Source organism: Girardinichthys multiradiatus, chromosome 4, assembly GCF_021462225.1.
Source record: "Girardinichthys multiradiatus isolate DD_20200921_A chromosome 4, DD_fGirMul_XY1, whole genome shotgun sequence".
Lineage (NCBI taxonomy): Eukaryota > Metazoa > Chordata > Actinopteri > Cyprinodontiformes > Goodeidae > Girardinichthys > Girardinichthys multiradiatus.
In genome coordinates, this window is record NC_061797.1 from 3,066,292 (window position 1) to 3,129,605 (window position 63,314).

The 63,314-nt window shown below is 41.7% G+C and overlaps 2 protein-coding genes across 2 annotated transcripts in view; one reads left to right on the plus strand and one right to left on the minus strand.

Moving 5' to 3' along the window:
• Positions 1 to 560: 560 nt before the first annotated feature.
• Positions 561 to 27,560, minus strand: plekho2 (pleckstrin homology domain containing, family O member 2). The gene is made up of 7 exons (XM_047364197.1): positions 27,218 to 27,560; positions 16,720 to 16,869; positions 16,451 to 16,573; positions 4,110 to 4,214; positions 3,373 to 3,471; positions 2,662 to 2,922; positions 561 to 2,568 (listed from the first exon to the last, which is right to left on the minus strand). The coding sequence occupies exons 1-7, from the start codon at positions 27,224 to 27,226 to the stop codon at positions 1,384 to 1,386; spliced, it is 1,932 nt and encodes a 643-aa protein (XP_047220153.1). The 5' UTR covers positions 27,227 to 27,560; the 3' UTR covers positions 561 to 1,383.
• Positions 27,561 to 52,051: 24,491 nt separating this feature from the next.
• lto1 (LTO1 maturation factor of ABCE1) overlaps positions 52,052 to 63,314 on the plus strand; it is an 11,810-nt gene continuing 547 nt past the window's right edge. The window contains exons 1-4 of the mRNA XM_047362251.1: positions 52,052 to 52,201; positions 54,538 to 54,643; positions 55,975 to 56,045; positions 63,142 to 63,259. Coding sequence (XP_047218207.1) covers positions 52,140 to 52,201; positions 54,538 to 54,643; positions 55,975 to 56,045; positions 63,142 to 63,259 — 357 coding nt within the window. The 5' untranslated portion in view covers positions 52,052 to 52,139. The remainder of the gene's footprint in view (positions 52,202 to 54,537; positions 54,644 to 55,974; positions 56,046 to 63,141; positions 63,260 to 63,314) is intronic.

Here is a 63,314-nt window from a genome sequence, read left to right on the forward strand (position 1 = left end):
TATTGGTAGGGTCCATCATGGTAAATTTGCCTCAGGGAAGTAGTCAAACTAAGATAAATAATCTTGATAAATAGCAGACCACAACAATGACCAAATGTTGAGTGGCTTACTGTATGTAGGAACAAGACTGGCACAACTGTTTTTCTTGCTTTATTTCAGCGTTATCAAAAGTCTTTTTAATCAATGTACAAAACTGCATCGATTATTATAAAATATACTTACATACACATGCTAAGACATGTTTAAGACTATTTTCTAGTAAAAAAAAAGTACTGAACAAAGACATTTATCTATTTAGATCATGATTTAAGAAAGGTGCACTTATTTAACATTAAAAAAGCATTTAAGTATAACTAAACTGTAAAACTGGTAAGAGTAAGATTTGCTCTGTGCAAAGTACAATATCTATCTATCTATCTATCTATCTATCTATCTATCTATCTATCTATCTATCTATCTATCTATCTATCTATCTATCTATCTATCTATCTATCTATCTATCTATCTATCTATCTATCTATCTATCTATCTATCTATCTATCTATCTATCTATCTATCTATCTATCTATCTATCTATCTATCTATCTATCTATCTATCTATCTATCTATCTATCTATCTATCTATCTATCTATCTATCTATCTATCTATCTATCTATCTATCTATTATAAACTGATTCCTTTATGTGAAATACAAATATCTTTATTTGCATTAAGCATGTAGTTAGCCTGAAAACTCCTGAGCTATATAGGTGCCTTTTAATTTACCTATTAATAATAATACATATGCTGCAGCAAAATTATCAAGTAAATACATTTTACATTCCCTCAAATAAATGGTGTGTATATATCTGAAAGAAAAGCTAAGGTTTACAGATGAGAGCATTTAAACTTGTGTTTAATTTTGGTGTTAAAACAAAAATTTCTATTCTATCATATCATTTAACAAAAAGAAATTTAAGCAGTAAAAGTGCAAAGAATTATACTCTGTTGGATATAAGAGGTTGCAGGGGATGCTATATCTGTTAAAAGTGAAATATTTCTGCCCATAAAACTCTAAAACCTAAACCCTGACCCATTATCTACACTGGTTTTCCAAACTGTGTTTTATAAAACACTACCACATACATCAAAAACCCTCTTGAACTTGTTTTTTCGATAAGGAGTTTTTTACTTCACATAAAAGTAGACCAAGTGAGTTTCTCCTGCTTCGGTAGACTGTGTCAGCCAACCTTTAACTGCCATTACTTAACAGCAAAATATAATGTTCTAAAATCAATTTATCCTGTCTAAAATGTGAGTCTATTTTGGGTCTGTTTGGGCTCATATTCTTAAACTAAAGAAAACTGTCAGTTAATTCCTAGTTGATTGGGTATTACTGGTATTTACCAGCTCATCCTTTTTAAAGTCTTTGCAAGTTTCAGTTTCTTGACCTCTCTGAGTACGCTATCAGCCTTCTGGAGCTTCTCCAAGGCTTTAGCAAGCAGATCTTCCGGCATGACCTCAGCATAACTTCTCTCCTGAGCCTGATTCAGGAGCTCATTCGTCTTTTTCATCTCCAGGGCCACTTCAGTCTCAAGCTTTGTGACATCATTTTTAGAAGTTGGTACACACCCATCTTCAGTTTTGCTGGAAATTTTCTTTTGATTACAGCCAGGGGAGTCAGACAGTAAATCTCCAATTGATGCAGACCTGGGCTTGCTTGAAGGTTTGAGAGGTTTCTCAAAAGGCTCTGAGCGCCGACAGAGGATGACATTTGGTCTAACCTGAAGCTCGGCTAATGGCCTTAAATTAACACAGGTTTGACTTTCATCTTCAGTTGCATCCAACACTTCTAGGCCGGCGTGGCTTCCCCGGAATGCAGCTGTGGAAGCTGCCAGTGTGTCTTCATTCACAGAGCCTTCACTCTCAATATCTGAGTGCTGACCACTGTCTACAGATTTCTCCTCAGCCTTTTTTTTCTTCTCTCCTGGCACGTGACAGAAAAGCGGACTCAGGTTAAGGGTTTCACGGAATGGGTTACTCTGAGGCGAAGAAGGGTCTTCTTCGAGCTGTATGTCAGGTTGAACAGGATTCTTTGGGCTTTTATTGGAGGATAAAAGACTCAGTTTCTCTCTCTCTGGCCCTTGGGGTTCCTGTTGGTCATTAATGTCACAGCTTCCATCCTGCATAAAAACATCTTCGTCAGTGGTGCTCTTGGGTTCACCATTTTGGCCAGTTTCCTCAAACTGGTCTACCTCATCATTGCCCACAACTGTTCTTGCTGTTTCATCCTCATCCTCTCCTTCCATCTCCTTCTTTTCAACAGCTGCATCTTGTGTCTGTTGGTTGGGCTCCACAACTATTTGAGAGGGCTTCTTGTCCTTGGGTGGAGGTGTTGGGGGATGAGAGTTTGACAAGTTTGGTAAGACTTCAGTAAGGTTGCTCAATGAGCCGTTGGAGCTGGGTTTATTGGGAGGTGTTGGGCCTGTATTTTTCTTAACATAAGTATTTTCATCTTCTAAAACTTCCATCCCAAGTGTAACACAGGGTTTGGATTCTTTTGATGGAGGCATTGGTGGTTTCAGGACCTTGCAAAACATTAAATCAGTTTTTAAAGACCATTTTATTCCAACAAAGACACATTGATTGATAGTATTCCTGCATGGTGTAGACATACATACCTCTATTTCATCTTGTTTATTAGGTTCATTTTCAGGTACAAAACTGGATTTAGCCTCCTTGGTAGGAGGCATGGGAGGTTTCATGACCTTCTTCTCCACAGCTGTACTCACTGATTGTTTCTCTGCAGCAACAGCTGGAAATACAGCTGTTTCCGAGGTTTCAGAACCATCTGTTTTGGCAATATTTGTCCCATTAGGCATCATTGCATTCTCAAGATCAAGATCCAAACGCAGTACACCATCAGAGGACACAACAGCCACCTAGAGAGGAAAACAGTACAGGCAAATAATGCATTAAGATACACTGCAGATTCTGAAATATATGGTATGAATCTCATTTTTTTCAAAGTGTGAAATATCAGGGAAGAAATATCCCATTTAGCTGGCAGAATACCTCTATGATTTTAGGATTACAAGTTTCTGGTAAATTTTGCATTCTTATAAATTAAAGAATATGACATATTGGAAAAGAGGATTTATGTATTTGATGTATTCTTAGCATGTTAAACAGCAGTTTGTACATACTGGGCCAAACTTTTTGGCAGAGACATGAATGGGTTTTGTGGCCTTAACCTTTTTTGTTTATATTCTACGTTTCTATGGTATATTGTAGAACAAATCAAAATTTCATATGTTTCTATGAATCCTATGTGCACTTTAACCAAAAGAAACAAAGAGTCTGTCTGGACAGTATGGGTGCAAGATCCATACCTCTTTCATGTGGATCCGGGTTGGTGGGCGCCGGTTACGGTTTCCTTGAGGTCTTGTTCGGGTAATATGCTCTAAATTACTGCTTTCATCAACTTTCACCTATAGTAAACATGTCAAACTCTAAGCTTTTAAAGACAAATGGAAGTTAGGTGAGAAAATAAAAAAGACATTGTATTTGTGTGAATAATAAACCAGTGAAATAGTGAAGCTGCAAGTAGAGCTACAGGATTGATGGCAATTAGTCAGAATTAATTTGTGAGAGAAGAATAGATGTGAGAGTAACATTTAACAAGAGAGTTGTGAGAGCAGCTTGATTTATCGTTTGAAGATTTTGGCACTAATCAAAAGAAATAAGCCAGATGTGGGATTGGTAGGGCTAAGAGGTTCAGTGTTTGGTGTCAAAATGGACAGAACAGAATCCACAAAAGAAGTGATCAAAATGGATAGGATAAAAAATGATTAGTTCAGATAGACAGCTTAGTTTGAGAAGTATGAGAAGCCAGACTGAGAGGATCTGGGCAACATATGAAGGAGAAGGTGTTTATGGAGGTAGTTAAGGAGGATATGCAGAGGGTGGGTGTGAAAGAGCAGAAATCTTGGGATAGGTGGAGATGGGGACAGACTATCTTCTGTAGCAACCCTAAGGGAAGAAGCTAAAAGAGGAAGATAAAAGGTAAATAAGCATGCCTCATAAGAGATTTAGAGATGTTATAATTGTAGATCAAACAGATGTTTACCTCATCAAAGACTTTGTTTTTTGCCCGATTGATGCAATCACTGAGGGCTTTGATCCAAGCCTCCTTCTCCTCCACAGTCTGAGTCTGGAACTTCACATCATGGATCTGCCAGTGACATAAAGTAGGTACCTCTTTACTGTACATTTAATTAAAAGTGCTTCCACTGTTTCTTAGTATTGGCATTTCAACAGTAGCACAGTACTTCGGTTTAAGGAACACACTTGTTGCTGCTGTGCTACTTCCAGAAGTTTTTTTTTGTACTACCATTCAGCTCCATAGCCCTACAACTGAGAAAGGTTACCCTGGAGAAAGTAACAGGCAGCCAAGTAGCTCCTGACATCCTGATCATTTACATAGAAGAACAGCCTTGGCTTTTGTATAGCATTTGGTTTCACCCATTTTTAGTATTTAAACAAGAAACCTAAATAAGCCATACAACTGCAACTAATTAGATTTTTGCCACTTAGCAGATCAGAAATGCCAGTGGTCATTAGAAACTACATAATGATATCATTAACATGTGCTAAATACATTTTCAGCAGCCTCCATCCACAACTAGTGTTTTTCACTTATCACAAGCAAATGCTGACAGATACAAAACAGGGTATCTGCAGGTTTCAGAAAGTGAAATTGTAGACTTTTTAAGACCTTTTTAATGCCACCTTGAATGAAATTTAAGACCTGAAAAAAAACTGTGAATATAGGTGGTGTTTGGGGAATCCTGCTGTAGTACAATCAAGCATAGCATGCGTGTCACACAATGAGACACATTCAAGCTTAGTTTTCCTCTGCTTAATGAACATCAAGTGATAAAAGTGCTCTCTGGTGCAATTGTTGTATGAACAAGTGCAAAAAATGTGCTTGCGGTTTGTAAGTAATCTATCCCTTCACTGGAGTTTTAAAACTTTTGCTTGACTGCTCTACAAAATCTTCGACTTTAGAGTTTGTGTCGTACCAAATGCTGCTCTTAGATCAGTGCTAGTAGTAGCAGCAGCGACCGGTTTCTGAGGAGTTAAGCCATGTCAGGGAAGCAAAACATTGACATTTCTGGGGTCGGTTTTGCCACATTTCCACTGGCATGATTTGGCCCAGGCCAGCTGAGAGACATAGTCCCTCCAGCGTGTCCAGGGCAGTCCCCTGGGCCTCCTCCCAGTGGGACAAGCCTGGAACACCTCCCGAGGAAGGCGTCCAAGAGGCATCCGGTATAGATGCCCGAGCCACCTCAGCTGGCTCCTCTCGATGTGGAGGAGCAGCGGCTCTACTTCGAGCCCCTCCCGGATGGCCAAGGTCCTCACCCTATCTTTAAGGGAATGCCCGGCCACCCAACGGAGGAAGTTCATTTCAGCCGCTTGTATTCGGGATCTCGTTCTTTCAGTCATGACCCAAAGTTCATGGCCATAGGTGAGGGTAGGAACGTAGACCGACCGGTAAATCGAGAGCTTCGCTTTGTGGCTCAGCTCTCTCTTCACCACAACGGACTGGCACAACGCCCCCATTACTGCGGCAGCCGCACCGATCCGTCTGTCGATCTCCCGCTCCATTCTTCCCTCACTCGGGAACAAGACCCCAAAATACTTAAACTCCTCCACTTGAGGCAGGAACTCCCCTCCAACCTGAAGAGGGCAAGCCACCCTTTTCCGGTCGAGAACCATGGCCTCGGACTTGGAGGAGCTGATCCTCATCCCAGCCGCTTCACACTCGGCTGCGAACCGCTTCACACTTGACTGCGAACCGCCCCAGCGCATGCTGTAGGTCTTGGCTAGAGGAGGCCAGCAGGACCACGTCATCTGCAAAAAGAAGAGACGAAATACTCTGGTCCCCAAACCAGACCCCCTCCGGCCCTTGGCTGCGCCTAGAAATCCTGTCCATAAAAGTTATGAACAGGACCGGTGACAAAGGGCAGGCCTGCCAGAGTCCAACATGCACCAGGAACAGGTCCGACTTAGTGCTGGCAATGCGAACCAAACTCCTGCTCCGCTTGTACAGAGACCGGATGGCCCCTAAGAAAGGGCCCCCGACTCCATACTCCTGGAGCACCCCCCACAGGGCATCACGAGGGACACAGTCAATTGCTGTCTCCATGTCCACAAGAAAACATGTCGACCGGTTGGGAAAACACCCATGAGCCCTCGAGTACCCTGTAGAGGGTACAGAGCTGATCCAGTGTTCCACAGCCGGGACGAAAACCACACTGCTTCTCCTGAAGCCGAGGTTCGACTATCGGCCGGACTCTCCTCTCCAATACCCTGGCGTAGGCCTTACCAGGGAGGCTGAGGAGTGTGATCCCCCTGTAGTTGGAACACACCCTCCGGTCACCCTTCTTATGAAGGGGGACCACCACCCCAGTCTGCCAGTCCAGAGGCACTGTCCCCGACTGCCACGCAGTGTTGAAGAGGTGTGTCAACCATGACAGCCCCACAACATCCAGAGACTTGAGGTACTCAGGGCGGATCTCATCCACCTTCGAAGCCCTGCCACCGTGGAGCTTTTTAACCACCTCGGTTACTTCAGCCTGGGTGATTAAAGAGTCCAACCCCAGGTCCCCAGCCTCTGTTTCCACCAGGGAATGCATGATGGCAGGATTGAGGAGATCCTCGAAGTACTCCTTCCACCGCCCGATAATGTCCCCAGTTGAGGTCAGCAGCCTCCCACCCCCACTGTTAACAGTGTTGACGAAGCACTGCTTCCCCCTCCTGAGGCGGCGGACGGTTTGCCAGAATCGCTTCGAGGCCAACCCATAGTCTTTCTCCATGGCCTCACCAAACTCCTCCCAGGGCCGAGTTTTTGCCTCTGCCACCGCCCGGGCTGCCGCACACTTGGCCTCACAGTACCCGTCAGCCGCCTCAGGAGTCCCACAAGCTAATCACAGCCAATAGGACTCCTTCTTCAGCTTGACAGCATCCCTTACTGCCGGTGTCCACCACCGGGTTCGGGGATTGCTGCCACGACAGGCACCGCAGACCTTACGGCCACAGCTACGGGAAACAGCATCGACAATAGATGCGGAGAACATGGTCCACTCAGACTCTATGTCTCCAACATCCCCCGGAATCTGGTCAAAGCTCTCCCGGAGGTGGGAGTTGAATACATCCCTGGCCAAGGGCTCCGCCAGACGTTCCCAGAAGACCTTCACTATGCGCTTGGGCCTGTTAAGTCTGTTCGGCTTTCTCCTCGTCCAGCGGACCCAACTCACCACCAGGTGGTGATCAGGTGAAGAGAGGGGCTGAGCTGTCCACTGATCAAGTGATCATCAAGGTCTGATGATACGACAACAAAGTCGATCATTGAGCTCCTGCCTAGGGTGTCCTGGTTCCAAGTGCACTGATGGACACCTTTATGTTTGAACATGGTGTTCATTATGGACAATCCGTGACTAGCACCGAAGTCCAGTAACAAAACACTACTCAGATTCAGATCGGGGAGGCCATTCCTCCTGATCACGCCTTTCCAGGTGTCACTGTCGTTTCCCACGTGGGCATTGAAGTCCCCCAGCAGAATAATGGAGTCCCTGAAGGGGCACTATCCAGTACCCTTGACAGGGACGCCAAGAAGGCTGGGTACTCCGCACTACTGCTCGGCCCATAGGCCGAAACGACAGTCAGAGACCTGTCCCCAACCAACCCTCTCATCCACCGGGGTAAACCCCAACATGAGACGGGTGAGCTGGGGGGCAACAAGCAAACCAACCCCAACCCGCTGCCTCTCCCTGTGGGCCACTCCAGAGTAGAAGAGAGTCCAGCCCCTCTCAAGGAGATGGGTTCCAGAGCCCACGATGTGCGTGGAGGCAAGCCTGATTTCTAGTCGATATCTCTTGACCTCCCGCACAAGTTCAGGATCCTTCCCCCCCAGCCTAAGCATCCGGGGATCGGGCGGTCGAGGTCTCCACCCTCGTCCACCACCCAATCCTCTTTGCACCGGTCCCTCACGGTTCCCCCTGCAGGTGGTGGGCCCACTGGGGGATGGCCTCCGTCTCTCGTTCAGGCTTGGCCCGGCCGTGTCCCACAAGGAGCAACCCAGCCACCAGGTGCTCTCCAACGAGTCCCGACCCCAGGCCTGGCTCCAGGGTGGGACCCTGGCTTCGCCGTACCGGGCGACATCACGTGCCTCGATTTAATAGTCGTCATGAGGGGCTCTTGAACTGCTCTTTGTCTGACCCGTCACCTAGAGCCTGTTTGCCATGGGAGACTCTACCAGGGGCATTGAAGCCCCAGACAACATAGCCTCTAGGATCATTCGAGCACTCAAACCCCTCCACCACGTTAAGGTGGCGGTTCAAGGAGGGGCCCTACTCGACTCAAAGCATTTCCATTACTGTTTTTTCCATACCGGTACCTACATTTAACATCAGGTTTTCACCAAGGTGGTACGTGGAAAAGTTAATAAAATTCTAAAGCGACTACAATAATATTAAAGACCACATTTGCTGGAGCGAGTCAAATTGAAATATAATTTTGCTATTTAAAAGTTATAACCCATGCCTGAAGGCTGAAAGAAAAGAAAATGGACACCATGTCAGCTTTTTGAATTACATGCAGGTGGGCGTTGTATTTAATAATATCCTAAACCAGCTGATCACACATAAATTCAGCTGTTCAGATGTACAAACATTTCCCCAAAAACACATAAAACAATACCACCAGGAAACATGTTTGGTTTGCAGTCCGCGATTTGCGCATTAAAATCCTTGTCCTCGTTATTAGGCAAAAACTTCCTCATAAAGCCCCAAATTGTAACTTCTTCATGCAAACATTGGAGGTTCACCATCCAGACAGCAACGTCTCTCTTCTCTGCTCCTTCTGCCACAACACTCTCACATTAGAACCCCTGAACTTATTTTATAAGTTCTGGCTGGGCTGTGGTCCAGATAATTCTCCGAGTGATTTATTTTATACATAAAAAACATATTTAAGATATTCTTGCATATACAATAATGCAAACATTATTTGTATTTTGTTTATTTGTTTTTATTTTTGTTTAATTATTTAGTTTTTATTGTTTCACGCAAATTACTTTAATGTGACAATGTTAATGTTAATGTTAATAGCAGCACAGAGCACGGCTGGAGGCGGAGCTTGAGCCGCCATAGTTCTGTGCAAACACAACTAGTTCCTACTGAGTAGAGCAAAACCAAGTGGAGTAGAGCCGTTCCGCCAAAAACTAGCCAGTGGAAAAGGGGCATATGTGGCTGTTGGCAGCAGCTTTGTGCTTCTAACACTTGAAATGGCTCTCTACAGCTTTAACCCCCATAGTGCAAAGCTTAAAAGGATTTGTGCACAGAATGCGCCTAGAGTCGTACGGGTCGGCAAAGAAGTAAGCCAGTTGTCCAGCCAACTTGCGGTAAATTGGCGCTTACCTGTAAAAGACGCAAAAAGTTAGCAAGGGTATACTAGCAGCTAGTTAGCCTCAACCGCCTTGAGTCACAGAACGCAATGAAAATGTCTGCCCATGGCTCAAACTTTTGTTTCACAGAAAAGTCCCACGAGAAAAAAACTACGTATACCAGGATATATGACATTTAAATAGTCTGGCCATGCCAAAATTTAAGACCTGTGATTAACGTGTTTAAGGCCAACTTAGGATTGTTTTCCTGAATTTACGACAATTTAAGGTCTTAATTTTGGATACATGAAATTCTGACTTTTTAAGGATGCGCAGACACCCTGAAAAAGGACTGACACAAGTGACTCTTGAAGTGTAATTTAAATTATTTGAGAAATTAGAAATACAAAGCTGCCATTGGGTCAGATTTAGAGCAAAACACACATTGATTCTGAGAATCAGTTATTTAGCTGGCTTTATTTTTTATCTGTATGAAAACAGTCATTGGTAGGGTCTTATTTAGTCACATTTGTTACCATTTTAGTCTTTTCTGATAGCAGGTGTGCTGTAGTTGGTCTCATAAACTAGACAGCTTTAAGTAATGCCATTGTGCTTTACAGCAGTTGCATGCTTAAAGTTTGTAGTGGAGTAAACAAATGTATTATTTTTCTCCTCGCAAAGAAAAGTCTAAGGTAAATAAAAAGGCAGATATTAAAGAAACTGCTAATAGAGCTTTGCTGTATGTGCTGTAGCACATACTGACTGGCTAATTCAGTAAAGATCTTGCAACAACAAAATATGTGCAATTAATTTATACCAAAGCCCACACTGAGGAATATTTGATCCTCATGCTGTTCTGCTAAGCAGACAGCATTTCACTATGCTTATGCATGTTAAGCACATTTAAATGAATTATTATGCATGCATTCTCAGACGAATTTGCCCATATCTGTATAAATTTATGTAAATGAGTATCAGGGCAATTAGCGTCTGCTTTTTAAATTGTATCACTGTTTTTGGCAGACTAACAGTTTACCTCAGCACACGGGAATTGTGAAAGGTAATAAGTTATAAACTAGTTACCTGCTATCTTATGACTTCATAAGTTAGAGTTAATTTCTGTCAGAGATGGGGACTCAAGTTAGAAACTCCGACTCTAGTCGCACTTAAAACATGGCGCCAGGAGGTTCGTTTGTGTGGACAGAAAAGAAGACGAACTTCTTTTAAACACAGTTTTAGAATGTAAAGCTGATAAAACACAAGATAGTGTCGATTGGGAATTGTTCATCATTGCTTTTTACTCCACTGTACGGCCAGGTCTAAAAACAATGGTTGCACATTTGACGTCAGCGGCGCAATATTTGTTGCAGACAGTGATGTGCCGAACCGTAAAGGTCCGTTTAACGATCATGGACACATGCGGGCTCAAAAACTGAGTTTTTATAAATCTCCACTTTGGCCGGAGTTTTCAGAATTATTCGTTTATAGTGATGTAAAACCGAGTTTATGTGTGGATAAAAGGCCAAAACGCATAAAACGTTATTCGTTTTCCCAGATATCTGCCTACGTGTTTTTTCCTAAATCCCTCGCAAGAGGAGGCTTTAATGTTCACCAAACAATTTCCCAAATGAGGTTTGCACAAATAATTTTAGCTTTACAGCAAGATAAATATAAGCAATGAGATTTAACCTGTAAAGCATTTTATCTGTTTGGACCAATTTCCACCTGAAATTACATAACTTAAATAAACCAAGTATTGATCCAAGGGAAAAACTCATACCTTTTTCATACCGGTACCGGTATGCTTAGGGTTAAAGGGTTAAATGTCCCTCAGCCATGGCTGACTTTTTTTGCAACACTCCCTGTGTCCAAAATCATTACAAACTATAGACACTCACCTTTCTAACAAGGCATGACTCGTCTGTGTAGCACCTTCCCCGGTGATGTAATTTGCATGCATAGCTCATGCGCTTTAGGTGCGCTATGGTGTGCAAATTACAGTCTGCTAGCTTGCTCCGTTAGCTTCCAGTACTGTGTTATGTTTGGATAATCTATCACTCATAATGGCACAGAAAAGGATAATTACGGGTTTGGGAGTTTTGGATGACATTTGGTGGGTCTGGCGAGCACAGCCCATCATCATTTATACAGTTTTTCAATGATAATTCTTTTTGTGCATTTGTATACATACAGGTCCTTCTCAAAATATTAGCATATTGTGATAAAGTTCATTATTTTCCATAATGTCATGATGAAAATTTAACATTCATATATTTTAGATTCATTGCACACTAACTGAAATATTTCAGGTCTTTTATTGTCTTAATACGGATGATTTTGGCATACAGCTCATGAAAACCCAAAATTCCTATCTCACAAAATTAGCATATTTCATCCGACCAATAAAAGAAAAGTGTTTTTAATACAAAAAACGTCAACCTTCAAATAATCATGTACAGTTATGCACTCAATACTTGGTCGGGAATCCTTTTGCAGAAATGACTGCTTCAATGCGGCGTGGCATGGAGGCAATCAGCCTGTGGCACTGCTGAGGTCTTATGGAGGCCCAGGATGCTTCGATAGCGGCCTTTAGCTCATCCAGAGTGTTGGGTCTTGAGTCTCTCAATGTTCTCTTCACAATATCCCACAGATTATCTATGGGGTTCAGGTCAGGAGAGTTGGCAGGCCAATTGAGCACAGTGATACCATGGTCAGTAAACCCTTTACTAGTGGTTTTGGCACTGTGAGCAGGTGCCAGGTCGTGCTGAAAAATGAAATCTTCATCTCCATAAAGCTTTTCAGCAGATGGAAGCATGAAGTGCTCCAAAATCTCCTGATAGCTAGCTGTATTGACCCTGCCCTTGATAAAACACAGTGGACCAACACCAGCAGCTGACACGGCACCCCAGACCATCACTGACTGTGGGTACTTGACACTGGACTTCTGGCATTTTGGCATTTCCTTCTCCCCAGTCTTCCTCCAGACTCTGGCACCTTGATTTCCAAATGACATGCAGAATTTGCTTTCATCCGAAAAAAGTACTTTGGACCACTGAGCAACAGTCCAGTGCTGCTTCTCTGTAGCCCAGGTCAGGTGCTTCTGCCGCTGTTTCTGGTTGGCTTGACCTGGGGAATGCGGCACCTGTAGCCCATTTCCTGGATGTTTCTACTCCAGACTCAGTCCACTGCTTCCGCAGGTCCCCCAAGGTCTGGAATCGGCCCTTCTCCACAATCTTCCTCAGGGTCCGGTCACCTCTTCTCGTTGTGCAGCGTTTTCTGCCACACTTTTTCCTTCCCAGACTTCCCACTGAGGTGCCTTGATACAGCACTCTGGGAACAGCCTATTTGTTCAGAAATTTCTTTCTGTGTCTTACCCTCTTGCTTGAGGGTGTCAATAGTGGCCTTCTGGACAGCAGTCAGGTCGGCAGTCTTACCCATGATTGGGGTTTTGAGTGATGAACCAGGCTGGGAGTTTTAAAGGCCTCAGGAATCTTTTGCAGGTGTTTAGAGTTAACTCGTTGATTCAGATGATTAGGTTCATAGCTCGTTTAGAGACCCTTTTAATGATATGCTAATTTTGTGAGATAGGAATTTTGGGTTTTCATGAGCTGAATGCCAAAATCATCCATATTAAGACAATAAAAGACCTGAAATATTTCAGTTAGTGTGGAATGAATCTAAAATATATGAATGTTAAATTTTCATCATGACATTATGGAAAATAATGAACTTTATCACAATATGCTAATATTTTGAGAAGGACCTGTAGTTTTTCATAGAATATTATCTTTGCACATTGGTTTACATAGTTTGTCATGGAATATTCTTTTTTTCAATAAAATTGCTCCAGTTGGAGACAAAAGGATACAATTTAGTACGATTTCTTTTCATTATATTGATTTTATGCTGAGCAAAATGGCACATTTTGATGATCAGTCAGTCAGTCATTTTCTACCGCTTATTCCATAGTGGGTCGCGGGGGAGCTGGTGCCTATCTCCAGCAGTCTATGGGCGAGAGGCAGGGTACACCCTGGACAGATCGCCAGTCCATCGCAGGGCAAACATTTTGATGATGCATTGGGGAAATGTCATGACTAAAGGCTATGTCATATGCAGAAGGAGTCCTACAATAGAAATCAGCACTTTTAAAACAAGTGGCTACAATCAACAGAAGCAAAAAAACAGGTGTGGATCCTAACAGTTTTATTCTGTTTCTATAATTCGTAGTTATATTTCTAATGGTGTAAAAATTACATTGGTCAATTCTCAAAATTATTTAAATCAGCCCTTTCAGCCAGATTTTTGGATGATAAATTAAAACAGGAGTTTCATAGTCCCAGCCCCTGGGCCACTTCCGACTTATGCCTCCCGCATTTCTGGGCTGTCCCCAGTGTCAAAAATATAATGCAATTTGGTCCTTTTAAGATTTTGAAACTAATCTGACTTTTGAAGAATTACTGTCAGCTATCGTTTATAACCAATTATGGGATAAAGCCCAAAGCTTAACTTCATACACCGTGGCACTGGAGGAAAGCAATGATAGGAGTGACACTGCATAGCTGGCAATTTTTATCAGCAGTGTTTGATGACATGTTTGCTGAATTTTCCAATGTACGACCGCACCACAGCATGTAAATATATTTCAGCAGCTGTGTGACTAAGCAACTTGGTTTGCCCTAGAACAAAATGGTGAGTGTTACCACTGATGGAGAGCCGTGTATGACGGGCAAAAATAACGTGTGGTCGCACTGGTCCAAAGATAGTTGGAGGAGGAAAATGCTGAGCCAGCAATAATTCTGCAATGCATCATACATCAAGAAACATGATGTAAAAAAAATTTAATTTGACCAAGGCATGTCAGTTGTCTTGAAATGCGTGAATTACATCAGGTCCAAAGGTTTGTAACATTGCCAGCTCCGCGTGCTGGAGGAAATTGAGGCATGTTATGGTGATGTTCTTTACTGCACTGATGTGCACTAGCTCAGCAGAAGTGTGTTGAAGAGGTTTTTTGAGTTAAGAGATGAAGTAAAGAGATTCATGGAAGATGGTAGACTGGATGTTCCTCGGCTAGATGATCCAAAATGGATGATAGATTTGTCATTTCTTATGGACATAACACATGAGCTAAACATCCTGAACCTAAAACTGCAGGGTCCTGATCAGGTCATCACAGCAGCCCTTGAGAGTGTGAAGCTTTTTGCACAAAGCTTAAAACTATGGAAGAGTCAGCTGTCAATAAAAAACCTTGGTCATTTTGCTCCATGTGGATCTTTGGTGGAGCATTTGGTACAGCATTTAGTACAGCATTCAGTGCTGATGAGTATGCAACTGCTATTGGAAATCTGCAGCATGAGTTTGATGAAAGATTTGCAGACTTCAAGGCACACAGTGACATATTCCAATTGTTTGCAGACCCGACCCTTCAGCTGATGTGAAGAAAGTATCCAGCGTGATGCAAATGGAACTGACTGACCTGCAATGCAGCAATGAACTGAAAACTAAATTCAGAAAGGCACACAGAAAATCAGAACAGACTGGAAAGTGTCTGCAAGAGCTACCTCCATCCTACCCAGAGCTGTCCAGGGTTTTCAGTCGTGTAATGTGCCTTTTTGGAAGCACATATATGTGCGAGAAACTTTAATGAAAGCAGGTATAGATCCAGGCTCACAGATGCCCATCTTGAAGCTGTTCTCAACAGCAACATCTATCAGAGCAAAATGCTGCCAAGTATCTGGCAAGAAATAAAACCCAAACTGGTTCAGAGGATTTGTGCAGTGCAATATATTAATAGTTCTTTAAATATTTGCACTCGTCGTTTAAATGCATTGGTAAAAATATATATCTGCTTGAGGTTTTCTGTGCTTGCCAGGTCTAAAGAAGTTATGAAGAGTGTTAACACATGTACTGAAAAATATTAAGTACACAGTCATTCAGTGTTATTTACTAAATTTTGTTCAACAACTAAAAACACATTTGAACTGTTCTATAAAATAAATTGTTAAAAGAAATATATTGTTTTGTTTTTGTTGCAGCTCAGCAAAAGTAGCACAAGGCACAAATATGTTGAGAGGGTTGTCTGTTTTAGCTCAGTGAAAAAAGTAATTCTAAGAAAAGCTATTTGTACTACCAGTCAGTGGCTTACATGAATATAAATGGCTGCCTTATTACTTATTGCATTGTTTGAAATAAAACATTTTTTCAGAAATATCTGTACACTGAAGTGGCCCTCCAATGAGCAGACAGTATTGACATCGGCCCCCCATTTATTTGAGGTTGAGACCCCTGAAATAAACATTAAGTGATTAAAGGGTAACTGCTAATAAATATTAAAAGATCAAAGATCATTTTGAAATGTTTATTTGTTATTAAGGACAGAAAGTACAGGTTTGGTATCCAGCGATTCAGGGTTAGAGGTGCATTAGATGTCTCGGATTTGGTAAGAAAAAATTTATTTTAGTTGTTAGAGTTGAAGCTTGACTCTAACTTGGGGCAAAAGACTTCAGTCTTTACTGGAACATTCCCCTCAAAGGCTTGAGACTTGGCTTGAACTTGAGAAAATTTGAACATCTCTGGTATCTGTGTACATTTAAGCAATAATTACACATTCTAAAATTGTCATGATCCTCATTTGTATTTATATCCGTTCTGTGCCAATTAGTCTACCTTCCCTCAGTTCCCAGCTTAGTTTCTCCCTCAGCTGCTCATGTAACATAAAGTTACATGAGCAAAACAACATTGTGCATTACCAAAATACTACCACGCCCACAGTGAAAAATGGTGGGAGAAGCAGATGAAGCAGGGCTCACCCAAAGCATTACCTAAATATAACTGGATTTGAATTTCTTGGTTGATATGTCACAACTAAGAAAACCTTTCACATTCCACCCAAGAACTGATTATCAAGGTAACAAAAGATAATTAACTAAACTAACTGGTGCCCTGAATAAATAAATAAACCTGTATTTACTCTCCATTAAACACCCAGTTTATTTTATCTCACAATAAAAGCATGTTTCAGCTACCTTATTTCCAGACTTTTGAGATCGTATCAGAATTAGTCTGTGCTTTTTCTTGAAGGGGCTCTTTAATTCATGGCATGTTTCATAGTTTTCCAAGTCAAGCCTTTCCAAGCAGTTCTGTAGGTCCTGTAAAACAAAGTACATATATGTTACCTTCAAACATTTTCATGGAGATATCTGGGGCATGGTGATTCAAATCTGATGACACTTCTGTGGTTTGAAAGCACAGAGAAAACAACACAGAAGCCACTGGTTGAAGTGCTGTATTGTACCTCATTTTCATACACTGCAATCTCTGTCTTCTCCACATGGACATAACGGTCCTTGTAGCTCGTCAACAGTCGGCCGTGAGCTTTCTTTACCCAGCCAACTTTACTCAGGAACTTTGGCTTATTTTGCTGGGCATGGTCCTCTTTTGTACCCTGCAATGATACAGAGGAAGGAAGTCACACTTATACACATCAGACAAAAGCAGAGTGCAAATGCAACTAAACATAGAGACACAACCAAACTCTATTCCTGTCCTATTAAAGTAAAGAGGTTAATATAACTCTCAAAACTGCATTTTTAGCGTTCTAAAATCTAGGAATAGTCATCAAATTTCAATAATTTAGTTTTTTTTACTGCTTTTACATTTCGGGTAATTATGATTTGAAGGCAACAGGAGGGTTAAACAGAAATGTCAGGCTTCTGAAAAGTAGATTCATTTCCATGCACTTCATACTTCTGGGTCTGGGCTCCTTTTACATAAATTACTACATCAATGCGGCGTGCCATGAAGGCAATCAGCCTGTGTTTCTGCTAAGGTGTTCAGGACGCCTAGGTTGCGTTGATAGAGGACTTTAGGTCATCTGCATTGTTGGTTCTGGTGTCTCTCATCTTCCTCTTGACAATATGGGGTTCTGGTCGGGCCAGTTTGCTGTCCAATCAAGCATAATAACACCGTGGTCATTCAACCAGCTTTTGGTACGTTGGCAGTGTGGGTCACTATTAAATTCTGCTTGAAAATGAAATCAGAATATCCATAGGGTTGTCAGCAGAAGGAAGCATGAAGTGCTCCAAAATTTCCTGGTATACAGCTGCATTGACTGTGGACCTCAGAAAACTCAGTGGACCAACAACAGCAGATGACAGGGCACCCAAACTATCACTGACTGTGGAAACCTCACACTGCACTTCAAGCAACATGGATTCTGGGCCTCTCTGCTCTTCATCCAGACTCTGGGACCTTGATTTCCAAATAAAAGGCAAATTTTACTTTCATCGGAAAAGAGGAATTTGGACCACAAAGCAAGATTCCAGTTCTTTTTCTCTTTACCCCAGGTTTGACAATTCTGACGCTGTTTGTGGTTCAGGAGTGGCTTGACACATTGGAATTGGAATTTAACATTGGAAACCAATGTGTAGAATTTGTCTGTGTGTAGCTGATCTTGATGCTCTGACTTTAGCCTCAGTCCACTCTATGTGAAGCCCCGCCCAATTCTTGAATGGATTGTGCTTGAGAATTCTCTGAAAGGTGCGGTTATCACAGTTGCAAGTGCACCTTTTCCTACCACACTTTTTCCTTCCACTCAACTGTCTTTGAACGAGCTTGAATGCAGCACTCTGTGAACTATCATTTTCTTTATGCTTTATGTATGTGAGGACGTGGGGCTGTGTCTCTACCAGGCTGGTCTGCAGTACGGGGGGCACTGCAGGGAACTGTGTTGTCATTGTTCCTGTTCACCCTCTGCACTGCAGACTGCTCCATCAACTCCCCAGGTTGCCAACTATAGAAGATCTAGGCTTGATCACAGGTGACAGACATTGGACACCAGACTTTGTGGACTGGTGCCAGCAGAACCACATCCTGAACAACATGGTAAAAACCAAGGAGCTGTTGGTGGATTTCAATTCAATTCAATTCAAATTCAAAAATACTTTATTAATCCCTAAGGAAAATTAAATAAACTAAATGCAGGTGCAGACCCACCACACTGATACCAGTGAACATCCAGGGAACTGACATTGAGAAAGTGGACTTTCTACCTGGGTGTTCACCTAAACAATTAACTGGACTGGAGTCACAAGACTGATGTTCTTTGCAGGAAGGGTCAGAGCAGACTCCACCTGCTAGGGGGCTGAGATCTTTTTTAGTGCACGGGGCACTCCTGAAGACCATTACTGACACCAGCCATCTAACTGCTGCATCCTAGGTGCACAAAGAAGCATTATCTCACATCTTTCCTCTCAACATCTGTTCCACTTTATAAAAATTACAGCTCCCGACTTTCAATAAGGGTTTACCTCCCTGCTGTTTTTTTGCACAGTTTTTCCAATTCTTGTAAATAATCTGTTGTTTTTTTAATATACATGCAAATTTTTGGAACCTGAGTATGCTATTTTGAATAACTGCACAGTATTTTGTTATTATGTTGTAAATTTGCCCTTTCTGTACAGTCTCTTATTCTTACTTTCTGTTTTTATATTTTTACGTTTGTGTGAATGTACATGCGTCGATTTGGTTATCACATTGCTGCTGGTACATATGAATTTACCCACTGAGTGACAATGAAGATTCTTCTACTTAGCAATGGCAATTTATGGAGCTGGACATCTACTGTCTTCTGGACATCTGCTAACTCAGCTGGGTTCTCCATAATTGTGTAGCCTACTGACCCAGACTAAGGCTATGTTCACACTGCAGGGCTTGATGCTGAATTTGGATTTTTTTGTTGAAATACATTTTTTTTTTTTTTGAGTGGTTGTTCAAACTACTAATTAAATGCGACTGCAATCAGACTTCTTTCTGAATGGGTCACGACCATAAAGCAACTCTCAGGTGCAGACGGAGAGTGTAGACATCACACAGCAGCACATTGTTTACGGATGTAATAATGGACGTTTATTAAGTTGTTGAGTAATTGGAGCTGACAATATTATGACCAATGCAGGTGAATGAATTATCTGGTTAGAGTGTGACACTATGAGTTTCTAATATTTAACTTTTTCACAATATTCAAAATTTCTCAGACACAAAATCTTTTGTTTCCATTATCTGTAAGCCTGCAAAAAAAAGCTTTAAAAAAAATCATCTTTATGAGTGATGAACCTATATAATATGAATTTCAGTTTCTGAAATGAGTATCAAAATTATTGAACGTTTTTCTAAATATTTAGTTTTTTTAGGTGTACCTGTATATATGGTTAAATTTTCAGTAGTTCACTTACTATTGCAACTTACTCTATATTCTTTATTTTGAATTCTAGAGTATCTTTAGATATTTTAACTTCTTTAACATGACAAAGGTTTTAAATCCAGTTTAGTTTAAAACACATTTTCCTAAAAAAATCCCCCCAAACCTCCATATCTAAGTGAGAAGAGTAACTACACACAGTATAGAGCACTACAGTTCCCATCAGAAATATACTGGATGAATATCCAGGGTGGGCAAACTGAACACAACATGAGGATATAACATAAGTACCTTAACAGTAGAATGCTTGGTATGGACCAGCTTTAGGTATTCAAGCAATGTATGATTAGAAAATTACATATGCTATTGTAGTTGTACAGGAGTACATGTGAACAGCAGATATTTGCTAGTGACTATCAGAAGCTGTGGGTTTTAGCCACATGCTGAGATCCTTTCTCATGAAATTAAATTTAGTGTCTCCTATCCACTATCTAAGTCTACAGGGCAAAAAGGCAATGGTGTAGTTTAGGGATTACAGTGTATTCTGAAATATACTTGACAATTTTTATGTTTTTTTAGATTATATGTTCTCTTAAACTGTTCATGACTCATCCTGTTGTTTTATGTTAACCCGAATAATGATGCATAAGAAAGGCTTTTCTTAAATTTTTTAATTTGAACAAAAATAACGCAAGATAGTGGATTCAGCCACTGGAGATGACCAACAGGGCGTTATAGGCCGGTAAATAGCTTTCCTAATTTCTGGAAATACAAGGAAGCAAAGTAGTCTCCAACCATGCCATTAGGCAACTAAAATCATAGATAAAGATTTTCTAGATTTTTAGACCAATTTATACAGAAAACTGAGTTTATATTAAAACCTTAACCTGTCCAAGCAGAGGACACTATGGATGACTCTTGATCTGTGTGCAATATCGAGATTGTTGAGTATGGCAACACGCTCCTTTTCCATGTGGACTAAAACACAAGCAACTGCAGATGTCTGCAAATTTACAGGCTTTTTTCTCCTGGAAGAAAATCCACAGGATATATATTTTTTTCTGTTTTTCGAAATTGGTGGGAATTCATCTTCTAATCTTTCCACTTTTACTAAGCATGAGTCTTTCAAAGTCAGGGGGGTGAGAGATCCCAAAAATACAATTAGAAGATCAAGAAGAGCCTCTACTGCAAGTCAGAAAGTGACAGTTCAGGAAAACAAAAATGCTCAGTTCTGCAAATGCTAACGCATCCCACAAAAATGAACAAGAAAAACACACTGGTTCTTGGTGAATTACAGCAGAACAGTACCAAATACTCACAAAATAGCTTTGCTTAAGCCTTGGCTACCCTAACTCTGCACGTCATATCAGACATCACATGTTGGAGCTCCATTTCTGGACACACACAGAAAGTCCTCTTTGCTCTCAAACACTAACCAAACTAGCTCTAAAGCAGCCCACAGATGTTTTTGTCTTGTCTGTGTTGTGGTGAACATTAAAATGAATGATTAAAAAACTAAGAGTGAAGCAGTTACACAATGAAAATATTTTAAGCAGGGCAAGTCATGCAAGCAAGACAAGGAGAGAACAAAGTGTGGGGTTTAGCTAAAGAGGCACACCTCAGCAGACATGTGTTTCTGATGAAAGTTTAGGTCAGGGAACATCTGGAATTCATTGATCTTCCAGCTGACCTGCCCAACTCAGCTAACAACAAGCTTCACTGGAGCTCACACTCCCTTAGTGGTTGGGGTGGTGGTGGGGGGGGAGGGGGGTATATTGACCATTATACTTTTGGTTGATGCTGTTAAAATATTATAGGCAGAAAAAGCACAAACTACTGGCCATCCAAGAAGAACCACTTTTGCCGAACAAAGGCTTCAGATGCAGTAAAAAAAAGTTTCATGTAGCACTAGAAAACGGCTATTTTAAATATACTGAAAAGCATAACTGATATAGATTCTAATTAATGGGTGATTACTAGAAATAACTGTATGTGTAAGTGTTCATCCATTCATCATTTTCTATGCCCATTTAATCAATCATGGACCAGCATGTCTACCTCCAGAAGCCCTTGACAAAGAGGGAAACACCGAGATAAATAGGACAAACAACCATGCTGGCAGACACCTAAGTGCAATTTGATCAATTAACCTAAACCATACACTTTTGGACTGTGGAAAAAAGCTACCAGCAACCTGTGAGAACCCATTCATGAACAGATGGAACATGCAAATCCCAAGGGACCCAGCTAGGATTTGAACCCAGGACTTTATTGCTACCAGTCAACAGTGCTAACAACTGTGCCATCATGCAGGCTGTAAGTGTGCACATTGTTTTTCACTTGAAGCACAATACAGAAACTGACTTAGTGAGGTACTAAACTTTATTTTGAGTGTCAACTTCCTGTTTTGTGTCACTGGTATTAACATAGCCAAATGTTCAGTAATACTAGTGAATCCACAAAGTGCTTGAGAAGTAAGACACAAGATAAAAAAGTCAGTGAAGTAACTGTAAACTATGGCCATCCTTTGATTTCCGTTCCACACACAATTAGTTAGATTTCATTACTCACTTCAAAAAGATGTAAGAGAAAACTCATCACAGGATTAATGAGTTGTTTTTTTGTTTTTGTTTTAACAAAGCGGGGTGGCAGCTGGACTGACAGTCCCAACTTCAGCTCATTTTTTACAGTGTCATATGAAAGAGAACTTGGAGGACTAACTAAGAGGTTAAGATGTAAAAGGTCACCACAAGGCTGATTTCGTCATGAGTATGAATCCATAGAATTAATTTTGTAAAGTGCATTGAGACGTGTTGTGAATTGGAGCTATATAAAAAAAACTGAATTGAGTTCAAAATGAAAATCATCGTAAGACATCTATTGACTTAACTTTGTAAAATGATTTAGCTTTAGTTACTGAAGAAAGGTTTCAGCAATTAGTGAAGGTGCCTCACTATCCAGCTGTCTAATGCAAACCAGGGCTGTTTGCTGCAACTTCCTCATGATGACCCTGTTGCAACTAACACCTACTGCTCAATAGAAGTATATACAAACTTCCTCAGTCGGCACAATTTTTTCTGCTAAACACAAAGCAAATGCAAATGCCATTCCAAAATATTGTGTTAATAACATACTGCTGGGGTCTTTTGGTTAAAGTGACGGGTAAAAAATGATTATGACAGGATTTTTCTGACCCTGTCAGTCAAAATGACCAACAACGAATAAGTCTAGCGCAACCTCTGATCCAACTGTCCCAATACATGCGACTCGAAACTGACTTTAGACATGATTCAGGGTTTAATTGATTTGTTGATCATTTACAACTGCAGATGGACAACAGGCCCCTGTGACCCTGAACAGGACCTGGCATAGAAAATGCATGGTGTAGATGTTTTCATTTTAGGTAATAAAAACCCAAAAGGCAGCTTGATACAGTATTATGGTTTGTGTACCAGGTGTACCAGATTCTAGTCTGTTACAAAATTAAAACAATCTCTTGCAGTTGGAACCCAACTATGGTATCTGAAAACAGATTGATTATACAAACTTTGATACGAGCTGAAACATTTTATTCAAACATTATTGTTTGATCCATAAAAAATATACTTGTTTTTATTTTTATTGAGTGATCACGCTTAACAAAATGTGTTATGAAAGATAATGATAATATTCACTTTTATTTGTCATTGTAATTGTACATTAAAACAAAGATTGTCCTCTGCATTTAATGCATCTCTTAGGGAGCAGTGGGCTGCCACTGTGCAGGGCCTGGGGAGTATTCTGGGGCTAAGGGTCTTGCCCAGGGACCCAAAAGGGAGGCATGTCCCTACAATCAAAAAAATAATCTCAGCTGGAACTTTAAGTAGAATTGTGTGCTTTAGTCGAGGAGAAAAAGATTGAGCTTTCAGACAACAAACACTTCAAGTACGTTTTGCATACAACTGATGGATATGTATGTGTAAAAGCACATCAAGCCCTCTATTAAGGATGATGAAAGATCTTTGATGCTTCGGGGTCTAATTTTCTTCCAAAGATTCTGGGAGCCTTCTTAAAGTGCATGCCTCTTTAAAATACAAGGACATTTTGAATGAAAATCTGGATGACTAACTGAAAATGGGCCATTGTTGGGTCTTTCAACAGGAAAAGGATCCAAACATATGAGTAAAACAACAAAGAGATGGTTGACCAGACACCAGACAAATGGACGTTCTTCTACATGGCCATCTCAGTCCACAGACCCAGATCCAATAGAAAACTTGCGCAGTAAACAAAACAGCAGAAAGCACAACAGAGGTCCCAGGAGCCTGGATAAATCTAGAGTGAATTCACAAAGAGGAATAATCAAAGATCCTCTTTCTGTATGCTCCCAACTTCTGGAAAGTTGTAGGAGAAGACTGTCATAATGCGTTCAAATTAAGTTTTTCAGTGCAGGGTTATACCATAGCAATCAAATGTATTTCAATGCTTTTTACATGTACAAATTCAACGAAGAAAACCCTAATTATGAATGTGCTACATGTTAATGCACCAAAGCAATCTGTCAGAAAAAAGCATAACAAAACATTCAGTTTTGTTATGTTTGCAGTTTAGGATCCAACAAAGTGAGCAATTTCATTTTTTGTGCTGTCAACTAACAGAAAACATCATATTGTTTAATATTTGAGCTGCTGATCAGCAGTCAGAAATCATCAAGGGACATTTGGTTCATTAGCCAGTAGATTGGTGCATTCATACTAAAATGCTAAACTCTCCATCAACTACACATTGTCTACATATAGGAACAAAAGCTTTACTTGCATTTTCTGTTTAACCTTTCGTTTAACCCTGGCTCTAAGAAGGAGCTCTGAAACATTTCTTTCATTTTGCTCATTTTTCACAGATTTGACATGAATTCAGAATGAGAACTTGTTGTTGCTTCCCCAGAAACTGGCAGATGAGTTTCAGTAAGACAGTGTGCACACACACTTCCATTGTGTGGTAGAGGCTGATCCTAAGAGAGAGTTAATTGTTTTCTGCCCAACACATAGTGTGGTAGTCTGTTGGCTCTTTGCTAAACGTCTGAGGCAGACATGTCACACTGTGCACTCTAGGTCAGTGCAATGGAGATAAAGGGAAGGATCACAGGGATGGACCAGTATGGCCAAAGAACCATAAGGCAAGGGTCACATTGGCTTTTGGGGTAAAAGATAAAGCAGATCTGGGGGAATGGGGACAGTAAAGAAAGTGATCAGTTAGAACCTGCCAACTGTCATGTAGCTAAGCTTAGACCAATCAGTTGGGAGGGAGCCATGCTTTGAATGCTGTACTGTCGAGCATTTTAACCAAAACAGTCTCAAAAGGAGAACACAAGGTGCATATATACATGTAAACAGAAAATTCATGGGGAAAACTCACTTCAATATCAATGTTCCTCTTCTTAACTAGTGACGAACTTCTGTCACTACTTCCTTTTCTTACAGTTTCATTTCAAGTACATTGTGAGGTGTCAAGTGTCAAATTAGGTGGAGGTCCAGACTTTTACTGGGCCATTGCAACAACTTCAATATTTTCATTTTCTGTCACCCTGTTGTATATTTGGTGCTGTGCTTTAGATTATGATCCTGTTGACAACCCAGTTTAATCTGAACAGTTTAACAAATTTGACTCCTGTTTGGTATACAGATGGGTTCAAGGTTGACAATATGATCAGGTTAAGTGTCTGCAAAAACAGGCCAAAATCATCAGCCCTCCACCACTATGCTTGACAAGGCGTTTGTGTCAATATGCAGTGTTTGTTTCTTGCCAAACATAGTTTAGTTAATTTTGGCCATTGAAACCCTATTTTGATGTCATTTGTTCAAACTATATTGCTCAAAATCCCAAAACAAGTCATACATGTTCAGATGTTGTCCTAATCCTAGCTTGAACTTAGACTCTACCGGCTTTGGTTTGCATGTTAAATGTTTGAGATGGAACTCTAGAGGATTTTTGTCATTTCCCTGACCTGTGAGTAAACCTTTCTAACACAACCATTCCTGTGAAGACTGGTAGCTGTCTTGAATGTTTCCCCCTTGTAAAAAATCCATCTCCAATTAGAATATGAAAGTACAAAAATGGAAATACCTTTATAACCCTTTTCAGAATGAAGGAAAACCTCTCTAAGATCACTGTTGATCCTTCTTGCCATATTGTTAACACACGCCTGCAGGCTCTAGATAAAACATCTGTTTTATGTTTTACCTGTTTCATGAGTGCTTATGCTTAATGATCAACTGATCAATGCATTTGATTAAAATGACCTGATTGCTATGTGCCATTTTAACTACCAGTGCTAAAATGACACAGCAATAAGAGTGTGACAATTTTGTCCCTACACACTTTCTGAATTTTAAGCTAAATTTAAAAAATGGAAACAGTAAACATAACAATGATATGGTGTGATACATGAGGTGTTTTTAAATACCTGACGTTTTTTTCAAAACATTTTATGTTCCTATATTTTCTTCTGCCAAAAGCTTTAAGTTGCCAGATAAAGGTTCCTGTTTCTATTCAATCCGTGTCAGCACAGAAGTGTGATTAACATAAAAAATATTTTCGAAAATCAGATATGTGGCTGGGTATTAACATGTGAGCTACATACTCTGGATGTAGGTAATGAGTCTTGGGAGAGTTTTTATAAAAGTCGTAGTAGAAGTACTTCTCATCTAAGGGTGTGGTCGTGCATATGGACCGAGCTCCCCGCACACAGTGACAGAACCTAATACGTCTCTGCTTGACTTCCCGTTTTTAATAAGTTGCTTCCTTGAAATGTCAGGTTGTTCTTATGGCCTGCAGCTCATTAGTTTCTGTTCAACAGAGAAGTCATTAACAGCCTCAGGACTATGAGTTATACTGAATCTTCTTTCCTGTAGACATCGTACAAAAACACCACAAATCTCAATATGGTTAAGTACAGAAACACGGAACTTGAATAAAAACCTGGTTAAAGTCTTCCGGAAATATTTGCGTATAAACAAGGCCTCGGATACACTGTAATCTAGGAAGTATATTGTACCAGTTTATTGTGCTGGATCATTACTTCCTCCGAGTTCACCTGACGAAATGAATCTTTGTGTGGTGAAAATGCAGTTTGCATACAAACACAATCTCGGTTCTGCTCAAGCCAAAATAGTAGCAGCAGAAATGAATTTACTTTGTTCAGATTCCAGAAGTAGAGTTTTTGCGACACAATAAAATGGGTGCTTTTAAACGGAGTTTACTCCGCGCCTGCTGCCTTTCTTATGGAAGTGTGCCGACGAGTCGATTCAGCAGGTTGACAGGTGGGCAGGTCCTTTGCGTGCTGTGGCAGACATCGGTTAAAATAAAGGACACAACCAACTTGAAATCACACTGGAATATATGGTTCCTACTAGTTCTCTCTGGGCCCCAACTTTACTGCTATAAGTTGGTCGCGCCCTTATTTGTGTGTGTGTGTGTGTGTGTGTGTGTGTTTAACTAGGTGTCAACATCCCAACGTGCATTCTATCAAATCTCACCAAAATGCGACCTTTCACCCAACAAGTCGCAGTTTTGATCGCTTTAAACGCGAGGAGCAGGCACACTGAATGGTACTCACATCTTCCATGGTAAACGTACAGGATCCGTTATATGGCTGCGGACTAGATCAAAAATCACACGACGACGCTCTTAGTATCCTGGTAAGAAACGCTTCAGCAGCTGCCTGCTGGTGTGCAACTGACACATTTCCAGCAGTAACCGTAAATGCAGAAAAGTAGGAACTGTACACTCTTTGACACCAAAGGACGCGTCGTTTTCCTCTTTTGCCTCGGAGAGAAAACTTAGAAAAAGTAGTTTGGTTTCCGGTTCAAGTCCCTTTCTACACATGAATTTGTGAGGAGGAGCAACATCGCCAGCAGCCTGTATCTTGTTGCTAGGGCATCCCGTCTCATCGCAGCAAGTTAAAACGCGATTCAGTTCTTTTTTTTTTAAATTAAAATTACCGGATGGTTTCTAAAAAACACAGCTTTAACTGCAGCAACGTCACACAGTCACTCTAGAAAACCTCCCTCTCTCTCAGATACTAAGAGGAGTAAACATTTCCCAGCTAAAATTATGTATAAATGTATGTATATATATCACCAATAGACTGCTCATTATCCCCCGCGACCCACTATGGAATAAGCGGTAGAAAATGACTGACTGACTTACTGCTCATTACGTGATAATAAAATGTCATGATCCACTGTCAGAGCAGCAGTGAGATCAAGAAGAACAGCTCCAAAATGAGCATTTAAAACCAAACCGTTGCACCCTGAGAAGAGCTGTTCTAGTGCTGTTACATGACTTAAAACGCGACTGAAACTTCACATAAATGCCATATAGATGGTCCTGTAACCAAAGATATAACACCTTCTCTAAAATGTTAGAAAGAAAAAGCTGCTGGGAATTTGGCCTAAAGTTTGAGAGAACATTAGGTTTTATTAAGAAGAGGTTGCATGTTTTAAAGGCTGCTGGAACACAGCTCAAGTGAAGTCAGGTGTTAACAAAACTGGCTACCCAGGGACTTAAAACGCTAACATCATCTTTCAACAACCTGGGGAGAATACTGTCACCTGGACAGTATGAAGGTCTCAGGTGTTGAACTATCTAGAAATCTGAGAGACAGTCACAGGCTCAAAATGTTCTAAAACAGCAGGATAGCAGGATCATGGGCTCAAAATATGTGTAAAAACCTGATGACCCTCACTTTATTAATACAAATGTTTAAAACCATTTCACAAAGTGAAACAGAAGGTGTCAGGCTTCATTTAATCAGTTTCACTGCTTTCATCTATGCCATTGTCTACACTCTTCAGTTCTTTTTGTTCCTCCCTGGATTATACTGATTTTCATGCCAAGTATATCTAAGCCTGTTTATCACACCAAGTCTGTTCATGCTGGTTTTTGCCTTGGTTCTATGTTTTGCCCACTTCAGTTTGCCGGCCTGAAAGTTGTTGTTATTAAACGTTTTTATCTCACCGCATCATCTGCTCCTGCCTGTCTGCATTTGGATCCATTCCGAAAGCCACTCTCTCGATCATAGTCCATCACAGAGGTACACAGGAAAAACAACTACAGTGGTTTGTAAAAGTATTCATACCCCTTGAACATTTCCACATATTGTCACATTACAACCACAAACATAAATATATTTTATTGGAATTTTATGTGAAAGACGAACACAAAGTGGTATATGAGTGTGAAGTGGAAAGAAAATTATACATGATTTCTTTTTTGTTTTTACAAATAAAAAACTGAAAAATGCAGTGTGCAAAGTATTCAGTCCCCCTAAGTCAATACTTTGTGGAACCCCCTTTTGCTGCAATTACAGCTCCATGTCTTTTAGGGTATGTCTCTACCAGCTTTGCACATCTAGTGACTGAAATTTTTGCCCATTCTTCTTTGCAAAACAGCTCAAGCTCAGTCAGATTAGATGCAGAGTGTTAGTGAACAGCATTTCTCAGATCTTGCCACAGATTCTCAATTGGGTTTAGGTCTGGACTTTGACTGGGCCATTCTAACACATGAATATGTTTTAAACCATTCCATTGTAGCCCTGGCTTTATGTTTAGGGTCGTTGTTCTTCTGGAAGGTGAACCTTCGTCCCACTCTCAAGTCTTTTGCAGACTCCAACAGGTTTTTTTCCAAGATGTGCAGTGTTAGTTCTCCACCACAAATAGTGTTTGGCATTTTGGCCCAAAAGTTCAATTTTAGTCTCGTCTGACCAAAGCACGTTCTTCCACATGTTTGCTGTGTCCCCAACATGGCTTCTGGCAAACTGCAAATGTGGCTCCTTATGGCTTTCTTTTAACAATGGCTTTCTTCTTGCCACTCTTCTATAAAGACCACATATGTGCAGTGCACGACTAATAGTTGTCCTGTGGACAGATTCCCGCACCTGAGCTGTGGATCTCTGCAGTTCATCCAGAGTCACTATGGGCCTCTTGGCTGCATCTCTGATCAGTGCTCTCCTTGTTCGGCCTGTAAGTTTAGGTGGACGGCCTTGTCTTGGTAGGTTTACAGTTGTGTCATACTCTTTCCTTTTCCAGATGATGGATTGAACAGTTCCTTGAGATGTTCAAAGCTTGGAAAATCGTTTTATAGCCTAAGCCTGCTTTAAACTTCTCCACAACTTTATCCCTGACCTGTCTGATGTGTTCCTTGGACTTCATGATGCTGTTTGCTACCCAATATTCTCTTAACCAACCTCTGAGGCCATCACAGAGCAGCTGTATTTGTACTGAGATTAGATTACACACAGGTGGGCTCTATTTAGTCATTAGCTATCATCAGGCAACAAAATAAATCATGTATATTTTCATTCCACTTCGCAATTGTATACCACTTTGGGTTGGTCTTTCACATAAAATTACAATAAAATAAACTGTATCTATGTTTGTAGTTGTAATGTGACAGTATGTAGAAATGTTCAAGGGATATGAATACTTTTACAAGCCACTGTATACAATTTAACAAATAAGATTTTTGTTTCAGATTCCCTTTAGAAGTTGGTTATTTTTAAATGAGAAACTACAGTAATCCTAATATAATCTTATGAATACCGTATTAACGTTTCTGGAGTACCCGGTGAGAACCCACGAACGCACGGGGAGAACATGCAAACTCCATGCAGAAAGACCCCTGGACGGGAATCAACCCAGGACCTTCTTGCTGCAAGGCAACAGTGCTACCAACTGCGCCACCGTGCAGCCCCAAAATTGCTATATTTTGAAACTATGATATCAAAAGAGCCCATATCCCACAGAAATTCCATTTCAACCTGGAAAGACTCACAAAGAGAAGACAGGGATGCAATTAGAAAAGTTTATTAGTGAATGTTTATTTCTTTGCCGCTCGGACCCCAGTGGAAGACGTGAATGCTGAGAATGACATGCGCTTGAATGAACATCTTAAGGTTAGATTTAGAGATGTCTTTCCCCCCAAAAAAGGGGGCCGAGGCTGGGTCCGAGGCCGGAAATGAGAAAGGAAGTTATTGAGGTTTATAAAGATTTGAGTAACGGGGGTGAAGAAGGGATGATTTGAGCATAGAGAGAAGGAATAGGTTAGTGTGCCTGACCAGGCATCGATGGGGCTGAGCCTGACAAGGCGTAGATGGGGCTGAGCCTGACAAGACGTAGATGGGGCTGAGCCTGACAAGGCGTAGATGGGGCTGAGCCTGACAAGGCGTAGATGGGGCTGAGCCTGACAAGGCGTAGATGGGGCTGAGCCTGACAAGGCGTGGATGGGGATGAGCCTGACAAGACGTAGATGGGGCTGAGCCTGACAAGGCGTAGATGGGGCTGAGCCTGACAAGGCGTAGATGGGGCTGAGCCTGACAAGGCGTAGATGGGGCTGAGCCTGACAAGGCGTAGATGGAGCTGAGCCTGACAAGGCGTAGATGGAGCTGAGCCTGACAAGGCGTAGATGGAGCTGAGCCTGACAAGGCGTAGATGGAGCTGAGCCTGACAAGGCGTAGATGGAGCTGAGCCTGACAAGGCGTAGATGGAGCTGAGCCTGACAAGGCGTGAATGGGGATGAGCCTGACAAGACGTAGATGGGGCTGAGCCTGACAAGCCGTAGATGGGGCTGAGCCTGACAAGGCGTAGATGGGGCTGAGCCTGACAAGGCGTAGATGGGGCTGAGCCTGACAAGGCGTAGATGGGGCTGAGCCTGACAAGGCGTAGATGGGGCTGAGCCTGACAAGGCGTAGATGGGACTGAGCCTGACAAGGCGTAGATGGGGCTGAGCCTGACAAGACGTAGATGGGGCTGAGCCTGACAAGGCGTAGATGGGGCTGAGTCTGACAAGGCGTAGATGGGGCTGAGCCTGACAAGGCGTAGATGGGGCTGAGCCTGACAAGGCGTAGATGGGGCTGAAGATCTAAGAGAAGAAAATAATTAATTAACAATGGTGCCTGTAGAGGAGAAAAATGAGGCAGAGACTGAGAAGACAAGGCCTAATTGAGTACTAAAAGGGAAATCTATCAGGAAAATAGAAAGAAATAAATGGCAAGAAAGAAGCGCAAGGCGTGGAAAGGATAAATCATGCAGAGAAATGTAGTTTGTAAATAGGCTATGAAAGCAAGGAAAATAATAGGGATGCAAAGCAGATAGAAATGCCTAAAAGGCTATGCAGATAAAGATATGGAATAAAGCTATAAAAAGAGATCTGCCGAGCAGGAAAAAAGAAATACATAGGTCGGGTAATGGAGGAAGAAAGGCAGAAAATGAGTGAAAGTAATTAAAGGGAAGAAAAAGCTTAAACAGGGAATTGGCCCGCATAAAGAAAAGGGGAAATAAAGTGAGATGAAGAAATTTCAGAAGAGCTATGCAGTGTTGGAAATGCCATGAAGGAAATGCAGATGAAGACATGAAATAAAGTAATAGTTTGTAAATGGGCTATGAAAGCAAGGAAAATAAGAGGGATGAAAAGCAGATGACAGATACAGTGCCTTGCCAAAGTACTCGGCCCCCTTGAACTGGTCAACCTCTTGCCATATTTCAGGCTTCAAACATAAAGATATAAAATAAAAATTTTTTGTGAAGAATCAACAACAAGTGGGACACAATCGTGAAGTGGAATGAAATTTATTGGATGTGTCAAACTTTTTTAACAAATAAAAAACTAAAAAGTGGGGCGTGCAATATTATTTGGCCCCTTTACTTTCAGTGCAGCAAACTCACTAAAGAAGTTTAGCGAGGATCTCTGAATGATCCAATGTTGTCCCAAATGACTGATGTGCTCACAACATCTGGGTCACGGCACCAAATTGTTGAGGTTATTTAATTCTACCAGATATAATAATACGGCCCCAACCTCACCCCAGTCCGGATGTTGTGAGAAAGAACAGAGTAGAGCAGGAAATTAAGATTAACACAAGTTTAATTTGATAAATAAGTCCAATGATTTCCAATGTGTAATACACAAAGAATGATACAAAGAAAGAAAGATTACCTAAGGCCTTAGGGAGAGACTCAGATCAGCAAAGCTAGGCTGTATTCACCGAGTGGTCTGTCTGACCATCAGTATTAAAGGTTTTTATACCCTCAACGAACTTCAAAGCAGACTGCTGAAACCTCCTCTCCAAGAATTATTTACAAAGTCTGTGTCGCCGCTGTAAATCAGCCAACCCCCATGGGAGTACTTTATTATCTATACCATCCCCAACGGCCGACATTTATTGCTTTACTGCCCATACAGCCGCCATTTACTGCTTACAGCTGCTGGTGAACTTCCTCACCTTCTTCCAGCCTGGACCCTGCTGTGACCTCTCTCTCCCGGTGGTCCCCAATACATGATATATTTCAGTTTTATGCATACACATGCAAACTGAACACATAGTATGAAACTAAATGATTTTAATTCTCAACAATAGATAGGGTGATGAAGAAAGAAAGGCAGGAAATAAAAGAAGAGGTAATTAAAGGGAAGAAGAAGCTTAAATGAAACGGGAAATTGGTCCGCATGAAGAAACGAAGGAGAAATAAAGTGAAATGAAAAAATTTCACGGGGGCTGCACGGTGGCGCAGTTGGTAGCACTGTTGCCTTGCAGCAAGAAGGTCCTGGGTTCGATTCCCGACCGGGGGTTTTTCTGCATGGAGTTTGCATGTTCTTCCCGTGCATGTGTGGGTTCTCACCGGGTACTCCGGCTTCCTCCCACAGTCCAAAGACATGCCTGTTAGGTTAATTGGTCACTCTAAATTGCCCTTAGGTGTATGAATGAGGTTGTGCATGGTTGTTTGTGTGTTGCCCTGCGATGGACTGGCGACTTGTCCAGGGTGTACCCTGCCTCTCGCCCATAAACTGCTGGACCCACTATGGAATAAGCGGTAGAAAATGACTGACTGACTGATGACTGAAAAAATTTCAGGAGAGCTATGGAGTGCTGGAAATGCCTTGAAGGAAATGCAAATGAAGATATGAAATAAAGCAATAAAACAGATCTCTTAATAAGGAGTTGGAAGATAAATCGGCCATGAAGGCAGAAAATAACATAAGTGAGCTAGAGTAAGGGAGAATAATTGGACATGACTGGGAGGTGCTGAAGGAAGAGTCCTGCAAAACGGAAAAATGAAGATTGAACAAAGCCAATGATGGATAAAGGCCAACCACCACCAGTAAATGCAGGAAGCTCATACCTAAGAGCTGGGAGATCGTTGAACAGCTAGTACAGAGTGGAAGTCTGGCGACCGTGGCTGAAGAAGGCCAAGGGCCGAGTTGATGGAGGGAAGCTGTATAAACAGGTTGCTGTTGTATAGGCAGCTCCAATTCTAAGTAAGTTACTTGAGACCTGACTAGGAAGCGGGTTGTACTAGTCTAAAGATGCCTCAAAACTGGCAAGGCGTGGAGGGGATATGAGACAAACCTGACTAGGAATAGAGGGTGTGAACCTGACACGGAGTAGAGGGGAAAATGATGAAAGCCTGAATAAGCAAGAGGATGAAATCTTGCTGAACCTGATGAGGCGAGCAGAAGATGAGACTTGGACAAGCCTGACCAGGTGTGGAGGGGAAATGATGTAATCCTGATAAGGCGAGGAGGCCTGACTGTAACTAACAAGGTAATGAGTGAGGGAGAGGGACAAGAAAGAGCTGCACCTGACATACACTTGAAAGATTTTAAGTAAAGGTTCTGAGTTGAACTGGTTTCTCTTACCTTTATATGAATTTCATGAAAACTTATTGTTTCTTCCATACCTCTGACTCACTGAGGGGCTCACCGAGGGGCAGATGCACAACGCTGTTAGCAGCTGCTAAATGTGCAAACCTAATCTTGCAAGTGCCACCATTTCTAAAAGACATGAAGATAGATCTGCTCTACTGAGCAAATATGGCTTCCTACACTGTTGCAGATTCCCAACATAAATTAGTTATTAAAGTTAAAACCTGCCAATGTTATAATTATGAATGAGTAATTCAGCCAGAGAAAATAACTAATCGATGTCAAATCAGTTTGTCTTATGCAGATTGAGTGGAGAAAATAATATTTGAAAAAACTGATGGTTATATCTTCACGCTACTAAAGCCTTGCATTATACAGGTCCTTACTGAAGAGTCACATACAGGTCCTTCTCAAAATATTAGCATATTGTGATAAAGTTCATTATTTTCCATAATGTAATGATGAAAATTTAACATTCATATATTTTAGATTCATTGCACACTAACTGAAATATTTCAGGTCTTTTATTGTCTTAATACGGATGATTGTGGCATACAGCTTATGAAAACCCAAAATTCCTATCTCACAAAATTAGCATATTTCATCCGACCAATAAAAGAAAAGTGTTTTTTATACAAAAAACGTCAACCTTCAAATAATCATGTACAGTTATGCACTCAATACTTGGTCGGGAATCCTTTTGCAGAAATGACTGCTTCATTGCGGCGTGGCATGGAGGCAATCAGCCTGTGGCACTACTGAGGTCTTATGGAGGCCCAGGATGCTTCGATAGCGGCCTTTAGCTCATCCAGAGTGTTGGGTCTTGAGTCTCTCAACGTTCTCTTCACAATATCCCACAGATTCTCTATGGGGTTCAGGTCAGGAGAGTTGGCAGGCCAATTGAGCACAGTGATACCATGGTCAGTAAACCATTTACCAGTGGTTTTGGCACTGTGAGCAGGTGCCAGGTCGTGCTGAAAAATGAAATCTTCATCTCCATAAAGCTTTTCAGCAGATGGAAGCATGAAGTGCTCCACAATCTCCTGATAGCTAGCTGCATTGACCCTGCCCTTGATAAAACACAGTGGACCAACACCAGCAGCTGACACGGCACCCCAGACCATCACTGACTGTGGGTACTTGACACTGGACTTCTGGCATTTTGGCATTTCCTTCTCCCCAGTCTTCCTCCAGACGCTGGCACCTTGATTTCCGAATGACATGCAGAATTTGCTTTCATCCGAAAAAAGTACTTTGGACCACTGAGCAACAGTCCAGTGCTGCTTCTCTGTAGCCCAGGTCAGGCGCTTCTGCCGCTGTTTCTGGTTCAAAAGTGGCTTGACCTGGGGAATGCGGCACCTGTAGCCCATTTCCTGCACACCCCTGTGCACGGTGGCTCTGGATGTTTCTACTCCAGACTCAGTCCACTGCTTCCGCAGGTCCCCCAAGGTCTGGAATCGGCCCTTCTCCACAATCTTCCTCAGGGTCCGGTCACCTCTTCTCGTTGTGCAGCGTTTTCTGCCACACTTTTTCCTTCCCACAGACTTCCCACTGAGGTGCCTTGATACAGCACTCTGGGAACAGCCTATTCGTTCAGAAATTTCTTTCTGTGTCTTACCCTCTTGCTTGAGGGTGTCAATAGTGGCCTTCTGGACAGCAGTCAGGTCGGCATTCTTAACCATGATTGGGGTTTTGAGTGATGAACCAGGCTGGGAGTTTTAAAGGCCTCAGGAATCTTTTGCAGGTGTTTAGAGTTAACTCGTTGATTCAGATGATGAGGTTCATAGCTCGTTTAGAGACCCTTTTAATGATATGCTAATTTTGTGAGATAGGAATTTTGGGTTTTCATGAGCTGTATGCCAAAATCATCCATATTAAGACAATAAAAGACCTGAAATATTTCAGTTAGTGTGCAATGAATCTAAAATATATGAATGTTAAATTTTCATCATTACATTATGGAAAATAATGAACTTTATCACAATATGCTAATATTTTGAGAAGGACCTGTATGTGACTCTTCAGTAACACTAAGAGCTTTGTGCGGAGATCGAACCTTGAGGAACTCTGAAAGCTGTATGAACCAAAGTCCAAACTGGGTTGCTGTGTGGGCCATAGATGAGTGGACCCTTAAATTAGACACTCTCTTGTCCAGTTCTTTAGATTTGGACTGAGAAAACTGACTGTCCAAGCGGTCCAACTACTTTAAATATCTCCAAGTTTGTTGGAGTAGAACTACAAAATATAAACATGAAGCCCTTCTTTAAACTACTGAGCAGCAAACTTCGATGAGTGTTAAAGATTAATCAGATTTGTTGACAATGTGAACGGTGATTCTTATTCTGAAGAATGGATTAATGCGCTGCCCCTGCAGAATCTAGGAAGGGAGCCTAGGTGGGACGTTAGAATGTGTGGGAGCATAGAATCTGGGCGTTAGCAAGGTAAACGCCAGTGGGAGGGGCCGAGGAGCAGGCTGGGCGCCGGTAGAGCGGAGAAGAGGAAGCTGACGTAGCCAAGTTGGAGGCGAACTTCGGATATGTTGAGTGAGATGAATCGCGCGCTGGAGAGAATCCATGGACAATATGCATGAAGCAGAGAAGATTGAGGGATGACTGGTGTAGAAGAAGACGTTGAAGCTTGAGGTGTGGGAGGATCGGTTTGAGAGACGAAGATCAGAGGAGAAGCTGCATGCAGAAGACTGGCAGGAATGTGCAGGGGGAGCCAGGGTGGAGGAGATCAACCTCGGCGACGCTTGGCAGGAGGATTTTAAGGCGCTTCTGGAGGAGGTGGAAGGTGGAGGGGGTGGAAGGAGAGAATTATGCTGCCGCAGAAGCGCGGAGAGCTGAGCGAGGTGGGATAAATCCAGATCGGAGTCAGAACACATGCAGCACGGTCTGGACTGGGAGAATGGACGCCAAAGCGGGAGGCCAGGCGAATGGTTCTGCGAGCAAGTAAGGAGGGCGAAGATCCGTTGCGAACAACGCAAGGAGCGGCCAGATTGTCAGACTGATGTCAAACATGACGTGGCTGAACGTCAAAGTTCAGCTGCAGAACGGAGGGTTCCGTGGATGAAGATCTTTTCAAGCAGAGCCCTGAAGGATGATTGGCCGGGGGAGAAATGCAGACTTGACGCTGATTTGTGGATTTGAGGAGTAATTAGACGAAGCTGGAGGTGATTGGGAGTCTTCCATGTTGAATTTTTGTTTAAACTTAATTTAAATATTTGTATTTACCATACCATACCTACCACTTTATTTCTGAAGCACTTAAAAAAACAACATAACAGCAGACCAAAGTGCTGTACACAAGTATACCACAAAACAAGAATAAAACAATTATAAGAAAATACAGCAGATACATTGAAAAGGGAAACAAATCAAGAGCTCCCTCGGGGTAAAAGCCAAAGAGAAAAAAAATGTCTTTAAACGAGTTTTAAAAACAGCAAGGGAAGGAGCCTGCCTGACATTCAGTGGCAGCTCATTCTCCAATTTTGGAGCCAAAACTGCAAAAGCCCTGTCTCCTCTGGTTTTATAGACTGTCTTGGGGACTGCCAAAGGCATCTGATCACATGATCTAAGAGCATGCAAAGGCATGTAGGGTTTATGCAGCTCACACAAATAAAAGGAGTAAGATCGTTAAGAGAGTTAAAAGACAAATAAAATAATTTTAAAATGGATTCGGAACTGAATGGGAAGCCAATGAAGGGACGCCAAAGCTGAAGTTATGTGCTCTTGTTTAGAAGTACCAGTTAAAAACCACACAGCAGCATTTTGTACCAGCTGCAAACGGAAGACGGAGGCCTGGCTAACTCCAATCAAAAGAGAGTTGTAATAATCTAGGTGTGATGTAATAAAAGCATGGATCACTGTTTTTCGGTGCTGTCTAGGAAGGAGGGACTTAATGTTTGACAGGCGCCTCAAGTGAAAAAAGGAGGACTTAACCACAGCATTGACATGCCAGTCAAATTTTAGTCCGGGGTCCATTTTCACCCCTAAATTACTGACACTGGATTTTTCATATGGGGCCAAAGGGGAATAGTCAAATGTGGGGATACAGCTAAAACTACCAGGCTTAAAAAACAGAACCTCTGTCTTTTATTCATTAAAATGAAGAAAACCCTAATGTTATTAAGACAGTCCAGGAGAGGCTGAGTGGAGCCATTATATTTTATAGAAAAATAAACTTGACAGCCATATGCATATAAATGAAATGGCATGCCATGCTTTTTAAAAATAGAACCAAGTGGCAACTAATAAAGTGAGAAAAGAAGAGGACCAAGAATAGAGCCCTGAGTTACCCCCAGGGAAGGGCAGCAGAAGCAGAGGTAAAATCATCCATCATCACACTGAAAGTCCTATCAGATAGGTAGGACCTTGTGAGACCTGGCCTGGCTCACCACCTGCAGGGGGGAGCCATTAGGGCCCGTACAAAGAGGATCGGGCGGGAGTCGACGACCTCAACCCCGGATGAGGACCTCAAGTCTCTGGATGTTGTGGGGCTGTCGTAGCTAATACGCCTCTTCGACATTGCATGGTGGTTGGGGACTCGTCGGAGAGCGCCTGGTGGCTGGGTTGCTCCTCGCGGGACCCGGCCGGGCCAAGCCCGAACAAGAGACGCGAGCCTATCCCCCCAGTGGGCCCACCACCTTCAGGGGTAACCGTGAGGGACCGGTGCAGAGGATTGGGTGGCGCACGAAGGTGGAGACCTCGGTGGCCCGATCCCCGGATGCTTAGGCTGGCACTAGGGATGTGGAATGTCACCTCGCTGGGGGGGAAGGAGCCTGAGCTTGTGCGGGAAGTCGAGAGATATAGACTAGAAATAGTCGAGCTCGCCTCCACGCACAGCGTGGGCTCTGGAACCCATCTCCTCGAGAGGGGCTGGACTCTCTTCTACTCTGGAGTGGCCCACGGGGAGAGGCGGCGGGCTGGGGTGGGTTTGCTTGTCGCCCCCCTGCTCAGCCGTCTCGTGTTGGGGTTTACCCCAGTGGATGAGAGGGTCACATCCCTGCGCCTTCAGGTTGGGGAGAGGTCTCTGACTATCATTTTGGCCTACGGGCTGAGTGGTAGTGCGGAGTACCCGGCCTTCTTGGCGTTCCTGTCAGGGGTGCTGGATAGTGCCCCTCCTGGGGACTCCATCATTCTGCTGGGGGACTTCAACGCCCACGTGGGAAACGACAGTGACACCTGGAGAGGCGTGATCAGGAGGAATGGCCTCCCTGATGTGAATCCGAGCTGTGTTTTGTTATTGGACTTCTGTGCTAGTCACGGATTGTCCATAATGAATACCATGTTCAAACATAAGGGTGTCCATCAATGCACTTGGCACCAGGATACCCTAGGCAGGAGGTCAACGATCGACTTTGTTGTCGTATCATCAGACCTTCGGCCACATGTTTTGGACACTCGGGTGAAGAGAGGGGCTGAGCTGTCCACTGATCACCACCTGGTGGTGAGTTGGATCCACTGGGGGAGGAGAAAGCCAGAAAGACTTGGCAGGCCCGAGCGCATAGTGAGGGTCTGCTGGGAACGTCTGGCAGACCCCTTGGTCAGGGATGTATTCAACTCCCACCTCCGGGAGAACTTTGACCAGATTCCGAGGGATGTTGGAAACATAGAGTCCGAGTGGACCATGTTCTCTGCATCTATTGTCGATGCTGCCGCCCGTAGCTGCTGCCGTAAGGCCTTCAAAAACAGAGTTCAGGCGGGCGACCAGGAGGTCGTCCCGAGCAGGCACAGGGTTCAGGCGGGCGACCAGGAGGTTGTCCCGAGCAGGCACAGGGTTCAGGCGGGCGACCAGGAGGTTGTCCCGAGCAGGCACACGGTTCAGGCGGGCGACCAGGAGGTTGTCCCGAGCAGGCACAGGGTTCAGGCGGGCAACCAGGAGGTCGTCCCGAGCAGGCACAGGGTTCAGGCGGGCGACCAGGCCTGCACCAAAGACGTGGAGGCCGACTGAGCAGAGTAGAGGACTTCCCAGACACTGTGGAACTCTAGAGGCGTGGAACCTGGCGAACCCTCAGAGGCTGAAGCAGAGCCTGGCGAACCCTCAGAGGCTGAAGCAGAGCCTGGCGAACCCTCAGCTCTGGGTTCAAAAGCCAGAACGAGGACAAAACGTTCCTTAAACTCCTGCAGACTAGGAACAGGAGCTGAGGCGTTGGCCAGACCCTCCGTGACGTGAGCCGGAGCTGAGACGTCGGCCGGACCCTCCGTGACGTGAGCCGGAGCTGAGGCGTCGGCCGGACCCTCCGTGACGTGAGCCGGAGCTGAGGCGTCGGCCGGACCCTCCGTGACTTGAGCCGGAGCTGAGGCGTCGGCCGGACCCTCCGTGACGTGAGCCGGAGCTGAGGCGTCGGCCGGACCCTCCGTGACGTGAGCAGGAACTGAGGCGTCGGCCGGACCCTCCGTGACGTGAGCAGGAGATGAGGCATCGGCCGGACCCTCCGTGACGTGAGCAGGAGCTGAGGCGTCGGCCGGACCCTCCGTGACGTGAGCAGGAGCTGAGGCGTCGGCCGGACCCTCAGCGGCGTGAGCAGGAGCTGAGGCGTCGGCCGGACCCTCAGCGACGTGAGCAGGAGCTGAGGCGTCGGCCGGACCCTCAGCGGCGTGAGCAGGAGCTGAGGCGTCGGCCGGACCCTCAGTGGCGTGAGCTGAGGCGTCCGCCGGACCCTCAGCGGCGTGAGCAGAGGCGTCGCCGGTGCCCCCGATGACTTGAGCCGGGGCGTCCCTCTTACGACGTCTTCTGCGCCGTGTGGAGGGGGTTGAGGCTGACTTAGGGTCAGGCTGTGGTGTGTCTGTCCTGGAGTCAGGCTGAGGCTGTGGTGTGTCAGGCTGTGGACCTGACGTGGGCTGCTCTGCAGCAGCAGCAGCTCCCTGGAGTCCTGGCGTAGGCTGCTCCGCAGCAGCTTTCTGGAGTCTTGACATGGATGACGGAGGATGGCAGTAAAACAGCCTTACTGCCGCTTCATACTCCATCTCAATCTGCCTTATCCTCTCCATCAGCTCAGGAGAGGAATACAGGAGACCTGTCGTCCTGAGGATCTTGATTTTGCTAGCAGTGAACCTCAAGCGCTGCTCCAGCTCGGCAGGTGTTGCCCCATAACTCCGGGCTGGAGCGAGCGCAGACGGCATGGGCGGAGGTGCAGCGAGCCTGGTAGACAGTGCTGTGGCAGACGAAGATGCGGGCTCACTTGCTGCAGCCCTCACGTAGGCTGGCTGGGAAACCACCGCCGGAACCCCTGCATGTCGGCGTTTCTTGCGGCGGGAGGAGGACGTGGGCCTCACTGCCGGACCAGAGTGCACAACCAGGGGAGGAGGCGGAGAACGGCGACGAAGGGGACTTGTCCCCGGAACTGGAATCGCCAACCTGGTTCCATCATAAGCCGACTGACAGCCCCGCAGAACGGCGCAACGACTTCTCCGCCTCCCGAGACAGAAAAGTAAGGAGGTCAATGGAGCCAGCCTGATGCTCCTCCGCGAGGTCCTTGTTTGGCGGAAACATACTGTCACGGTTCTGTCACGGTTAACTTGGAATTGGACCCCACAATGCAGACGAGCAGGCAGCGTGATGGTAAGTAAAAAAGATTTAATAACGAAAACTCACTCACTACAGGTGGCAGGAACAAAACAAACGGGCAGGCAAGACAGGCATGGCATGATAAAAAAAAAACAAGACTTGGTTTTAGAACAAGACATGAGCATGAGAGTGAAAGATGTTTCTGCGAAGATTAACAGAACAGGTGTGAATATATGGCGTGAAAACCAGGTGGAGTAAGGAGACAGATTAACTTGAAGCAGGTGAACAGAATAAACTTAATTAACAGAACAAAACGTGACTGGAGCAAAACAGAGACTCTTGAACATAAACTAGAAAAACATAAAGCAAAAGCATAACCAGATCCGAAAACCAAACTTGACAAAACATGAACAAGACAACAAAACAAAAGCATGACCAGGAAAATAAACAGAAACATGATTCAAAACTTGAACAGTGAAAAACATAAGGAAAACCCCCGAAACCAAAAACCAAACAACTCTACATCATGACAATTTATAAGCATTGTAGCAATATACCTTCATTCTTGGTTTATAGAGTACATTCTATAATGCGCTTGTAATATTCGCATAGGGGAAAGTATTACTATACTCAATTCAATTCAAAAATACTTTATTAATCCCAAAGTGAAATTAAATGTTGTTGTAGCTCATTATGAGGGTTTCCTCAAAGAGCCGTTGTAGATGCTGATGGCTGAGGGCAGGAAGGATCTCCTGTAGCGCTCCGTCTTACAGCAGATCTGAAGAAACCTCTGACTGAAGACACTCTGTTGTTGTAGGACAGTCTCATGAAGAGGATGCTCAGGCACTGGACAAAAAGGATTGGAATCCGGGAAAATGCAACCCGTATTTTTCAAAGATAAAGGACATATTCGAAGATATGCAAAATGCATATTTGAGGTATGCAAATTCCGGATAATTCAGGATCGGGACTACTTTGCATCCGGAGATATCCGGACTTCGGATACTTATGTCTGGAGTATACTGATAAAATCCAACACACGGATTTTCAGAGGATCCACCCACGATCTTCTTGCATTATAAACGGATTTTCCTAAGATCTCTCGACACGTATCCTGAAGTATACGCTAATATCCTGGGCCCGCATTCTCCTAAGATCCTATTAAGGATTTTTTTGTATATTGAATGCATCTTTTGAAGATTTCCCGTTATCCTTACATATCCTGAGCTTTTATTCTCAGAAGATCCCAAATTGGATTTTCTTGCATTTTTTCTGGATCTTCTGAAGATCTCGATACATATCCTACAGTGAACCCAAACCCTTAAACAATGGCATCTTGGATCTTCACATCCTACACATGACATTTGCAAGATGGTATTTATTCCTGTAACGCATCAGGTATTTCAAACTGAAATATCTAATTAAACTTTTTTTTTTACTACAAAAAAATTCTACATTTTTAGGTCAAACACTTTGAGGGTAGAAAATTCTCAGTTGAAACAGATTTATGTACACTTTTCTATAATTCTGCATATTTGGTATGGGCCCATGCACATACAGCTGAAACAGTGTCATGTTGTACTGATCGGAATCTATATTGTAATATTGTTACGGAACCACTAACCAATAGCAAAGTATTTTGAATGCAAATATAACAATAGTTACATAGAGAAAATTTGGTTTATTGAAGTAGTTTACTGTTTATCATGAACCAACAACCACTGTGGAGTAGGCACATAAATTGTAATGCACAATGACTCAAAACACAGAGAACATTGAAATGGTTTACTATATAAAACTCAAACTTTTATTAAAAAGATTGCAAATAAAAAAATCAATATAGTTTTAACCTTTTGCAATACATTTGTTTAACACCAAAATGAGAAGAATTACAAACACCTGACAACCTGTCGTAAGCACTTAAAACGCTATACAAAAATGTTCCTTGAACAACACCCTGTTTTAAATATTATATTCCTTTAAGATACATGGGGTTAATCCCGTTGGGAACCTCTCGCAGGCTGACCACACCACTGGTCACTCTACGGTGGACCAGCCTTGAGTTGTAAGTAAACCTTTCCTCAAGAGCTCCCTGGCACTTTTTGATCATATCAGTGAGTTTGTCAGCCCTCCAAGTTGGTGGACTGACTTTCCACACTGGTGTCCTCTTCATCAGTCTCCTCGTCACTCATTAGTGCCGCCACCACCCCTTCCATGTATAGTAGATCTTCAGCACTCAGCAACTTTCTGGCCACCTCCTTGCGTGCATTAAGTAGCTGAAAAATTACAAAAATGGAAGTCAAAATTGGTAATAAAAACGTGTATAAACACAAACAATGAAAGATTAAGTGGATGTATCGTCTTCTGAACTTTTTTACTTCACTACATTTTAGAATATTTATCTGTTTCTAAAGCCACCCGTGTTTGCATCAAAACACTGAGCTATCTGCATTCAAAAACTTACCCTCATATCTAAAAAGGCATGCAGAAAATGCAAAATTCTTAATATTAATTTTCACAATATCACTTTGTCCTGTGTATATAAGCTTCCGGCATTAATTTCCTACCAATTAAGTGTTTACTGATTTTACAAATGTGGTCAGACACAAATCTATGTCGACACTAGCTCTGTAAAGTCTCATTTATTGGTCAGTACATGAAAAATAAATCATCATTTAAAATTTTTAATTATTCTACCAGAAGCTGTCTGTCACCTGTATGAAGAAAAAGTCTCAATTAAAATTAGAGTAAAAAAAACAAAACAAATAAAACAGTTGATGACACATCTTGTGCTACTGTGTGGCACAATGGATTGACATGTCTATAATACGCTCTTTTATTTTGACAAATTAAGGTCTAAATTATTTTCATAACACCAGGTGATAAAAGAGGAAAAGGCCAGGTCATGCTCATGGTTAGCATCTTGGAGAAGGGACAGAACAACAGTGTCGTCTGAGAATTCTCTTGTCCAAAAATAGTGCTTAGGATAGTTATATCTTTACTCTGTGCCTCCTGTTAGTCAGGGCTTTAAGTCTTCTGTCTTGTTTGATCTTGTTCTCTTCAATCAGTCTGTGAACCATCTTACAATGTTCATAGTAACGCATGCATGCTCCTATATAAAAAAAAAGGAAACATTAGTAAAAAATAGCAATGCTGCATTTATAAGGTGAAGCATTCTTACTTGACCTTGATGCACTGTCCATTGAAATAAGAAATTTGAGAGGAAGAAAGAGATAAACGCCAACTCTTCACAATTATCTGAGATGTAAATATTACAGTGGCACTCATGGGCCATGTCAGAGCTTACGTCTGCTCACATCAGAAGAGAGAACGACCAGAGGCCTTTTGGGACCTGCAGGAGGGTGAGCGTGCACTGACACGAAATGGAGAGCGTTCAGGGGCATGTATTAGTGAGCAGATTTCATGAACTCATTTGACGCATTTGCGAAGGACCAAGAAGTATGAACTTTGGATTCATTCAAACAAAAAAGGTTTAGTGATAAACATATTTTGATGTCATTAAAGCATGACTGGATAGATTGTGTGTCTGCGTAGTATGAGGACATGGAAAAAAAGAACTATAGATCGTATGCATACAGACGGAAAGACACATTATGATGATTTATTACAGGACGTAAAGGCCTTAAGTATACAGAGAAAAGTACAGGACCAAGAATGGAACCTTGGGGCACACCAGAAGTCAGAGGCGCTGGTGAGGAGACATCATAGATCAGGGTTAGTAAATTAATACAGTAAAAGTTACATTTACCTCTAACCTGGTATGATTATGAATCCTTTTAGGGCAAATAGTGAGAAACTTAAAACCCTTAATACTCAAAGGAAATTACTGTTACAGTACTCTGGCACCATCTTGTGGTCAGAGTAAGAATTACATGCGCATTTCTAACAATCTGTATGTGCTGTAATAATTAATAATAAAAATAATTCAAACTTTTATTAAAAAGTTAATAACTTCTGTCAATCATTACCATATTTTATATCTGATCTCTGGCCTAGGTCTGGAAGATATCTGTAGAATTTGGTCAAAATCCGATCAGCCATTAATCGGCGGTGTGTTGCCCATTTAATGCTTTAAATTGATGTGGTCAAACAAAGCGGAAACATGGTTTTGCAGCTTTTTTTGAGTTTGTTAATTAACACAAGCAACTCACGCATTATGCCAAAGACTGCGGGTAACCCTAACCCATACTGCGGTATTGAGATGCGCAACATAACTGCAGGGAAAATCTGACACCGGGACAGCCCTTATTGTCAGATATTTTATGTATTTTTTATTATATTTAAACAAAATAACAATGCAGGTGCTAAACTTACTGTGTATAATATCATGCTCAAACTCCTGCTGATCTACAATGGCTTGCGATATGTCAGCAGTTACTGCCATGTTGTGTGTAGAGGCAAACCTTTTGGCAAAACAAAACAAAGGCAATTAAAGAGAGAGGGAGTAGAACAATTTCACTACGCAAAAAGTGTTTAAAAACAGGTTCAATGTCTAGGGTCCAAGATAAAAAGAATAATCATAATCAAAATTGAATCTATAATTTGAATCAAATGTATAATGCAAAGTACAAATAAACTGAACTTCTGAAGAATTTAAGCACCTGAGTAGGATGGCAGAGGCTGCAAAGTTGACTTGCTGTTGGACACAATATTTCAGAGGTCCCGAGTGAATGCATAATCAGCTAGACATTAGACAGCTGTTTTGGACAAACGGCTGATCACAGCTCAGTATTAGTCACTGGGACAGAAATGTGGATAGGGTTTTGAGTGATTAACAGCCAGGAGCTCCTTAAATAAGTAGCATGAAGTATAGTTCATTTTGGCAATTGTTTCAATTTCTTTCTTTCACTATCTGTTGAATAAGAATTAGAAAACATGCAGCCTTAGATGAAGGTGTACTTGATTGTCCACACTGGTTTATGTCCACTGCATTTGACCCATACTTTGATGCTATTGGGAGAACCTGTAAAGAGCAACAATATACAGATAGATATTGAGCCAGGCTAATGGTCAGAATAACGTGCTGAGGGATTAACCTATTGTGGTTACTTTAGTGATGGGGAAACCCAGAAGAAACCTACTCAAACAATGGAAACAATGCAAACTCTACAGAACCAGAGATCATTCTGTTACATAGCTGTAATGCTAAACAGTGGGTCACAGATTAACTATGCAGCCTATTTCCAAACAAACTGTTGTTTGTTACTTTCTCACCTTTCATTTCCTTTGTACTGCATGTTCTCCCCTAGAGCAGAATGCAGTCTTTTAATCTCTCGCTGAAAAAGAGGGCAAATTGTAAGAATAGTCATGCATTGCAGTAAATAACAAAATTAAAACCTATTAAAGTACCCCATAAAACATTTCAGGATCACCACAACTGGATCATTACTAAAAATGTGGACTGTCCTAGATCCTAAAGCAGTAACATTCACCTGATATTGTTTTTATAGATAGGATAAAATCTATTAAACTGACATGTACACAAAAATATTGGTGTGTACTACAGGTCCTTCTCAAAAAATTAGCATATTGTGATAAAGTTCATTATTTTCCATAATGTCATGATGACAATTTAACATTCATATATTTTAGATTAATTGCACACTAACTGAAATATTTCAGGTCTTTTATTGTCTTAATACGGATGATTTTGGCATACAGCTCATGAAAACCCAAAATTCCTATCTCACAAAATTAGCATATCATTAAAGGGTCTCTAAACGAGCTATGAACCTAATCATCTGAATCAACGAGTTAACTCTAAACACCTGCAAAAGATTCCTGAGGCCTTTAAAACTCCCAGCCTGGTTCATCACTCAAAACCCCAATCATGGGTAAGACTGCCGACCTGACTGCTGTCCAGAAGGCCACTATTGACACCCTCAAGCAAGAGGGTAAGACACAGAAAGAAATTTCTGTACGAATAGGCTGTTCCCAGAGTGCTGTATCAAGGCACCTCAGTGGGAAGTCTGTGGGAAGGAAAAAGTGTGGCAGAAAACGCTGCACAACGAGAAGAGGTGACCGGACCCTGAGGAAGATTGTGGAGAAGGGCCGATTCCAGACCTTGGGGGACCTGCGGAAGCAGTGGACTGAGTCTGGAGTAGAAACATCCAGAGCCACCGTGCACAGGCGTGTGCAGGAAATGGGCTACAGGTGCCGCATTCCCCAGGTCAAGCCACTTTTGAACCAGAAACAGCGGCAGAAGCGCCTGACCTGGGCTACAGAGAAGCAGCACTGGACTGTTGCTCAGTGGTCCAAAGTACTTTTTTTGGATGAAAGCAAATTCTGCATGTCATTCGGAAATCAAGGTGCCAGAGTCTGGAGGAAGACTGGGGAGAAGGAAATGCCAAAATGCCAGAAGTCCAGTGTCAAGTACCCACAGTCAGTGATGGTCTGGGATGCCGTGTCAGCTGCTGGTGTTGGTCCACTGTGTTTTATCAAGGGCAGGGTCAATGCAGCTAGCTATCAGGAGATTTTGGAGCACTTCATGCTTCCATCTGCTGAAAAGCTTTATGGAGATGAAGATTTCATTTTTCAGCACGACCTGGCACCTGCTCACAGTGCCAAAACCACTGGTAAATGGTTTACTGACCATGGTATCACTGTGCTCAATTGACCTGCCAACTCTCCTGACCTGAACCCCATAGGGAATCTGTGGGATATTGTGAAGAGAACGTTGAGAGACTCAAGACCCAACACTCTGGATGAGCTAAAGGCCGCTATCGAAGCATCCTGGGCCTCCATAAGACCTCAGCAGTGCCACAGGCTGATTGCCTCCATGCCACGCCGCATTGAAGCAGTCATTTCTGCTAAAGGATTCCCGACCAAGTATTGAGTGCATAACTGTACATGATTATTTGAAGGTTGACGTTATTTGTATTAAAAACACTTTTATTTTAATGGTCGAATGAAATATGCTAATTTTGTGAGATAGGAATTTTGGGTTTTCATGAGCTGTATGCCAAAATCATCCGTATTAAGACAATAAAAGACCTGAAATATTTCAGTTAGTGTGCAATGAATTTAAAATATATGAATGTTAAATTTTCATCATTACATTATGGAAAATAATGAACTTTATCACAATATGCTAATATTTTGAGAAGGACCTGTATGTATCTTCTCTGGACCTACAAAAATGTCTCTTGGAGCATTGGTCTAAACCCCACAGGAAGTCGGCCATTTTGGATTGAAGTTGCCATTTTGACCCTCTTTTGGGCGTTTTTAGCCCGCATATCTGAGCGAACTCCTCCTACAGCTTTTGACTTAGAGATTTCAAAATCACTCAGTATACTCTTAAGGCATTGGGGATCAAAAGTTATCAAAACCTTTTTGATACATGAAAGCGTGTGGGCGTGGCCACGCCACAAAATATGACTTCTTGCCATAAAACACTACATTGATATAGCTCCTACAAGGAAAGTCACAGACAAACTAAACCTTCTGGGATTGATCTACCTCTGGCCCTGAACAATATTCACTGATCAGATGCTGACATCATCGAAGCCCCGCCCCCTCAGAACAGGAAGTGTCATGTTTCACTTAGTGTGGGCCATATTTGATCTCCTTCAACTAATCAACATGAAACTGTCTCCAATGACAGATAACACGATGGTCTAACTTCATCTCCAGTACTGACAGGTTTGGCTGGAGGGTGTGACCGTGGTGGCGTGGCGAAATCTGATGTGACGCCATGGCGATACGTTTGCCTCTAAATTACACATGCAGGGTCCGATTTACTCCAAACTCAATATGGTTGATCTTTGTCAGCCCCCAAACAGCTCTATTGGATTACATTTAAATTTGGATCAATAGCGCCCCCTAGGACACTTCAAGGGCTATATCTCCCTCATACATCATCGGATCCACTTGAAATGTAGTATACATGATCATGAGTTAATGATGGACATTGTGACACAGTCAATTGATGATGTCGTTTTAGCCCCACCCACAAACAAACAAGTGAGTGCAGCTTCCATCTGGAAGGTCAGATTTACTCGAAATTTTGAATGCTTTTTGCCAGACTGAAACTCTGCATGACCGAAGATAATATGACATGTTGCTCAAAGTGCCACCTACTGGCGACGTGTTTAAGTGACGCGGTGTCATCGTATGTGGCGTGTAGGAGGCGATGCCAGGCTCCTGCGGTCGCTCAACAGCCCGAGTTGCGCTGAGGGGTGCGAGGGCCTTCAAAGCTGCTTGCAGGTTTCTAGTTGATATTGTAATTTCTCGAGTGCCACCGGTTTGTGCATATGAGTTGCATCACGTGAGGAGAGATTGGAAAGTCAAAAACAGTAAACCCAGTCCAATTTAAAATATAATAGCCCGTTAACAGACCAGTAACGTAAATGATATAAAACAAATGAAAAAAAAAATTGTTTTTTATTTCCAAATATGTCATGGATATGATAGTTTTGTAATTTTAGCTCAATAATTTCATGTTAATGGCTGTTAATACACTCCATTTTTTTTCCTTTTTGTGATTCTAACAATGGGACTGCCACACTGTAACATGATGCTGGAAAAGATCTATACATTATTACCTTCCCATAAGTCCACATTTTTAATAATTCTTATATAAAAAGGAAAACAAAATAAAAATTTTGAATACTCAGATCCACAAAGATAATTTATAGATATATGTTTGGATACTTGACAGATCTAATGTTTATGGATTTGTCAGGATATTACCTGTATATCTGACAGATCCATAAACCACTATCTTTCAAGATTTGAATCGTAAGGATCCGGTATTGATATTTTTCTGGATCTGTTTTAGATATTCCACATATTCAATGAACTCACCATGCTTGTAATCGTCTTTTTGTTGAGTTATTATCTTCCAATCACTGCATTTATGTCTATAGAAAACATTTTCAAGGTTTTAGGTAGAATAAAAACATTTTAAGATTTTACAACACTCAGATCAAGACAGATAATATAAATGTATATGAATGGATCTTTCGCAGATCAGATCTGTCCGGATTTGTCAGGAAACTTACCGGATATCTGACAGATCCATATTTTGTTATCTTATTTTATCTTCCCAGATTCCAAGCCTTTTTGTCCAGTGAGGGTTCTCCATAATGTTCTTCATTTTATGAAGAATACGTCTTTCCACAATGATCTCCAGAGGAGTCCCCAGAATAGAGCCAGCCTTTTTTATCAGTTTGTTGAGCTTTTTTAAGTCCCTATAGCATGTCTAATAATATTAACAACAATATTAATTATAATATCGATGCTAATAATGCTATAATAACCACATAATATATCAAGATAGTCTCTCGTATTTGTTGTAGACCATTCCCTTATACAGATGTTTAAATAGTTTAATATTTGAACATTGCCTTAATTCCACAGTCAAACTGTTCCACTGTTCACACCACAAATTAAAACGCAAAAACCTCTTCTTGTGGTTCTAATCTTACAAATTACATGTCCCTCTAAGATTATAAAATCCTTCTTCTTTTGTAAAAAACATTTTGAATATTTTCTTGTAACTGTTCATTTTGGGCTTTGAATAAGATGCACACAGTTTGTAAATTCACCAAGTCAGTAAGTTTTAATAATTTAGAATTTAAAAATAATGAGCTTGTGTGATCCAGGTAGCCAACCTTATTGATAATTTTTATTGCTCTTTTTTGCAATTTAATTAATGGCTGTAATGTAATTGCACAATAGTTGCCCCATATCTCTGCAGAGTAAATGAGGTAGGGTAAAACTAGGGAACAGTAAAGAATCTGCAATGCTTTCTGAGTGACCGAATGCATGGCTTTATTTAATATAAAAATACTAGTATATACTTTATTCTGTATATATCGAATATGTGGTTTCCAGGTAATGTTGTTGTCAATAATAATTCCCAGAAATGTGTGTTCCTGAACCCTTTCAATGTTTACTCCATCTATCTGTATTTTTATTTCTGTACTTGTTTTGCAAGTTCCAAATAACAATATTTTAGGTTTAATCAAGTTTAACAACAGCTTATTACCATCAAACCACACCTTCAGTTTGTTAAATTTTTTTTTATTGTTTAGCATTTCCTCCATATCTTTTCCAACAAAAAATATATTTGTCATCCGCGAATCCATTTCTCATATTTTCACAAGCTTTACACCATTTTTGTACATAATCAAAAACTTAATCACCGTTTGATAGATGGCGGTAAATGCACCTTATGTTGGTTTACCAAACGCCAGATAAACTCCAAAGAAGAAGAAGAAGTTCTGAGCCACCAGAAGGTGGCGGTATGACACCTAAAAGCTGTTTTTGCCATTAAACAGAAGAAGAAGAAGAAGAAGTGGCACATGATGGCTGGGAGAAGGGGAGCACAAGATCTGTTCGACAGTATTCTTTTCGCGGATGAAAGGTGAGTTTGCTGGGTGAGAATTAGCTGCGAGATGTTTCAGGATTTCACGCGGTCTTCTGTTGAGAGTTCAGAGGAGTTCAAACATTCAGACGAAGGTGCTGCAATATCCGGCCAGCAACAGACAGAGAAATGCAAGATTTCGGTTGGACTTCGAAATATATTCAAGATCGAAATTTTTCTATACTATATTCTACATGATTTGCTAAAAGGTTACTGCTGATCCATATTTTTTGTGTAATAAAGCTATTGAGGGACTTTTAGGCGTCACAGAAGAGCCGCGTCACCGAGCCTTCATACCTCGAATGTGAAAGCTGACCTATACAATACAGGCTGAAAAAACGACTAAAATCAAGTCTTATAATTTGCAGAAATGTTCTTGTTTTGGCTTAATGTTGATCTACAATAGGTCATGTCAAGCCCAGCAGTCCATAGTGTCAAAACCGAGTCCAGGATACGTTATGTCACAGGGAGTGGAGGAGGCACGTGTGTGAGAGAGATGAAATATTGCAAATTACATCGTGATCACAGATAATGAATACCAAAACTAAAGTGTTATGCAGGGGTCCTCAAGGGCCGGTGACCTGCATGCCTTAGATATGTCTTGTCTCTGCTCCAAGACTCCGATTGAAATAAATGAAGGGGCTCTGAGAAACTTGATGGATTCTGTGGTTGATCTGATGAGCAAGAGCTGTTAGTTTTTACTCTGCACTTCATAGCACGTAGATGATCATTGAAAGAAGGGTGTTACTGTTCTGCCGGTGGCCATGTTACTAGTGTGCTGTTCAGGTATAGGTTTGATAACTAAACAGTATTTTGAAAGCAGAATGCAACTTATCAACATGTAGAAGACTGAAATTAAAACAATCATAATCTGTTATTCGCTACATTCATGGATCACATCTAATACTAAATACAAAACTGACAGATCCCTGATGATCGTCCCTATATTAATAAGTCTGTTGGTAATGAAAAGCCTATTTAGCCTACAGAGGCATTGAATTGGGCTGTATTAAATTGTAATTACTTTGCTGAACTGAATAAGCAAACTACATTTTGAATTTGGAGGACAGATTTCAGGAAGTTTAAATACCTAAAGGTTCTAGCTTCTGCCTGCAGCAGCTGCAGGTTGGTGATCACAACTCAAACAACAGTCCATAGCTTCAATGTCTTCATCTTGCAGGAACTGCTGACAAACTCCAGCCACATGAGGTCTAGCATTGTCCTACATTAGGAGGAACCCAGGGCCAACCGTACCAGCATATGGTCTCACAAGGGGTCTGAGGATCTCATATCGGTACCTAATGGCAGTCAGGCTACCTCTGGCGAGCAGATGGAGCGTCATGCGGCCCTCCAAAGAAATGCCACCCCACACCATTACTGACCCACTGCACAGGGCGCCAGTGGCGGGTTCTGTCTGGCAAATGCCAAGCGTCCTGCATGGTGTTGGGCTTTGAGCACAACCCTCATTTGTGGACGTCGGGTCCTCATACCGTCCTCATAGAGGCAGTTTCTAAACGTCTGTGCAGACACATGCACATTTGTGGCCTGCTGGAGGTCATTTTGCAGGGCTCTGGCAGTGCTCCTCCTGATCCTCCTTGAACAAAGGTGGAGGTAGCGGTCCTGCTGCTGGGTTGTTTCCCTCCTACAGCCTCCTCCACGTCTCCTGGTGTACTGGCCTGTCTCCTGGTTGCGCCTCCAGGCTCTGGACACTACGCTGACAGACACAGCAAACCTTCTTGCCACAGCTCACATTGATGTGCCATCCTGGATGAGCTGCACTACCTGAGCCACTTGTGTGGGTTGTAGAGTCCGTCTCATGCTACCATGAGTGTGAAAGCACCACCAACATTCAAAAGTGACCAAAACATCAGCCAGAAAGCATCGGTACTGAGAAGTGGTCTGTGGTCCCCACCTGCAGAACCACTCCTTTATTGAGTGTGTCTTGCTAATCGCCAAAGATTTCCCCCTGTTGTCTATTTTATTTGAACAACATCATGAGAAATTTATTGTCAATCAGTGTTTGATTTACTTGGAGTTATATTGTGTTGTTTAAGTGTTCCCTTTATGTTTTGGAGCAGTGTATGTATGAGTTTCACTTTCTGAAATGAATGACAAAAAGTTTATAGATGGCAACTATTTCTGATTTTAGGTGATCCTGTTCTCATTGAACAAACTGTAAACAATGTTTTGTACCCTCTGGCGGCCCAACTCTACCCAACTAGCAGAGGTGTCCGCAAACAGTCACAACCAGTGCATATAGGGACAGATTTCTGTGCAAACACTTTGGTTTTTCATTTTCTTTGGCTCATTAAAGAAAAGCTTATGCTCTTTTTCAGGTTCCGTGGTAAGGGTTATCAGGAGGGATTTAGAAAGGGGACTCACAGGGGTCTGCACAACGGCCGTAGAAACGGGGCATCCCAAGGAGCCAAGCTGTCATCTGAGGTGAGAAGGGTTAATGATAGGTCTATTTTTGTTACTTACCTGATGAGTTATCACAGATTCTACCTTGAACCTTCCTTGTCGGGGACAGAATTACAACTAAATTACTGTGAAGCCTCTAAATATGAACGCATCTGAATATGAATTTTTCAGAATACTAACGTTCCATGGCTGCCCCACATTGTCTTGGATGTTGTTAGCAAGCAGGTGATCCATACCGCAAGAAAATCCACTGAAAGAGCAGTGCTCAGTGCAATGTTTAAAACTGCACTGCTTTTGTGCACAGCATCACCCAAACAAAGCTGTCTCCAGCAGCACACCTCAATACTGTTCCTTTGTTACTAAAACTTTTCTAGCATTTTGAAGTTCAGGCACAAGAAGGTTTCAATGAACTCCTTTTTTTTAATTGTAAGCCTGGAAATAGTGACATGTTTTCTGGAAGGACTTGTTGGGTTTGGGGCAGAGTGCGAAAGGCTCAAGGACAGAACACACAGTGGTGTCTTTCCTTAGGTCATTATAGAAATGATTTGTCCTTCCAAAAAAATAAATAAAAAAGCACATCCTAATCATCTGTATCATGTCAAACTGAAGGGTCTCCAAGACGAGCTGTGTTCATTGTCCTTATTATGTATTGTTAGAGCTTTATTTCACCATTTAATGCTTCTAACAATGTTATGTGATGGGAATAATTACTCTTATGCTGAAAGTGGCTAAAATTTAAGTGCTGAGCATGTTTTGCCGGGGGTAAACATCTTTCCAAATCCACATGTTGGACCCACAAACTGCCTGTTGGGTTAAATTAAATTTGTATTGAGAAGTTCCACCGGACGTTTGCAGATGCTGAGAAGCTTTTTTCTACAACAGCTTCTTCCTACATCAGTACTGCTTTTAGAAAGCTTCACCGTTGCAGGTCGCATAGGGTGAAAGGAAGCAGGCTGAGCGCATGCGCTACAGCCAACATAAAAACCACACGAAAAGGAGGCCAGATGTCAGTCAGTGCTCATAAAAAACTAGCATAGCTGCCCAATTTCAGCGTTCACACTGGCGAGAACCCTGGTGAATGTTTCCGACGCCTGCTGAATCTTTGTCATGAAGAAATAAAGCTGGTTTGAAGGCAAAATGGGATCCAAGCTGGTACTAGCACCGTTGAGTTTACAAACCTGTGATCAGAACAGAGCAAGAAGTTGTAAGTGATGACATGTTCGGCTCTGGTCCCAAATCAGCAATAAAACCAGTTCTGTGTAAAATAATAATAAAAAACTGTTTTATTTAGCTGTGTTATTTCAGATCCACTGTTTTCTACATTACCCATTTTTGTCTTTTTTTTCTACCAGATCTCCTTTTATTATGGTTTTGCAATTACCTGGAAATGTCTCCTGGAATGTAATGCTGACAACAAATCAAGGTACTGTCATCTTAAAATAAGATAAAGGATCCACAAATTTTCACCACTGCATTCTATCTCCAGTTACAAGAAACATTTGTTGGCAGAAAAAAGACTGACTCTACACTGGATGCACATTATTAGGCAAGCTGGAATTTTGAGGATTAATGTTTTATTGAACCACTACAGGGCTCTCACCAAGTCAAAAATGTTTCTAAACCTAAGACCTGAATATCTAGGAAACTATATCTCTTAAAGTGGGAATAATGAACAGACAATTCAAAATGTACAAATAAACATTTCAGGCATTTAATAATAAATCACTTATAATACATACCCTTCCTTTTGAAAACAGTCACACTCATTCCATTCATGGAGTCTTGTCAATATCTTGATCTGTTGACATTAAAGTTTTCATGTTGCTGCAACAATCACACAGCCTTGGTTCCTGCTAGCTTTATGTTTGATTCTTCTCAAATCTTTGCATTTTAATTTGGGTCTTTACCTTTCAAAGTCATTTCTTGCGACCCTGTTGACTATTTACAACAGAACATTTGATGGTTCTGTAATCAGGCACCAGTATCTTGGCAATTTCAAGAGTGATGCATCCCTCTGAAAGACTTTTAATACGTTTTGACTTTTTGGAGTCAATTAAATCTTCATTTTGTTTTTGCCTGAGGAATAACACCTGCCCAATTGTTATGCACACCTTGTTGCAGTATGTTGATCTCCTTAATTCAATTCAATCCAGTTTTATTTATATAGCACCAATTAACAACACATGTTGTCTCCAGCCACTTTACAAAGTAAATTCAATCAAATAATACAGATTTCAAGTCAGGTACATACATTCCAAATAAATCCTAACTATCAAACAATGTAGTCAGATTCAGTTTATTTTTCAAATTGGATAAAAAGTTTTTCTATCTAAGGAAACCCAGCAGATTGCATCCAGTCAGTGACTTGTAGCATTCCCTCCTCCTGGATGAGCATGTAGAGACAGTGGACAGTCACTGGCGTTGACGTTGCAGCAATCCCTCATTCTGAGCATGCATGTAGTGACAGTGGAGAGGAAAAACTCCCTTTTAACAGGAAGAATTCTCATGCAGAACCAGGCCTTAGGCCACACTCTTCCTCATTACACAAATACACATATCTGATAGGCTTAAATCCAATAAGCCATCAAGTTCATACAGGTTGTGATTTGAAAATGTACGTAAAACTGACAGTACAGCCACAATACTTCCTTGCCTAATAATTTTGCACACAGTACAGACCTGATCTTCCCACCATATTTCTGTATTGATCAGTGATGATCTTAATGAGAGTAGAACATGGGTGCCCAGCTCCAGTCCAGTCCAGAAATCAGCAATTAATCACACCAGCAGTCCAGATTCAAACAGTGAAAAGGTTTCAACTGCATCTGCCACAGCTGGATGAAAATATTGAAAAAACAATTTTCCCCAGTTTTCCCCATCCTGTCAAATACATAGCCAAGCATATATATATTTGTCTTAATGCAAAACAACGTTGTCTTGACGGTAATTTCATGAAACAAAAGCAACTCACGCTAAACATGTCCTCAAACACAGCTTGATTTCCTCTGCAAGTTCACTCTGACGGACTTCAGTACATTATCTGAGACCTGGGATGAAACTGGAGCATATCCCATCATCAAATGTATAAATTTGTAATAAGATTAAAGATTAGTATTTAACCTCCGGTAATGGCGACCACGTGAGAAGACATGTTACCACCGCTCTGCTGCTCACGTCTGTGATTTCTTCTAAAAGCTCATCTTTCCACAACAAACTGAATTGCTACAATGTGAGGGTGGCCATAATAATACCTAAAGCAGCAAAAGCACCCTAAGAAGAGAGTGAAAAAGTAAAACAGATTACCATTTTCGAGGTGGAATTCAGAAAGCTAGCGCTAGCCTCTGCTCTGGACCCAGTGGCTGCTACGAGAGGAGCGAAGCAGAAATCCCAAAGCAGCAAGGTGGACGAAATATTGTCCATTCAAACAAATTTCTCCTCTAGATTTGACGACGTCATGGGGTCCATCGGCAGTTTGAGGAAAGAAATAAGGGATTGTATCCAGCGAGTAACAGAAACTGAAGCTCAAACTGCTGATGCAGAGAGTGAGATAGAAACACTCTGTGCTAAAGTGGATAGATTAGAGTCCAAGAAAAATGACTTGGAGGATAAAGTTGTGGATTTGGAGGCAAGGTCGAGACAAAACAACATGAGGCTGGTCAATCTACCTGAGGGAGCTGAAGGACAGAATCCGTGTGCATTCTTGGAGAAATGGCTACCGGAGACGCTGGGCGTCGGAGCGGTGATCGTGGAGAGAGCACACCGAATTGGTCCCCGGAAGTATAGTAACGCAGCCCCTCGTTCTTAAATAATGCAATTCCTCAGCTACAAGGAGAAACAGCTTGTTGTTGTAGCATCAAGGGCTAATACTGACATTCGATACCAGAACCAGCAAGTCCGACTCTATCCAGATACCGCTGCTGGTCTGCACCAACTTCGGAAGCAGTTCAACCCGATACGCATGGAGCTGCACAAACTTGTGGGGTGGCTCACCCAGCTCAGCTTCTGGTGACGCTCTGAGACCGAACTTATTCTTTCAAAACTGCAGCGGCGGCACCAGAGTTCATGAAGAAGATCCAGAGGGTTCACAATGAGATGGTTACAACGGGCTGAAATCAGAATTAGTTGCTAGAATGAGTCAAATGATTCTCAGGCAACTCTATACAACTTTGATGGCACCTTTTTTTTTTCTTGGATAGTACTGCTGATACTGAAACAATTTTATGGTGGACTATAAGAAACTCATTGCTGCTAACGCATGGCGGAGAGGATGCATTCAAAATCTGGTTTGATTTTACAGTTGTATAATAAGTTGAAAACCGTGTGGTAACAAGTAACGAGGATGTTTAAATTACTGTTACATATAGCGAGCAGCGGCAGTAGTATAAACCCGTGGTTAGATTTCTCCTCAGTGCATGTGGATTAGTCACATGCTATAACGGGATATTTACAGTTGTGGGAGGGAGACTCACTGGGAAGGGTGATAGGGGTAGTTCATGTTCTGGGGGTTTGTTTTATTCTATGAAAATCTCGTTCTCACTGGGTAAATGTTTCTTTTTCTTTTGCTTCCATCACTGTGGTTAGTCTTATATGTCGCAAGTTATAAGTCTTAAAATGGTTACATGGAACTGCATGGGTCTTCAACGCTTTAAGGTTAAACAGGTCATATTCTAAAATAGCATTTCTGCAGGAGACCCATCTTATGGAAGAGGACGAGAGGCGGGTCAGGAGCAGGTGGTGTTATCTCGGGCAAGGGGAGATGAATCAGTCCCATTTCATAATAATAATGTTACTAAAGATAAGATGGGTAGATATTTGATAGTTCAGGGCTCTTTATTATTAGAAAAAATAAATCTGGTTAATGTCTACAGTCCTAACACAAATGACTCAGAGTTCTTTCAGGATTTACTCCTCTCACTTTCAGCGCTGCGGGGGCGCTTTGTGATTGCTGGTGACTGTAACTGTACCCTTAATCCAGAAATGGATAGAGCCGCAGGATCAGATCTGACACATAATACCTGTAGAACAACTATACAGAGGTTTATGAAAGATCTGGTGGACATCTTTAGGGAACTCCATCAACAAACCAAGGCCTTCTCATGTTATTCAGCAACATTTTAGATGTATTCACTAATAAAGTATTGTTTTAATCTCATCAGAATTAATATCTAAAATTCAAAACTGCTTGTATGATAACATAGCAATCTTAGATCATGCGCCATTTTGTCGTATTTACAGTGATGAAAAACTGACCAGGGAACCCCCTAGATGGCGTTTTCAGCATAAATGGTTGCAAGACGAGGCTTTTGTCAAATATATTGGGTTACAGATTGATGAGTTCTTTCAGTTAAATACTAATCAATCATCAGCATGCATTAGATGGGATGCTTTTAAAGCATACCTTAGAGGACATATTATTAGCTACAAGAGCAACAAATCAAGAAGATTAATAGGCTACACCTGGAGAATAAAATAAAGTCAATTCAGGAGTGAGTTTTCCAAACAAACGATACAAAGTTGAAAAATAATTGGTATTCTTAAGAGCGGAATATGATAAACAGTCCAGTTTCAGAGCGGCATCCAGTCTTTTAAGACTAAAACAATCGTTTTTTGAACAGGGGGATAAAGCCACAAAACGTTTAGCTTGGCAGATTAAACAACTTGAAACAACAACATTGGTTACATCATTTGTAACACAGGATAGACCCCAGGGATATCAATAATGCTTTTAAATACTACTATCAGAAATTATATGACACAGAAATTTTGACCAAATAGAATAAGTTAAATATCCCAGTTATTCCAGATTTGGTGAGGCTGATTTTGAATATAGGAATAAATAAAGAGGGAATATCCTTTAATAGCACAGACTATTGATGGAACGGCCTCGGGTAAGCAAGCAGGTCCTGATGGGACAAATTGTTGACTCCCCTCCTAGAAATTTTATAGAGTCATTTCAAAAAGGCACCCAACCATCCTCCATGATTTAGCCATTGATTATTCTGGTGCCAAAACCGGGTAAACCCCCTAATAAGTGTGACAACCTGAGACCTATCAGTTTACTCAACTCTGATCTGATAATCATCTGTAAACTGTTGGCAAAATGTTGCAAAAAAAAAAAACAATACTGCCAGACATAATAAATAAGGATTAGAATGGGTTTATTGTTGGGAGACAAAGCCATAGCCATAATATTAGAAGGGTTTTGAATATTATTTGGTCTAAAATAAACGCTAATGACACAGCTCTTCTTTCCTTGGATGCAGAAAAGGTTTTCGATAGGGTCGAGTGGCACTATCTTTTTAGCATAATGCAAAGGATGGGTTGTGGAAGTAACTTTATTAATTGGGTCAGAATACTATATAATAATCCAACAGCAGAAATTTTATCAAACAAAGTACTTTCAAAGCCAATTAAAATCGAGAGGGGCTGTCGTCAAAGATGTCCACTTTCTCCCTTATTATTTACACTAGTAATCAAGCCGTTGGCAACAGCTATCCACCTGCACCCACTGAAAATGAGTTTACTGCCAATGTTATTTTACCTCTTTCAAGGTATCCCTCTACCACTTCCTCCTGACTTATTTATTTGGCTAAATAAAAACATCTTAGGCTTTTTGTGGAGCAGTGGAAGGCCTAGATTGCGCCTTTCCCTACTTTACCTACCATTTGATAGAAGGGGGTTAAAGTGCCCCAACTTTAAATTATACTAGTGGGCATCACATTTAAGGACTGTTATGTTTTATTTTGCAGACAAAGATAATCCACACTGGGTAGAAATGGAGTTTCAAGACTTAAAATTGGCTCTCCCTTTATTTGTATATTTATTTGTATACACAGTTAAACAATTACAGAAACAAACCACAAATCCTATCCTGAAAAACATGATGAAAGTCTGGTATGTTTTTAAAAAATACCTCAGGGACCCAAATAGTTTGTCACAGTTTAGTCCAATATGGGGCAAACAGCAGTTTACTCCAGGAAGGGCAGATGGAACTTTCAAGCTATGGGTGTTGCAAAGATCAAAAAGAATTGGTGATCTTTAACCATCAAATTCCAAAATATTTTTGTCTTTTGGTGAATTACAATCTAAATTTAGGCTTGATAAATGGCATTATTTTAAATTTCTCCAACTGCAAAGCCTTATCAAAGCATCTCACAGTAGTCTTAGCAAGCTTCCACTTACATCACCTGAAAAATGATTAGGAATAAATTAAGAAAGGGCACCATATCAGACCTTTTATAAAGAGTTGATCTCTAATTCACCAGAGAATTCAAGTAACAAGCTTTTGAATTGGAATAGGGATCTGTCATCAACTGTCAGAGAACAGGACTGGGAATGGGCCTGCACTAAAATTCACACAATGTCCATAAATAGTTGTCTTAGAATATTGCAATATAAATGGCTGATGTGAGTGTTTGTTACGCCTGTGCATTTAAACAAATACAATAATAATATCCCAGATCCTTGTATAAAGTGTAATTCTAAAGGGACTTTAATACACTACATGTGGGAATGCAGACAAATCAATAAATTTTGGAAAGAGGTGAGAGACATAATTGAAAAAATTCCAAGCCAATTCCATTTGATTCTAAATTATTTCTATAAGCTTTATACCCCAAGAAGCATAACTTTAGGAAGGCAGATTGTCCTTTTATAGATATATGTCTGCTATCTTCAAGAAAGTGCATAGCTTTGGCTTGGAAGAATGTCACTAGACCTGGAGCCACCCAGTGGATGAGGCAAATGTTGTCTAATTTGCCACTAGAAAGAATAATATACATTAGGAAGTCCAAACAATACCTTGTCAGAGGGCTTGTTGGACTCTTTATTTGCTGGAACCTGCAAGGCGACATGCTGGATAGACTTGTACAAAGCTATTCTATCAGTTTGACAATGCTCAATTACCCACGTTGTTCTTATAAGCTGTTTTTCTTTCTGTCTCTCTTTTTTTCACTTGTCTCTAAGGTTATTGTGCTCTATTCTACCTTTATTCTATCTTTTATGTTTCCAACTTGGACCCGTTGTAGTCCCATAGAGGGCTTATAGACTTATATTACTGTCATGTAATAATGGTAACAGACTAGTACATGATTGTGTTTTCAAATGAAAAAGTTCAATAAAAATACTTTGGTAAAAAAAACTAAATTACTATTCAACCTCTTGTTTTTTTTACCATACATGTCTGATACATATCACAAATGATCACAAATTTAATAAGTCAGTTTTATAAGGTTGATACTCCTACATGGGAAAGATTTGTCATTAAAATGTTGGGGGTTTAAGAATTTCCATGCATTTATGTCAGTGAGGTCATTGGGGGGTTGGTCTTTTTACACCAGCAGTCAACAGGCAGGGTATACACTGGACAGGTTGCCGGTCCATTTTAGGGTAACACTGGGACTCGCAGGGCAAACTAGTATACACACACTGAACCCTGAGGGCTGGTTTAGAGTGACCAGTCAGTTTTAGGAAGTTGTTACAGTTAAATTTGAATCTAATCTGTGTCGATTTGTCACCAGGAAATGCCTGAGGGCACTAGAAGCTCTGCTGAATTTGATCCAAAAATCTCCTCTGGATGATCCGCAGTCTATGACGCTTCAGGAAGACACAGAGAAGCTTCGAGCCAAGTTTAGACAGGTATGACCCCGTTTTTCAACAGGGCTCAGTCTGGCTGATAGATCTGTACTTGTTA

Bases quoted from the DNA above. Each gene is read 5' to 3' on its own strand.
- plekho2 (XM_047364197.1), bottom strand. The intron at 16,574-16,719 runs GTACAATACAGC...TTTGTTTTACAG, and splicing joins TTGCAGTGTATGAAAATGAG to GACCTACAGAACTGCTTGGA. The intron at 2,569-2,661 runs GTATGTATGTCT...ATGTTTTGCAAG, and splicing joins ATAAACAAGATGAAATAGAG to GTCCTGAAACCACCAATGCC.